The sequence below is a fragment of the Salvia miltiorrhiza genome, chromosome 4 (assembly GCF_028751815.1).
Source record: "Salvia miltiorrhiza cultivar Shanhuang (shh) chromosome 4, IMPLAD_Smil_shh, whole genome shotgun sequence".
NCBI classification, from domain to species: domain Eukaryota; kingdom Viridiplantae; phylum Streptophyta; class Magnoliopsida; order Lamiales; family Lamiaceae; genus Salvia; species Salvia miltiorrhiza.
This window is the reverse complement of record NC_080390.1, coordinates 26034686-26095633: the sequence shown is the minus strand read 5'-3', so window position 1 is coordinate 26095633 and position 60948 is coordinate 26034686. Positions and strand designations below refer to the sequence as shown.

At 38.0% G+C, this 60948-nt stretch overlaps 1 protein-coding gene and 1 long non-coding RNA gene across 3 annotated transcripts; one reads left to right on the top strand and one right to left on the bottom strand.

Annotated features, from left to right (window-relative positions):
• Positions 1–2410: 2410 nt before the first annotated feature.
• On the top strand, positions 2411–3607 carry LOC131020007 (uncharacterized). Its single transcript, XR_009100576.1, has 2 exons — positions 2411–2736; positions 3107–3607. It is a non-coding gene; the product is annotated as an uncharacterized LOC131020007 (long non-coding RNA).
• Positions 3608–24758: 21151 nt separating this feature from the next.
• Positions 24759–32669, bottom strand: LOC131020006 (peroxisome biogenesis protein 19-2). 2 transcript variants are annotated; one of them, XM_057948639.1, is made up of 7 exons: positions 32510–32669; positions 31540–31618; positions 31195–31393; positions 31013–31061; positions 30508–30814; positions 25632–25948; positions 24759–25022 (listed from the first exon to the last, which is right to left on the bottom strand). In XM_057948639.1, the coding sequence occupies exons 3-7, from the start codon at positions 31232–31234 to the stop codon at positions 24977–24979; spliced, it is 759 nt and encodes a 252-aa protein (XP_057804622.1). In that variant the 5' UTR covers positions 31235–31393; positions 31540–31618; positions 32510–32669; the 3' UTR covers positions 24759–24976. The 2 variants fall into 2 exon arrangements, with proteins under 2 accessions (XP_057804622.1, XP_057804623.1); XM_057948640.1 differs by lacking the exons at positions 31195–31393; positions 31540–31618; positions 32510–32669 and having other exon boundaries at positions 30508–30749; positions 31013–31046.
• Positions 32670–60948: the final 28279 nt, after the last annotated feature.

The window sequence follows — 60948 nt, the reverse complement described above, 5'->3', positions numbered from 1 at the left end:
TATGATATATATTTGAACTAAAGTATACACAATGATCCTTGTAAATCGTCCATTATCAACACAACCGGCCTAGTCAACATCAAAATAACCATGCAAGTAGAAATAAGATGATCCGGTAAATTGTAAAGCTAGATCTATTGTTCCCTTTAAGTAGATACTAAGTGCTTACAAGCTGCCCAATGCGTCACATTAGGAGTGGTAAGAAATTGGCTGTTGGGAACTTAATAAAATATCCTAGCCCTAGTTTTGATGATACCAAAATCCTTAGGCTTTATTTGTAATAGACTAGAACTTTCCGAACTCAACTGTTGGAGTTCACTTTCTAGTTTATCTAGTAAAATAGAAGACTGAAGACTGAAGACTGGAGGACTGAAGACTGAAGACGAAAGAACTCAACTGAAGTTGCAATAAAAGGCCAAGTCAAATACTGATGTTTTGACTGAACGAGTTCCTCACTGAAGAATCAGTTATGACTGATTCATCAATGCTAGCTACGTGGATTTTGCGGACTGATACTCAAGTCAAGTTTCAGTTGACATTCTTCCTCGGACTAAATCTCCAAAGTTAAAAGGAAGCCACGCACTTTCAAGTACAACCGCATTAAATGCAAAGATATTGAGGATCGTCCTTTCTCAACAGAGCATTCCTTTTTGGTGATTACTTTTCAGAGGCGCCTTACCTCCTGTACCTGAGATGCCGTTTCTCACCAAACAAGGAACCTCGAAGATTGAAGCCTCAACCAATTTCGAATTACTCTCACAACGAATGAATTCTTGAAGACCATCTTCGCCAACGGATCTATTCAAGACCTCTCCTATAAATAGAGCTCGAGGATCACTTCAACCTTCACCGATTCAAAAGCACAAGCTGAAACGCTTCCAAAATTGCAACTCAGCCATTCAAAGCCTTCAAAGATTTGAATCGAAGAATACCCAAAGCCCAAAATCAGACTACTGATTTCATACATTTTCTTAGATCCTTAGGCAAATACATTGTATATCCAAAGCCTAAGTTCCGATTACAGAGAGCATGTTCTCTGTGATCTAGTTGGTACTTCGAACCTCCTTTCAACTGAGAGAAAAGAGTGTTTGAGTAGAGCGGAGTTCAGACCAGTGTTCTGACTCCAAGAGATCTTAGCCATCCGCTGAAAAGGCATTGTTGTGTCTTAGCGTGCTAAGAGTGAGCGAGAAATCCAACCCAGTGTGTTGGTACTGAAAATCTGATTTTCAGTGGTAAGGTTTGCTGTGCACCCGTAAGCACAAGCCCAGAGTATTTGTCAATGTGATCAACTGATCGTCGACGTAGGAACTTGTTCCGAACCACGTAAAAATCCTTTGTCGTTTATCACTTTCAGTTTTACTTTCTTATCTATGCACAATCGTATCTTTAAGTGAAACTGATTAATTGCACTGATTAATTGCAAAGTGAAACCATAATCTGACAACGATAATCAAAGGCTTTTTCAAAAGATAAGTTTTTCGCTGCCAGTGTTATTAGTCTAACTGATAAATATGATAATTAGTAAGATTCATAACACTCATCTGTTTTAAAATCAAGACTGAACCCTTACGCTAATATTAGTTAAAGCCTTGTGCCTAACTGATATCTTTACTGAAGTAATTTCAGTATCAGTCTTCAACCTTTGTTTAACTGAGTTTTCGTTAACTGTCAGTATCAGTTGATACCTTTTCAGTTAACTTCAAAAGGTTGTTCTGTGTGTTTTGAAAAATAGCCTATAGGTGTATTCCCCCCTCCCCAATACACCTATTCTAGACCTTCCGGGACCTAACATTGGCTAATTTTATTTCCGGTGAAGGCGATATCTGGGGCGTGTCAATGTGAGATGTTGAAGAGTACCCACGATACTTCTATATAAAGAGATATCAACAAATAAAACTCCATCAAATTTAGACAACTAAGTAGCAGGTGTCATGGGGGTAGCACATAGCTTGCAATCAAGCATTTTTAGTTTTATAGAGCAACTATAGTATATAATTGTGTTGCATTGACATAGAGAAAACATGAAATCTGCAGATCTTACCACTTTACTGAGGTTTAGAGCAATCTATCACTGTTTGGTTTGGCGCCACCATTTGTCTTCGTTGCAGTCGTGGTTCTCGGTAGAGGGGTGAGCAAAACCAGACCAGAACTGCTGAATCGGATCGAACCGGTCGGTTTAGTTGGTTCAGGGCGGTTCTAGTCCGAAATCCAGTCCGATGCGGTTCTGAATTAAGGAACCAATCCAAATTCGGTTCGGTTTCGGTTTTGGGGTGGCCAAACTCGCCGAAAACCGAATCAATCCAATATCCAATTATATTTATTAAATATATATATATATATATATATATATATTGTACTTTTATTAATATTATTAATAATTTAATTAATTTCCCAAAAAATCAAATCTGAATTTTGAATCACTGAATCAACCTAACACCTCCAAACCCTAAAACATTGGCCAGCTCCTTTCTCTCCCAAACTCTTGCGCCGCTCGCCACTCGGACCTTGACTCTCGCTTCGGTCGACGGCGCCGATAGCACGCCGCCACCACTTCAGCCTTTTCCCATTTTCTGTCGGCGTAGAAGAATCACAATTCACCAGTCAGTCCCATCCTATCCACCGATCAAGGGCTCTTCTCCGGTCGGCCGCGACTCCCCACCACCAACCCCAGTCTTTAGTCGCCGGTTTAGAAGTCAAAACCAACTCCCCAGAATCGGTTCTCCTTCAACTCTTTAAGTGAGTACTTTATAACTCCACTTTCCAAATCTGATTTGTAGAAATTTTGATTATGTAGAAATTGTGTGTTGTGTGGAAATGCTTTGAATATGTGGTGACTCGGCATAAATTATGTGTAGAAATTTTGTGTAGAAATTGTTGTTATGAAATTGTAAATGCTTTTTGTTGTGAAAAGATTCTTTTTGTAAATGGGCAGATTATGAAATCGTCAGATAGAAATTGGGCATATTATGAATTGGGCAGATTATGAATCTGTGGATTATGAAATTGTAAATGTTTTTTTTGTTGTAAATGCTTATTGGGCAAATTTTGTTGGATTATAAACTTGGGCAGATTATGAAATTGTTGAATTTTATGTTGAATTACTTAGGAATGTCTTCTTCAAAAACTCCGGGATATGGAGCTGAAGATGCAATCCCTGCAGCTGCAATCTCCACCAAGGCTGCTCAAAATGCTACACATCATCCACATGAGAATAATGAGTCCACGTCAAAGATTCGAAAAGGAAAGAAAACTTCACCAGCTTGGGATCACTTCACTCCCTTTACTGACGAAGACGGAGCACCGAGAGTTAAGTACAATTATTGTGGTGAAAGAGTACTGCGCAGATACAAAAAAAAATAGTACGACATGTATGATGAAACATTTGAAAAGATGTACTAAGCTTCCTCGTTGTGTTGGTATTAGACAAACTCAATTGTCTCTGCAACCTATAACTGAGGGTGAAGGGGAGACTGTGGGTGAACTTAAAAGTTGAAAGTTTGATCAGGAGCTGTGTTGGAGGAAATTAATTGAGATGATAATTAAGGATGAATTTCCTTTTAGGGTAGTTGAATGAGAGGGTTTTAAGGAATTTGTTAAGAATTTGCAACCTAAGTTTAAGCTCGTCTCTAGATGGAAAATCTCACGAGATTGCTTTCAAATGTTTCTAGATGAAAAGTTTAAGCTTTGTTCTTCTTTTGTTGAAAGTGGTCAAAGTGTATGCATTACTACAAACACTTGGACTTCTTTGCAACAAATGAATTACATGTGTGTCACTACTCATTATATTGATAAAGATTGGAAGTTGAACAATAGAATAATCAATTTTTGCACTATTGAAAGGCATAGAGGTGAGTATTTTGATAGACAACTTGATTCTTGCTTGCGTGAGTGGGGAATTGCAAGGGTATTTGCTGTGACTGTTGATAATGCTTATTTCAATGATACTTTCTTGAATTTTTTGAAAATCAAATTAGCTTCAAGGGGTTGTTGTCTAGCTAAAGAAAAATTCCTTCACATGCGACGTGTTGCTCATATAATTTCATTGGTGGTCAAGGATGGGTTGAAAGAGGTAGGAAATTCAGTGGATAGGATTAAAGGTGCAGTTAAATATATCAAGCAATCCCGAGCTAGGATCCTTAAATTTAAGGAATGTTGTAAAAAATAGAACATTGAAAGCAAGAGTGGATTATGCTTAGATATAGCTACTTGGTGGAACGCGATTTATTTGATGTTGAGTGTAGCTTGCAAGTTTGAGAAAGCCTTTGCTTCGTATCTTGAGAAAGATCATTTTTTTCACACTGATCTTGGGGCTGATGATGGTGTTCCATTGGTGATAGATTGGGAAAATGGAAGTTGAAAATTTTAAGCTTCGTTCTCGGGCTCTTTTTATATTACTTGCAATGAATTCTTGCATGAGATTACTTCTATTAGTATGATATTGAGTGATTGGATGAGAAGTGAGGATGCAAATGTGAGGGTAATGAGGATAAAAATGAGGGCAAAGTTTGATAAGTATTAGGGAGATGCAAATAAGATGAGCCACACCATCTTTTCGAGTGTTATTATTGATCCGAGGCACAAGTATGAATTCCTAGAATATGCGCTTGTTCAAGAGTGGGGTGATGAACGTGAACGGATGGTTGGCAAAGATGTGATGTAAAGCTTGCATGAGCTTTATGATATTTACAAGGAATTACACCAACCTGACACCACATCTGTCACACAATCTCAACAAGCAAAAGACAAATAATCATCTCAAGGTTTCAAAAAACGTGTTTTGGTTGAGCATTTCAAGCACCAAAAAGTTCAAAATGGAACAATCTCTGCAATAGATGAAGTGGATGTTCAATGAGATGGTAGTATCTGATTATTTATTTCAATTTTGTCCTAGCTCTGTTTTTCTCTGTTCCGTGTTTCCTCTGTGTGCAAGTTTTTAGGTTATCTTGTTAAGGGGGAATAGTATTCACCCTGTTTAGTAACTTGCCTTTTGGTTTCAATCGTTGTTTGTCTTAGAACTGTTGTATGGTTTTGGCATCATAAAAAATGGGGGAATTGTTGGAAACTTAATGAAATATCCAAGCCCTAGTTTTGATGATACCAAAATCCTTAAGTTTTCTGTGTAATAGACTAGAACTTTGTGAACTCAAGTGTTGGAGTTCCTTTTCTAGTTTAGCTAGTGTTCTGAAGACTGAAGACTGAAGACCAGAGGAATGAAGAATGAAGAACGAAGGACTGAAGACTGAAGACTGAAGAACTCGATTGCTGTTCGCAACTAAAGGCAGAAGTCAAATGCTGATATTTGACTAGAACGAGTTTCTCAACTGAAGAATCATTTATAACTGATTCATCTAATGCTCGCTACGTGGAATCAGCGGACTGCTACTAAAGTCAAGTATCAGTTGACATTCTTCCTCGGACTGAACCTCCAACGTTAAAAGAAAGCCACGCGATCAAAGTACAGCCGCATTAAATGCAAAGATACAAAGGATCGTCCTTTCTCTGCAGATGATTCCTTTTTGGTGATTACATTTTCAGAGGCGCCTTACCTCTTGTACCTGAGTAGCCGTTTCTCACCAAACAAGGAACCTCGAAGATTGAAGCCTCAGCAAAATTCGAATTACTCTCCAACGGATGAATTCTTGAAGACCATCTCCGCCAACGGATCTATTCAAGACCTCTCCTATAAATAGAGCTCAAGGATCACTTCAATCTTAACCGATTCAAATACACAAGCTGAAACGCTGCCGAAATCGCTACTCAGCCAATCAAAGCCTTCCAAAGTTTGAATCGAATAAGAGAATCACAAAGCCAAAATCAGTCCATTGCTGATCACATATATTCTCTTAGAACCTTAGGCAAATATTGTTTATCCAAAGCCTAAGTTACTGATTACAGAGAGCATGTTCTCTGTGATTTAGTTGGTAGTTTTCGAACCTCCTTTCAACTGAGCGAAAAGAGTGTTTGAAGTTGTGTGGAGTTCAGACCAGTGTTCTGACTCCAGAGAAATCTTAGTGCCCAGTGCGCGCTAAATGTGTTTGAGAAATCCAACCTAGAGTGTTGGTGCTGAAACGTGTGGTTTCAGTTCAAGGTTTGTTGTGCACCTATAAGCATAAGCCCAGAGTATTTGTCAGTGTGATTTACTGACCGTGGATGTAGGAATTAGATTCCGAACCACATAAAAATCCCTTTGTCGTTTATCGCTTTCAGTATTCACTTTCTTATCTGTGCAAAATCCTTTTGTTAACTGAAACTGACTAACTGCAAAGTGAAACTAAATCTTGACAAAGTGCTTAATCACAAAGGCTATTTCTAAAGAAAAGTTTTTCGCTGCCAAGTGTTATTTGTCTGATTGATTTATCTTTGGATAGTCAGGATGATTCTTAGCACTTCTCTGTTTTACAAACTAGACTGAAGCCTAACGCATATCAGTTAAAGTCTTGGACTTAACTAGTATCTCGTTACTGAAGAGAGTTTCAGTAACAGTCTTCAACCAAAGTCCTTCTTAACGTTTTCACTGTTAAAAGGTTGTGTTAGTTTGTTGTTGTTTGAGAAAAATAGCCTATAGGTGTATTTCCCCCCATACACCTATTCTAGACCTTCCGGGACCCAACAATTGGTATCAGAACAGGTTGTTCGCAAGAACGATTTGCTTTGACCTGGCTCTACTGAACTAGATCCTCTAAGGAAGGGTTGTCAAAAGTTTTTATGTTTTAAAACTTTTTCTTCCTTCTCTGTGCTAAGTGTTGTTTCTCTGTTTTCTTTCTACCTTGCTATGTCTTCTAACCCCTGCTGTTCCACCTCATTTCCACAATCCGGAAAGGATGAAGAAAACAGAAAGGAAAGGCAATTGTTGAAGAAGGATTAGAAGACTCAAGTTCATCATCAGAATCCACCACTTCAGAATAAGATCTTCTAGAAGTTATAGAAATTGATCAAACTTTAACTGCATACAATGATCAAAGAATGATTCTTGAGAACGTCCTTATGAAGAAACACAAAGTGGAAATGACCATCACCAAGACTGCCTCAAGAATGAACGAAATCTCCCTGATCCCTGCTGAAGAAGAAGATGAAGATGAACTGGCTATTGAGGATGCCAGATTGGAAAACTTGATGCATACAAGTCAGAATGAGAGAGATCAACTCATACAACTTCTCAGAGACATAGATGCAAATCTCATTTGGACGAGAAGAAAACTTGACGAGGCATTGATAAAAATGGCAAATGCAAGAGTCAAGAAAGATCAATAGGTTGAATTAGGCATGAAGGAAGACAAAGTAAAGCTCTTCCCATCCATCTCTCGTGAAGATTGTCTGAGTAAGAAACAGATAAAAGATGACAATGGAAAGAGGATTCTGACTACACATTCCTCATTGTCAACCGAGCATCAAGAAAGAAGATCAATCATCTATCCTGAAGCAGATTTATCCTCTCGATTGATGAAACTTTCACTCAAGTTTCTCTTCGGTTCCATATCAAACAAGGATAGTGGAGAAAGAAAGAAAGAGAATGAAGATGAGATAGAAGAAGAAGAATAAGAAGAATCTATGCATCAGAAGATCAGTCAACGTACTGAAGGTACAGTTGAAGTTGCCACAAAGGACATCAGTCAAGGGGGAACTTCATTAATTGAAGATTCATGAATGACGCCACCAGTCAACGACTAAAGAAGGACTAAACCTCTGTTCAACCATCAACTGGAATCAACTGATTTGTTTAATCAGTTGACTCGTAAGCATCATTCTCAGTTCTAAGAAATGTTGATTGAAATGTTCTACTGTTTATTTTTTCTTTTTGTTATCTGCCTTATGTATGCTGGGCTTATTTGGTTTAATGAAAATCTTTTTAGATTTTATTTTAAGCAGTTAACTCCACGATCTCACGATCCCGCTCTTTTTACTATTATGCGGAGTTCATGACACGTGTTGATCTTCTACTCGCCCAGATTTCAAAAGATCATTGAAACCACCTTGGACACGTTTTTTCATATCTCTTCAAAAACGATTCATCTTCTGCAAGGATACACTCAATCCCTCAGCATCTAACTTTTCAAATCTCTCGGTTTATCTCTTGCAAGACTTTCTCTCCCTGATTAACCTTGAAATCCACAGTTTTTCATATGTGAGATAAAATTCTTAGTTTTGCAGAAGATCGCAAAATTCTCCACACTATGGCAGAATCATCCAAATCCATAAATTTGAAATCAGTATGCCATGAAGCTTCGATAACTACCGAAGCACTTCTCAATCTTGCTTAATACGATAAGATTAATGAAATTCTGAGTAGACATGGTTGGCTCAACTTCATACATTCAGTGCCAACCTTCTTGCTCGATGATCAGACCATCAAGAAGTTCTACGACACCATCGTTCTGAACAAAGACACTGGGGAATACACCGCAAAGATTGATATCTTCACATCTGAAGATTTCTCAACCTCAGAGAAACATGTCATCAATGTCACTAGGATGGTAAGGGAAATATTTCATCTCCCTTCCGATGGACCAGCTCCAACATTCTCTGACGAAGAAGCAACCAGGCTCATGGCGAATGCTCTAAAAGACAAGGCTCCCCAAGGCCTAAATATCAAGAACGTCTTAAGCATGTCAATGCTTCACTCTCATCTCAGACCAATCGCCAAGATGATCAAGAAATGCTGGTTTGGCATTCTAGGGTCACCTGATCACCTGTCAAGACCGCATAAGATTCTGTTGATTGCGCTTATGCAAGAAGGCCCCTACAATTGGGAACAAGCATATCTACGAGTTTTGGCAGAAGAAAATGATGAAACCCATTCCACCAAATATCTCAAACAAAGAACAAGAGTGTCGTCGATCATTCTTCACAGCACCAGTCAGATGCAATGCTACTGGAAGGATACAACTGAAGTTCCTTCATCCATCTACACATTTGAAAGTCAGAAGAGTTCAATCAAAGCTCCTCCCTTTGTGATCAGCGAAACCCCTGTTCCAGCTACCAGTGTTTACAGCAGAATAAGAAGCTCATCAAGAAAGGCCTTTGTCAGCCTTTAAGGTCCAATTGAGATTGACCTTGTGACACCATGTACTCCAATTGATGTTTCACCAAAAACTCTTGTTGGTTCACCCGTTCCATTTGCTGAATCTTATCAACCACCATCACAGTCTCCAGAGTTGTCTCCACAAAATCAAGAAAGGCAAGCTCCTGCTGAGCCTCAAGCCACTCAGGAAGAAGAAGAACCTTTTAAGGGACCTCTCCCCCCTCTTGCAGGATATTTTCAGTTCTGCGTTGAAACTTTCCAAGAAAAGGTCATCTTCACTGACCCTGATGCTCCTTCCTCCTCAACGGCTACATCGACAACAAAGCTTATGAACTAATTTCTAAAGCTTGCCCAACATAGCGTTAACATCTCCTTTCCTTCAGTCTTAACCGAAAGATATCCTGATGTCTATCAAGATCTGGTCAGATACCACTTCTACACCTTCATCAAGACTGCTCACAAATCCCAATTTCAAGGGATTGATGAAATGATGACTGCCTTTGAAATTGACTCCATAGAGGCCGATATCTTTGATAAATTCAATGTCACAAATCTGTGGGATGCCATCCACGACTGGGTGTCAAACTTCAGGCAATACCTTCTTGCCATAGGATTGCTCAACTTTTCTCCGAACGAAGAAGAACCTACCAATGATGAGGAATTTTCCACAGAGCCACCTCATTTCACTCCTGCAACTGATGGCATGCAATCAGAGCAAGGGACTGAAGAAATACCAGCTGTTACAACTCAATCGACTGATGTAGAAATTCAATCTTTAAAGAAGAGACTCCAAGCTCAAGAGATAGAGATAACCGATCTCAAGGCCAAGTTTGCTTGTCTAGAGTCAACTGTTAGGAGTCTTCAGCATCAGAGTGGACATCATGCAACGGATGCAGCTGCAAGTTTTTCTGAAGGCCATAAGAAGGAAAGCAGAAAGGAGAAAGGGAAAAGTGAAGGAAGAGACAGAGATTGCAAAGTATTCTGAAAAAAGGTCTACCAAAAGACCTCGCAATGACTAATCTAGGTGATGTGGTAAGAGGGTGAAGAAAGTTGTGTTTTACCTGCTGTTTTTGTATGGCAAGATAGGTGAAAGGAACCAGTTAGAATTGTTTTTGAAAAAGTTTGTATCTTCATGTTTTCGCATTTTAACTTATTTTGTTTGGTAATTGATATCTCATCAGTTGTTGCTTTGGTCTGTAACTGATGACTTATCAGTTAATGTTTCTCTTAACTGAATTGAAGTTCTTTGTCGAAAGATAAATTCTCATTGTCTGTATCATGATTGTTGATTGCTGCTGGTACCATGTTATGATTATTTGTTGAGAATTGATTGGTTATATCTTTGAGGGAGAACTAAATTCAACTGTTCAGTTAAAGTCGTGGAACTGACTGATTACAACGATCAGTCGACCAGTGAGTAACTCAATTTATGTTATGTATCAAACGGAGTATATCAGGTAAATCAGTTATAAATCTTTACTTATAGTTTTTCAAATTGCTTAACTGATGAGTTACTTAAATAGCCTTAACTGATTGTTGGAAACTGAGACTGAAACATTATTGCTGGATAAGCCTTTTTTTAAAAAAAAATTGAACTTAAAAATTGCATCAATTTGTCCCGCCTTTGATATAATTTTATTCAGTCCTTTCCATTCTAGAGACTAAATCAAAACTTCCTTTATCACATAAATCTCTTATTTTAAGGAATTTTCCTGACGGGCATTTAATGCAGCTTTCAAAATCCATTAAATACACCTTGGCACGCGGATTTCAAACCGTCGGTGTCTTTTCAATGCCCTATGTAACTGTTCTTCTTCCACGATCACACTTCATCATTAGTTTCTTTCTCATCCCCACCTACCCCCTTTGTCTCTCCTTTCTCGCTTGCATGCAAACTAATCCCTAGTTCCACAGCAATCAACTGTGAGAAAATCTACTCGAAACTTTTTCTCTTTCAGAATCACAAAAATGGCGAAATCAAATTTAAAGAAATCGATAGATTGCAGCAACAAGGAAGTGCGGTATGAACAATCGATGGATGTACCTTCTTTTCAAACAAAACCAGGATACTTTGAAACATAAGAAATTTTATCAAGGCACCAATGGCTTTCCTTAGCCATCAAAGAAGCGCTCTATCTCCTGACGCCTCCGATCAAACAATTCTACCAAGAATTGCACTACAACGACTCCGGTGAACTCTTCACCAAAGTTCATGTCTTCACTTATTCGGACTTCGTAGTACAAGAAGAAGTTCCAATCAACATCACCAAAGTTGTTCGTGATTTGTTCAATCTTCCGAACAATGGTCCAAAACCCTCCTCTATCACTAATGAGGAGGCAAACAAAACCCTGAAGGAAGCAATGCTCAAGGCGAGTGATTCCACTGAAGGGACTCTCAAGATCTCCCTGTGCAAACCAGGTCATGTCTTATTGGCCAAAATTATTCAGATATGCTGGATTGGCGCCACAGGAACTCCAGACAAGGCTTCTCAGCCATAGAAGAACGTGATGGCTGCTCTAATGATGCAAGGTCCATTCAACTGGGAGCAAGCCTACCTCGAATTACTCTGTAGCGAACCTCACAACACAAAACCAGCAAACATGCTCTGACAAGGAAACAGAGCATCACAAATCATCATTGCTGGAACCAGTCATCTCCAAGTCTACTGGCTGGAGGCTTTGCTAGTAACTGATCAAATCCGCTTCTTCAAAGTGGCGAAGGGAGGACCCAAAACCTCCAAGAAAACAAAGGTGATTGTCATCTCATCACCTCAATCAGTTGAGACTGAACCTCTTGAGTCTCCCACTGAATCTCATCCCAGATCTTCTTCAACCCCCACTAAAATTCCATCCAAAATTCCCTCTGTCACCATCACAAACATACTCCACCGTCCTCGATCCACACCCAAAAAGACCTCTTCCAAATCTGTCTCACAGTCCACTTCCAAACTCACTTTCAAACCCACCTCACATCCCCCCAGAACTGCCCGTGGAATATATTAAGATCAAACGCAAGCCGTATCTAAAGTATGACTCTGATGAAAAAATAGATGGCAGGATCACGCACTGGAAAGGAAAAGAACCTCACAAAGTTGTCTTCGAGCTTTCTGAAGACACTGAAGATCCCATCCAGGCACTGTTGGACGTAATCACAAATCAACAACTGGAGATCGAGCGACTGCAGCATGAGAAAGAGCGCCAAGACATCTACGGCGCCAAATTCTTGTGAAAAATGCTTGAAATCGAGTCCACCATGACTGCTAACATGATTGACCACGATGTTCGCATTGGTGTTCTCAATCACAAACTTCTCAAACTTCGTCAAGAGCACTTCTCACATGTCAGATAACTCATCCCCATCACAGTCAGTGCCCCCGAACTGAAAAATGACCTCAATGACCTTCAAACACATGTACTGAAAGATGAACTCCAGTCAAAACAACAGCTTCTAGATTCTCAACATCGTCTCGACAGTCTACGCGTCAAATTTATGAAGGAATTCATGACTGCAACCGATGCCAAACTCCTTGTTGCAGAAGAGCTGCGACCAGTCTGAGAGTCACCCAATAATGCTCTCATCCAGAAGATGATTTCTGATATCTAGGAGCTCCAAGAGAAAGTTGGCTCTCTCCCTGGTGATGATGCCAAAAAGGGGGAAGAGTATTTGGATCCTGATTTTCCTGAACTCCCCGCAGAACTTGCAAAAGCTCTTGCTCTACCTCTCTCCTTACCTGTCCTGTTCCACCTGCCCCTGATCCCTCCATATCAAGTGAATACAGCAGAAAAAGTCCTAGAGAAGAAGATGCATCAAGAGTTCCTGAGCCTAAAGCCAAGAAAGCTTTGAATCTTGGTGGCAATGCTCCTTCTCCGCCTCCCACTTTTAATCTGCAAGAACAATAGAGAATAAGGCCATATGTTCAAGAAAGCCTCCTGGTATCCCATCTGTACAGATGTGAAAGAATAGATAAATGGGTACCTACATATATGAATGATTGGTAGGAAAAGTTAAAGGAAAGCTATACCAAGTGGGTAGTCTTTGCTAATCTGAAACTAACCCCCGATTTCCAAAGACAAGCCTAGAGATATTTCCTAACCAACTAGGTTGAAAGAGAAATGATCGAAAGGTTGTTCACTGGTCAGAAGAAAGCAAGGATACAAATGATTCCCTATCGACTGAAGAGATTTGTGTGCCCTCCAGGAGTCAGAAATGGTGTTAACCGAGATATCCTCAAGAGCGAAGCCAATGCCATGTGCAAGACATGGAATGTGACCAAGTACAGTAACTCAAAAGCTTTTCATGACATCTGGAAAACTGTTTTTCAGTTGTATGATCAGAAACCTTAGCTTGTTGAGTTTGTTTTCTCTTGTTTTGCTCTGTACCTTAACTAATTTCTCATCAGTTATTCTTAAATGAAATACAACTCCTTTTGATCTCAACTTGAAGACAATATCTTTTTGTCCAGGCTCTGATTATTTATTTCAATTTTGTCCTCGCTTTGTTTTTCTTTGTTTTGTGTTTCCTCTGTGTGCAAGTTTTTAGGTTATCTTGTTAAGGGGGAATAATATTCATCCTGTTTAGTAACTTGCCTTTTGGTTTCAGTCATTGTTTGTCTTAGAACTGTTGAATGGTTTTGGCATCATCAAAAATGGGAAAATTGTTGGGAACTTAATGAAATATCCAAGCCCTAGTTTTGATGATAACGCAATCCTTAAGTTTTCTTTGTAATAGACTAGAACTTTGTGAACTCAAGTGTTGGAGTTCCTTTTCTAGTTTAGCTAGTGTTCTGAAGACTGAAGACTGAAAACCGGAGGAATGAAGAATGAAGAACGAAGGACTGAAGACTGAAGACTGAAGAACTCGACTGTTGTTCACAACTAAAGACAGCAGTCAAATACTGATATTTGACTAGAATAAGTTTCTCAACTGAAGAATCAGTTATGACTGATTCATCTAATGTTGGCTATGTGGAATCAGCGGACTGATACAAAAGTCAAGTATCAGTTGATATTTTTCCTCGGACTGAACCTCCAACGTTAAAAGGAAGCCACGCGATCAAAGTACAGCCGCATTAAATGCAGAGATACAGAGGATCGTCCTTTCTCTGCAGAGCATTCCTTTTTTGTGATTACCTTTTCAGAGGCACCTTACCTCTTGTACCTGAGTACCCGTTTCTCACAAAACAAGAAACCTCAAAGATTGAAGCCTCAGCAAAATTCGAATTACTCTCCAACAGATGAATTCTTGAAGATCATCTTCGCCAACGGATCTATTCAAGACCTCTCCTATAAATAGAGCTCGAGGATCACTTCAGTCTTAACCGATTCAAATACACAAGCTGATACGCTACCGAAATTGCTACTCAGCCAATCAAAGCCTTCTAAAGTTTGAATCGAAGAAGAGAATCACAAAGCCAAAATCAGTCCATTGCTGATTATAGCTTAGAACCTTAGGCAAATATTTTTTATCCAAAGCCTAAGTTACTGATTACAGAGAGTCTGTTCTCTGTGATCTAGTTGGTAGTTTTCGAACCTCCTTTCATGTAACACCCCGTACTTTTATGAGTAGTAGTAGTGTCGAGACACTACAGAGAGTACTACGATACTAAGATATGAGATTATAATTAAGATGAGATGGAGTGTAACACCCCGCATTTTTCCTCATTATAAATATTTTTTTTTAGTTTTATTTTTAAGAGCACTGAGATATAAAAATAAGTTTATGATGAGATGAGATATCCCAATAGTTTGAGCTATTATATTTTCGATGATGGGACTAGAGAATGAAATACTCTGAGGAAATAAGGATGTATGGAGATGTTGGTTGAACATTGATAAAGTTAAAAATTTTCTTTTCTTTCATTAGTGGTAGCAGCTCTGGCGAAACCGAGCTCTGGCGTAGCCGAGCTCTGCTCTGGAAGCAGAGCTGAAGTTGAGCTCTGCTCTCGAAAAAGTTGATGAGTTTTCGAGTTTGCTCTTGTCTGCGCTGTTCTGCCTTGAGTCTTGTTTTACTTTGCCGAGTTGTGTTTGCTCTACTCTGAACCGAGAAGTCATTCCTCTGCTCTGACGGAGAATTCATTCATCTGCCCTGACGGAGAATTCATTCCTCTGCCCTGACAGAGAATTCATTCCTCTGCCCTGACAGAGAATTCATTCCTCTGCTCTGACAGAGAATTCATTCCTCTGCCCTGACAGAGAATTCATTCATCTGCTCTGAACAGAGAATTCATTCATCTGCTCTGAACAGAGATTTCATTCCTCTGCTCTGACAGAGAATTCATTCCTCTGCTCTGAACCGAGAATTCATTTCTCTGCTCTGACGTGAATTTTTGCTCTGCTCTGGCAAGCATTCCTCTGCTCTGGCGAGTATTTCTTCTCTGCTCTGACGAGCGAGGCAGAGCTGAGTGAACTCTGCTCTGGAGGCAGAGCTGAAATCAAGCTCTGCTCTGAGGGTTGAGATGTGCTCTGCTCTGGTGCGGAACCGACTTTAGAGAGAGAGGAGTCAAAGCAAGTGGATAAACATAGTTAACGGATAAGTTTTTTTTTGGATTATTAAGCATGTGTTTTATTTGAAACACTTGGTGGCTAAGTAAATGGGATTAAATAAAGCACCTTATTTCTCTTTCATACCTCATAACAGACGTCCCTTTCCTCTCTCTTTTCTCTCTCTTCTCTCTCGACTGTCTTCACCCAACACCATTGATGTGATAGTAAAAAAAAAAGAAACTTCACAAGCTACTTTTATGCCATAACCACCGATTAAATCAAGCTGAAAACACTTTTAAATCCGTAGAACAAAAGCTGGGTTGAAGGTTCGAGCTAGGAATCAAGAAGGTGGAGTAATACTTTTCTCTACACAAATCATATGAGTAAGCCTCTAAACACATGAATATACTCATAATTAAGCTGTATAAGCATGTATAAGCATGAAAACAACTCCTAATTCAAGCTGGTAATTTTCGAAAATTTCTAGGGTTGGAAGTTTTCTAAAATTTTGTCATCTTCTAACTTTAAGTGGAGAGTATATGCATGCTATTAAGATGTTATTTATTTGTCTTTGAATGAAAAGCGTGAATTGATTTTGAGATATGGAATATTAAGGTGTTAGGTTGTGTGATGTTGGAAAGTTGAAGTTCATGAAGAAAGTGAAGATTTGAGTGGTTATATGAGTTCTTGAGCATGCTATGATGTTAAGTGATGGTTTAGATTGATGATTAGAAGTGATGAAATGAGTTTTGGTATGAGTTTGTTGTTGAGAGTTATGATGTTATATTCAAGTTAGAGATGTTTTTGAGATATATGAGTTTTAAGTACAAATTGGAGAAATTTTGTAGGCCTACTGACCTACTGTGATCGATGGTTTGTCGATGTCTAATAGCTTTGAAAATTTTATAGCAAGTCCCTACATGAGTCTTGAGTACCCTGGTAAAATTCAAGCCATTTCAACTTCGTTTGATATTTCGTTAAAATGCAAAACCTAAATTGCACCTTATTACCGAGAATTTCAGAGAACAGGGGAAAGAGTCATTTATTTCAGTAGCTTCCTTTGTGATCTAGCTTTCCAAATTTTTATGGTATCAACCTTATTGTGTTATCTAGATATCCACCAAAGTTGAGCCTGGTTTGACAACGTTTACTATTTTTTCAAAAATTGTAACTTTCGGTTTCACAAAACTGCCAGAAATGGTAGATCGTGGTAAAAACATCATATCTCTCAAACCACTTGGAGTTTTCGACTCTACTTTTTTTTAATGAAATTAGACTCGAAGATCTTTTTTTCGGTATGAGCCTCGAGTCCAGGAGATGTCGGAGTCAGAACAGTTTAAATTTTGAAGTTGAGTCAGTGTAAAAACAGAGCATGTTTTGTTGATGTTTGATTGTGATTTCTTATGTGCCTTATGTGGTTGTGTTGCCTATGTGTTAAATGAGATTAGACGAACCTTATATGAGAGATAAATCGAGACTTAGAACCATGATTTTCTTGAAACCTATCCTTGAAATTAAGGATGTGAGATGAGTGGAGAGTTTATGTAGAGTTGAGTAAGGAGATAGAATATGAGATAGAGCATGAGTTAAGGCTTGAGAATTAGTCAATGAGTTTCTAATCAAGATTCAATTTATGACATGAACTTTCGATGATGATGATCCCTGAAGACACGAGCAGAGCATGGAAGTAAGTAACTCTACTTTGACGGGAGATTTTGAGTAAGGTCTTCAGGTGGGCATTATTTTGAGTATACAATTTAAGAGCTTTTCTAAACTATTTTAAATGATGATGAAATTATGAGATGTTTGATGTTTTGAGATTATGATGATGTTTGAGAATTATTGACTTGCCAATATTTTTATGATGATGTTGAGCTTGTATGTTTACCCTCTACTGATGAGTTGAGATGAGACGATCGGTACCTAGGCAGTTGATAGCTATCCTGCCAGGGCTAGTGTACACTGAGGTGACTGTGAGCCGTCTTCGGGTCGGCCGGTCACGGTGCTTGAGAAGGAGGCCGACTTCTCAGTACCTTGATGATGATGAAGAGTTGTAGATGTGGTACATACATGTCGAGTACTTGTCTGCAGACACTTAATTATGATGTTTATGGTTAAAACTGCTTGCACAGGTTCTTTTAAGATATAATTCATGTGTATTGCTGAAATGTGGCAAGTTCAATTTATAGCTCTATGAGCAGCTTTGTTTTCGGCGATATGCCCACTGAGTATTATGTACTCACGCCTTGCATGTATTTCTAAACGTGCAGGATAAGCGGAGGGGGAGTATGGTGCGGTGCTGGTGGGGAATGTTTCGGGTTGACGTTTTCTTTCTCTATCGTATGTCTGTTTTGTCGATAGAGTTTTGATATGAAGTTATGTTATAGTAAATCAAGCAGTTTACTCACGATTATGTGTCTTCATACATATAGTCGGTTCACCTTTTGTTATCACACTCTGAATATTATGACTCTACATAAAAATTGAGCTGTGTTTGTTTTGCTTTTCATGTTGAGATTCCTGATATTTATCGAGTTATGACGATGTTGACGACTATTCCCTTTTGATGAATTATGATGATCTTTCCTTAGCATGTTTCTTTGTGAGCTTCCGCTGTTGATCTATGTATTCTTTCCATCTTCCCCCTTTCTTTTATTAGTCGTATCGATACTCGGTCCCCGCTATTACTAGTGTCGGAACCGGGCTGCGACATTTCAACTGAGCGAAAAGAGTGTTTGAAGTTGTGTGGAGTTCAGACCAGTGTTCTGACTCCAGAGAAATCTTAGTGCCAGTGCGCGCTAAGTGTGTTTGAGAAATCCAACCCAAAGTGTTGGTGCTGAAACGTGTGGTTTTAGTTCTAGGTTTGTTGTGCACCCGTAAGCATAAGCCCAAAGTGTTTGTCAGTGTGATCTACTGATCGTGGATGTAGGAATTGGATTCCGAACCACGTAAAAATCTCTTTGTCGTTCATCGCTTTCAGTATTTACCTTCTTATCCGTGCAAAATCATTTTGTTAACTGAAACTGACTAACTGCAAAGTGAAACTAAATCTTGACGAAGTGGTTAATCACAAAAGTTATTTCTAAAGAATAGTTTTCCGCTGCCAAGTGTTATTTGTCTGACTGATTTATCTTTGGATAGTCAGGAGTATTCTTAACACTTCTCTGTTTTACAAACTAGACTGAAGCCTAACGCATACCAGTTAAAGTCTTGGACTTAACTGGTATCTCTTTACTGAAGAGAGTTTCAGTATCAGTCTTCAACCAAAGTCCTTCTTAACTCTTTCACTGTTAAAAGGTTGTGTTTGGTTTGTTGTTGTTTGAGAAAAATAGCCTATAGGTGTATTTCTCCCCCTCCCCCATACACCTATTCTAGACCTTCCGGGACCCAACAAAACTTAATCAACATAGGTTTTCGGTGCTTTTCCATCTTGCTCGTGATATATTGGTTGTCCCCATTTCTACCGTGGCATTTTTAGTACATGAGGAAGAGTACTTGATGCTTTTAGGACTTCTTTATCAGCCGAGATTGTTGAGTCACTCATATGCACTCAAGATTGGTTGAGGAGGTCAAAAGAGCCAATCTTCATTGAAGAGAATTTAGAAGACATAATAAAGCATTAGGGGTGAGCAAAACCGGACCAAAACCGACGGACCGGACCGAACCGATCGGTTTTTTCGGTCCGGGTCGGTTTTGGTCCATGTATTGGTCCGGTCCGGTCCTATTTTCTTGGACCAAAAATATTTCGGTTCGGTCCCGGTCCCGGGGAGGCCAAAACCGACGAAAACCGGACCGAACCGAATATATATATTTTAAATATATAATTAATATTTTTATTAATATTTATATTAATTTCTAATATTTTTATTAATATATTAATATTTTTATTAATTTCTAATATTTTTATTAATATTTTTATTAATTTCTAATGTTTTTATTAATATTTTTATTAATTTCTAATGTTTTTATTAATATTTTTATTAATATTATTAATTTTTTTATTAATTTTTAATATTTTAAAAATGGTCGGTTTTGGACCGAACCGGACCGAGGACCGATGGCGGTTTCGGTCCGGTTTCGGTTCGGTCCTAAGGTTTTGGTTGGTCCGGTTCGGTCCAAATTTTTTTGAAAATTCGGTCCTCGGTTTCGTCGGTCCGGTCCGGTCCGGACCGACTGCTCACCCCTATAAAGCATGAAGAAGGTAATTTATTAAAGTTTTTTCGATTCTATGATATATGTTGCATTGTTGCTTTCTATTATTATTCATTAAGTTCAACTTTTTGATTATTTTATTCTTGATTTGTAGCTATGAAGAGTTTTACCATCAATGACAAAAGTGAAGGTAGTGTGACTCAAGGAAAGAGCAACGAAGCATGAAGAATTGAAGACTTGAAAATTGTGAACTTTTTTTTGGATTCCAATTTTATTTGGACTTGGAGGTTATTTATTATGAACTTTGTGACTTTGTTTGGGTGGTTGTTTTAACTTGTTTATGGACTTTGTAACTTTTTATTGGAGTTAGTTTATGGATTTTATTCTATGGATTTTTATGTATTGAATTATTATTGTTAAACAGGTTAAAATATATTTAAAAATGGGAAAAAAAAATTCTAAAGTGTCGGATATTCTCGGTTTGGACCGAACCGGAGTCGGTTTCAGTCCAACTCCGGTTCGATCCTATGATTTAAGTTGGTCTGGGTCGGTCCGCATAATTTTTCTCCATCGGTCCTCGGTTAGGTTCGGATCAAATGCTCACCCCTAGTTCTCGGTGGCAGACACTTGGGTTGATTGGGGATTGTGGTTGAGATATGTCTCACTAGAGAGAAGGCATTGCCTTTTCTTTAGGCTGGCAATCTTTTTAAGCATTTATGAGCAATTTGAATTTCAATTTTTTCAGCACACACAATGTATGTGATGTTGTTGAGGTGTAAGCTTATCCACTAGTTGCTACTTGACTTGATCATTTGTGTTGTCAAGATTGTTTTAAATGTAGTATGTAATTTTGGCCTTTGTGCCATCCCACCCCCTCCCTTCGACCTTGTCAATGTGGTTGTATTCCATGGGTATGCCCGAGTTTAGTTTGTAATTTATTTTTGCTTTCTTTTTTTATTTATATATTTTACATTTTCGATCAAAAGAAAAAAGGTATATATTTGATTTTGTCCCATCGTATTAGCGCTTTAACGAAAATGTCCTACCTTTAGGATAAGTGCATAGAAGTGCCCATCGTATTAGTTTTCAGCTATTTGTGTCCCAAAATTTTTTCCAACACCTTAATGTTGACGTGAATTGCCGGGAATCCAAAGTGGTAAGTTATGTGGCATTTTATATTAAAAAAATAAACATAAATTAATATGTGGCATTTTCGTTGCAAAGTGATTTCTTTAGTAAGTCCTTTTCTCCGCCGCCTGCGCCGGAGTTGTGTTTGTGTAGGTGTTTGACGGCTACTAATTTGCCATCGTACAACTACTCTAGAAACACTGAATCAAATCCATCATTGTCGATTTTGTATTTAGGGTCGAAATGATTGGTGGATGCATCAAGCTCCTCGTAGGTGAACATCGGCGACAGTAGATTGGTGTAGCGGTGGCGGCGGAGGAAAATGATTGTGGGATTTTCCTCCGTGCCAGCAAATCTCTTCGTTTTGACCTAACCACGACAAAGGCGATATAGAACGCAATCAACAAGCATACAAACAGAGAAATAATCCCCAGAATCGCGATTTTGTTTGGGTTTTATTGTTGGATCATTGGTTTTGGTGAGAAACAAATTAACAAATTATTTCCTCTAATACGAGGAATTGAAGCAGCACAATCCATAATTAGCTCTGCAAGATTTGGACCTGAAGAAATAGGGGTTGTGATTTTCATCCTACTCCACTTTAAATCATATTCTTAGAATGTTGTCGATGACTCCACGACAAGTAGAGTTTTTACAGAAGAAGAAAAAAAAGCTTTAACGTGGAGCACCAAAGTCGATATCACGCTGCAGATGGGCATGGCCGTCAAGTACGTGCACTTCTTTGTCTGCTACCCGTGGTCCATAGAGGGGCTTACATGTATTTATGTTTTTTTTTTGTGAACATAAAATGCCACATAACTCGCCAATTAGGATTCTCAGCATTCCACGTCAACACTCAAGCGTCGAAAAAAAAGAATCAGGACACAAATAATCGAAAACTGATACAATTGATACTTTTATGCACTTATCCTAAAGATAGGATATTTTCATTAAAATGTTACTCCCTCCGTCCACAAAAAATAATCCATTTTTGTCATTATGAGATGTCCACAAAAATTCATCCCTTTCCATTTTTGAAAACTTTCTATCATATAATGGGCTTCATTAGGGATGGCAACGGGCCGGATCTGTAACACCCCGATAATTTAGACTTATTTTATAAGTTTAATTAATAGTATTTTCTTGTATAGCTTATTTTTTTAAAATAATTACATGATACATATAGATATGCACCATTAATTTTATCTAGACTATTATTATTATTATTATTAGTATTAGTATTATTTTTGTTTCCTATTAGAACTAGAACTCTTTAAAAACTAGTATAAATATGGGATCTATTTTCAAACCCTAAAACAGACGGACACACTAATTAATTAGGGTTTTAGAGAGCAGAGAGGGCCAGGAACGTGTGGAGTCAGATTTTCGCAGAAAATCAAATTCTGGCAGTTTCCGGAGAACGGCCATAACTTCCTCCACAGAACTCCGATTCAAGCGAAACAGGCGGCCACGGAAAGCTCTCTCGAAGATGAAGAAGTCGTATTTTTGGGCAAAATACGATTTGAGGACGTTTGAGGCTTCAAACGAAGGCTTGAAGCTGACTGGTCTGTTCAACTGCGATTTTGACGAATTCTTCTGGTGCGGCGCAATTAAGACCTCGTTCTGGATTTTGATTGAATTTATAAGCTTCGATATTAAGGTGAGGGATTTTACGCTTATTCATATGGTTATATATGTTTTTATTATCGCGTTTGATTACTTGTTTACGTGCATCTTATGACTATCTATGTTATGTGTGATCATGGGACCTAAGCCATTGATCTATGTTATGTGCGATCATGGGACCTAAGCCATCGATCTATGTTATGTGCGATCATGGGACCTAAGCCATTGATCTATGTTGATAAGTTGATCATGGGACCTAAGTCATTGATCTATGTATGTGTTTGGTCATGGGACTTAAGCCATCGACTCAAACTATGATTATGTTTGTCAAGGGGCTCTAGTCTCTTGGCGTATGTTTGCAAGTATGATAACGTGATTTAATTATATATGTGATGTATATGGATATTTGTTATGTTCCTCACTGAGTATATTTTCAATATGCTCACCCCTTATCGTTTCAGTTTTGCAGTTTCTGAGTCGAAGTGGCCATGGAAGTGGAGAATGACTAGGGATAAGGATTTTACATTGAACATTTTAGTTGAACTTATTAAGTTTTATTTTATTTTTATGATACTACTTTAGTTTTGGCAAATTGATATTTTTTTAATTAGTTTAAATTTTAATAGTCAAGAAGTTTTATTTTTATCTATTAGTTCTTTAAATTTTGGATTGCAAAGTTTCCAGATCCGTTTTCATATATCAGATCCAGATCCGGATCCAGATCCGCGGATCTGAAAATTTTGGATCCACATCCAGATCCGTCAGATCCATGAATCCGCGGGTCCAGATCCATGGATCTACTGTTGTAGACAAGCTCATGGCTGAACTTCCGGCGGCAGTGGAGTCTGGCGGCGAGCCGAACTGGAGTGACAGAGAGGCGACGGTCGAACTGGAGTCGCACGAATCGGAGCGTGCTGCTGCTGTTCCCGCCTTCACCGGCGGCGGGCGGACGAATTGGAGAAGGAGACCGGCGATGGGAGTGAAGCGGCTGCAGTCGCATGAACTGGAGTGTGATGCACTGCTATCAATCTATCAAAGAAAGAAAAAAAGATAGCCATTATTTTGCTCTAACATGCTAGATAATCTTGAGCTAAGAGAAGCTAACTTTCCAATAACATGAGCCCAACTTTAGAGAATGGTGATCACTGCAAACCAAATGTAAAAAAGAAAATAGAATTTGAACTGCAGAAATACAGAGAACCCAACTTTCCAATAATTAATCAAGAATTCGAAGTTCTTGAGGAGGAAAAAGATTCGATTTTTTTCTTTTTTCTTTTTACCAAAATTAATATTTTCAAGAACATACCTTTGGGCCATTGTGGAAGTGGTTGAGGCAGAGAAAAAGGCTCTGGTTCTTGAAGAATCTCTTGAAAATCACCAAAACACTCCCACCACCCAACTGACATTTTCCCTTTTGAATTCTTAAAAAAATATATTGATCAAACCAAGAATTTCGAAAACCCACAAAGAAAAATAGAAGTTTTTTCTTTTTCTTTGTTCAAGATAGGTGCAAATTAGTGGGATGCTTTGTTACGTTTCTTTGGGAGAAGTTCGGTGAGAAGACGGCAAAGTAACCAACTGAGAGAGAGAAGAGAGAGAGCTGCTGCTATTCCCGACTTCTCCGGCGGCGGGCGGGCGAATTGGAGAAGGCGACCGGCGATGGAGGTGAGGCGGCGTGACTGAGGCCGAGAAGGGAGTGAGTCGAGCGATGGAGGTCAGGCGGCGCAGCGCGGGAGTGAGAAGAAGTGAAGAACCGAGAGGGGAGAGAGATGAATTAGAAATTAGGTTTTCAAAGTAATTCTAATTTTTTTATTATTTTTAATTTTTAATATATATAATATTATTAATAAAATAAATATAAAAAATAAATAATATATTTTAAATTAAATCCGAATCTCAAATGTCAAAATCCAGATTTAGATCCGTTTTAGAAAATGAGATCCAGATCCAGATCAGCGGATCCAAAAAATTGAGATCCAGATCCGTATCCGTGGATACGGATCTGGACCGGGTCCAGGATCCACTGCCATCCCTAGGCTTCATTCTCCACTCACAATACAATTAATTATCATTATAAACACTACTTTTAAGTGAACTACTTTTATTAAAATTCGTGTCACCCACCTTTAGGACTATTTTTGGTGGACGGAGTGAGTAATATATTGGAACAAAATCAAATATTAACGTAAAGAAAAATATCATCCACTAAGGTCAAAATACATTGCGCTTTCCTATGAAATAAGGAGATATCAAAGGTTATACAACCGATTCACAAATTGATGTGTATGTTTCACCATTTTTTAGGCACGAGTAATAAAAAATCCAGTTATCCCGACCCCAGCTGACCCTATTTAAGGATAACACTTTGGCTTGCATTCAGAAATCATTAGTCTGCTTGAAAAACCTTAGGCCTGATGTGAATCAAAATGCTCAAAGATATTCAACAAAGCTGAAAGCTAATGTATAAGAACAGGAAAATAAATACATAAGATCATTAACAAGCGAAGCCTATATTATTTCATAACTTGCAAATTCTTTCAGGATTAAGGACAACACTGGGATCTTCTGTCACATAATACGACAGTTCTGTTGAGACTCGAACATCTCTGGCGACCTGCAGCAGCAAAAACAATAACTCATCACCTATTCTCCCAAGTAAAATCAAGAAACATATGGAAGGTGAAGAAAAAGAAATTACAACAGCCAAAACCCAGACACTGCAAGCGATTCGCATCAAGCAGAAGTTTAACTTTAGAAGCATGTCTAGGAATTACGAAATAGGTTCATCAGACATATGGAACAACGAGCTCAAAAGCTCGAGACAGTTCCCAATCATGCAATCTACTTTATGCAGTTATCCACTACGTAAATGTACATAAGGAATTGAACTTATAAATTCGCTCTTTATCTCTGTAAGAATTGATTGCTACAACTGCACACACTGTTTGCAGTTGAAATTGCTTGAGGAACACACATCTTCTTAAGTCTCGAGCAATATATTATTCTTTTGTATATTACCAAAAATCTGCAAAAATCTGTGCCTTCGCTTCAACATTTTTTCACAAAATTTAAACTAGAATCATAACTCAAACTACAACATGATTAGTATGGAAACACAATTTCTCTGACTCAAGTATAATGATTAACATACTTGGCCTGTGGAAATATTATGTTCTTCCAGGGCTAAAAATATCTAGAACAGAAACAGAATATATATACTTACAATTGTCCGAGATTCGATAGATCAAAGTCTGGGGCAAGCTCTTGCACGATATCATTCGGTGGTTGACCACACTCTTGCATTTTCTGCATAAGCTCAACAATCTTGTTGAAGTTTTCAGGCTCAGCTTCGTACACTTGATTCAGATCTTTTATAAACTGGTATTGATGAGAATATCGGGCATACTCTTCATCTGTGAGTTTGCCTTTATTCTCTTCCAACCATGTGGGGTAGCGTTCACCAATTTCTTTCATAGGTTCATAAAGGATTTCCTTGGACAGGAGCTGTTGCATCATGGTTTCTACAATTGACTCCATATCCTGCAAATAAGAGGCCAAAAGTCACTTGTATCACTTTTAGATGAAGTAAAACATAAATAAGAAGGAAATTTAAAATAAAATATCAAGCATGAGCTTCGAAATCTCCAACTTTGAGCATGTTTCAAAAAATGTCCACAACTTATGTTTTCACTTATCGACTTTGGAAAAAGTACAATTTATGTCCATCCTTATAAAATCCATGGACGTGGTCACCTCGCTGGATTATTAGGTGGACTCTTAGGGTTTAGGTTTTCTCTACAATTTTATATTAAATAATGTAGATTCTGGCTAGGTGATTCATTATTCCATTATCGGATTCTGTAAGGCCGGACATAAATCAACCTTTTTCCAAAGTTGAGAGTTTTTGAAAAGTGAAAAAATAAGCCGGGAATATTTTTGAAAATGCTAAAAGTTGGGGACGCAAACTATGATTAATCCAAAAAATAATTGTACATAACCATGTTGTATGTTGGACCGGAGGATAGGCTATAAAGGATGGTCAGTTATCAGCAAAGCGAAAAAGGACATCACTACAAATTAGCAATTCCAATAACCAAATGACTTCATTACCATCAATCCAACATCTTCTACATTTAGTTTCATGAAATGCAAACTGCCCATCATCTATGAAAAATGTTACTCCCTCTGTCTCACTTATAAGTGACTCAAAACTTTTCGGCACGGGAATTAAGGATGTGTAAATTAGTTAATAGTGGTAGGGCCTACACTTTTTAAGGGTTAAATTTTTCTATTTGTGAAAATAGGCCATTTATGGTGGGATGGCCCAAAATGGAATACAGGCCACTTTTAGTGGGAGAGGGAGTATAAAACACCCAATTAATACATGTTCATCAGGTGAATGAAATTTTGAGCCAAAATTACAACAAGATACTATCACAAGTTTGCAAAGATGGACATTGAGGAACATCACTTTTATAATCTACCTAAACATTTAGTTGATACCTTATACATGTTATTGCATTCATTCATTGACATGTGGAGTACATCTAACCGTACAACCAGGTCAATTATCAGTAGATTTTAGGGATGGCAATTCTTAACACGACACTATAGTACAACACGGGCACGCATAAAAAAATTATAACAAAAAATATCCTTATGATTTGGAGTAAAATCGTGATCTTGAGTGAGAAGTACATAGGAGAGTGCTGCGTATTTTATAAGTTAAGTGAAATTACCTTATATGTTGAGTATAGATGAAGTGCAAGAGATTTGTAGCTTTTATGAAAATTTAGATTTTTAATATATTATCCAATTCTATATATCATTATGATTTTTATATATACTTTGTCTTCTTAATAAATAAAAAATTAGAATCACGAATATATATATAAGTAAGAACATTAAATAATGAAAAGAGAAAAGGTGTGTGAGTGTGTTGGTCTAGTGGTAGAGTGGTGAAAGTTCGAGGTCAAAGGTCAGAGTGCAAATCCACCATGACACGGTTTTTAAATTTTTGTTTATCTGACCCAATAAAAACAACAAAAAAATAAAATAAAGAGAAAAAATGGGTGTATGTGTTGGCCTAGATATAGAGTGCATAATAATTTAGGCCAAAGGTCTCAGATTCTTTAAATTTAATGTTATAATTACCCAAAAAAAATGAGTTTGTGTATCTTGGTCTAGTCTTAGAGTGGTTAATATTTTATACCAAAGGTCTCATATTCAAGTCTATTGTCACGCGATCTTAAATTTAATTGTCAATGATAAATAAATAAAAAAAAGAAACTGAAGTGTGTATTGGCCTAATGGTAGAGTGGTGTTATTGTCTAAAGGTCTTAGATTTGAGTCCACCATCACATAATATTTTAAAATTATCGAAGATTGGTTTTTGCATTCATTTAGAAATAAATTGAAAGCAACAATAATCATTTTTAACATGAAACAATTTTTACTAAGAACTTGTTTAATAGGCTTACATGTTAGTGCTTATCATGTTCTGGGTTTAAAAAAAAAGCACGCCAAGGCGTAGGGCTTAGGCTAGGCGCAGGTCCAGGGCGTTTTTAACATGAGGTGCACCCACCTACCAGAGGCGCACGGGAGGCGCGCCTAGGCGCAAAAGCCTCGAGGCGTGCACCTTTGGTAGTTTATTTGAATTTTTTTTTTTTTCAGGCGGCGCGCCTCAAGGCTAAAACTAAAAGGCTGTGTGAGTCGGTTTCGTGCATGAGGCGGTCAAAGAACAGCCAAGTAAATTTGTGTATATTAAATTATTTGTTTGTGTATATTAAATTATTTTCTTGCATGAGCAGTCAATTTTTTGTGTATATATTATATTTTTTCTTTTTTAAATTTCAATGAGGCCAAGTAACAGCCGCATCTTTTTATTAGAAAGGGCCCATTCAGCCGCAACTTTTACACAAAAAGGATTTGCCTCTAAGTAATATATGGAGGTATAAATATATTATAACCTATACTTGTAACCCACAACTTTTTAGTTTTTTTTTAAATATTTTCAAGTTTTAGTTTAATTATTTGAAGACTTATACACCCATAAGTATATTTTTTTATGGTGTTATTTATTGTTTTAAATAATGTATTTGTATGTTTTAAGTAGAAAATATATTAGAATTTGTATATTTTAGGTGGGCCTCCCCTACGAAAAGCCCACACCTAAGCCCTGCGCCTAGGCTACAGGGCAGTTTGCGCCTCGGGCTTTTTTAAACAAAGATTGTGTCGTTCTACATGATACCAATGTTGTGAAAAGCTTAAGGCGAGATTGAGGTGTTCTGCTTCGTAGAGCCGAGGCGTAAACCTCACACCGAGCAACAAAAAACTCACAATAATTAAACAAAGAATAGCACCATATAGCAATAAAAAGATATATAAATTATGAGTTTATAAGTTAAAATACTTGACTGTCATCATCCACATGCACAAGGAACTTATCCATCGACCCTTTTATGCTCCTTGTGTCGCCATCAGATTCATGTATAGGATTCGACCTGCCATTGTCACTATCAGATTCATGTGTAGGATTCGAACGACCATGAAAGTACGCTCCAGAATCAACCATATCATTGAATTGTTCCTGTCGTTTTTCTTTAACTATCGTCCCCTTCTTCAGATAATCCAATATATCTTGTTTGACTTCATTTGGAACTTTTGGGCAAGCCCTTACATTTTTATGTGTGCAAGCAAGATGATCCTTCATTCTCAAAACTCCACCTTTAATTTCTTATTTTCAAAATTTACATTCAAGATACTTATATAGTTTTCCTTTTCCTGATGAATTTGGAATTTTTGTAGCATACTTTCGAGCATGATCCTTTTGATATACTTTCGAGCATGATCCTTTTGATTCATAATTGGGAAATTGAAAAGATCCTGCTTGGAAGTATGCGACATAAATTCCAAATCCATCAGGATAACTATATAAGTATCTTGAATGCAAATTTTGCAAAAGAGATATAGGTGGAGTTTTGAGAATGAAGAATCTATTGCTTGCACACATAAGAATGTAAAGGCTTGCCCAAAAGTTTCAAATGAAGTCAAACAAGAAATATTGGACTATCTGAAGAAGGGGATGATAGATAAAGAAAAACGATAGGAACAATTCAATGATATGGTTGATTCTGGAGCATACTTTCATGGTTGTTCGAATCGTACATGCGAATCTGATAGTAACAGTGGCAATTCGAATCCTATATATGAATTTGATGATGACACAAGAAGCATAAAAAAGCCGATACATAAGTTCCTTATGCACGTGGATGATGATGCTACCGGGGGTCAAGAGAAGCAATAATTTATTTTGTTTATTTTAAGACTTAATACATTTATACTCCCTACGTCCCATCCCAGCTTTTAGTATCCAACTTTTCTTTTTTGGTTATCCCACATTTTAGTATCCATTTCTATTTTTAATAAAAGTAGGTGAGACCCTTGCTCCACTTTAATTATTTTAACACTCACATAAAAGGTGGGACCCTTATTTCACTCACAACACTCAACCACTTTACTAAAACTCGTGCTACTCTCAAATGGATACTAAAAACTAGGACGGAGAAGTAATTTATATATTTTTTTATTGCTATATGGTGCTATTCATTGTTTATAATTATTATGATTATTTTTGTTGTTGCTCGGTGTGAGGCTTACGCCTCAAACCACCTCGAGGCTTACCACCTCGCTCGACGAGGCAAAACGCCTCAATCCCGCCTTAAGCTTTTCACAACATTGGGTGTTTAACAAAAATGTGCCCACTTGCAGCATTTTCCAATTAAATAATTTTATTGTGAATTATATTCCTATCAAATGTTGTTAAAAAGGTTGGGAGCCCCTCTGATGGTTGGAAATATGAATAGGTTAGAATTTGATCAGAAAATACCTACACATTCCGATTTGAATGATAAAAATGTTCTTAATTTAAAAGGAACTGCAGGGAAGGACCAACTGTTCGTTCTTTCTAAAGAAACCATGAGCAGCCATATTCAACTCGAGAATTGCTATTGAACAAAAACCAAAATCCACTTATGAAACGGCAAAAAACCATCAAGTAAAAACCATAAACTACATTAAATTTAGTAAGCTATACTAACCTGTGAGCCTGCAAGCTCCTCAAACTGCTTGACCCAATCCTCCATCATCGGGTCTCCACCAAAGCCATCTCCAGCCATTGGGGGTCGAGGCCCAGACACCGATTCCAACCCTTTCACCGCCTCCCTAGTTTGCTCTCTCAGCTGATCAAGTGCTTCCGTAATGTGTGATTCTCGCTTCGATGGTTGTACCTTTTGTTTACCCTTTTTCTTGATTTTCAAATCAGGCAACCCCATCCCTAACCCTTGAACGTTTCCACTAGTCAATGAACAACCCTCTCCATTTTTATAACCATTATCATCCACACCTCTATAATCCCACAAAACAAATATCAATATACACGTCTACATGAAAGAAATCCAGAAGTGAATATATAATTAAATAATACAATCCTTAATCAATCACAGCCCTGAACCAAAACATAAAGCACAATCCACTTGATTCTCTACAACCCAATCAAAGAAAAGAAAGAAAACTACGTAATTTATGGAAAGATGAAGATTATACCTTTGAACAGAAGATGTGAGATTAAGGCTCTGGAAATCATCCAAAGCACCTGAAAATTGTTTTGAAAACGTATTTAAAATCAACTGGCTGGGGTTCAGCCCGTCTCCATATTCATCCAAATAAATACAAAATCCAAGAAAACAAGGAGAAAAAGAACAACATAAAGGGGTTATTCCTCTTACTGTCAAGAAGTTGGTCTATATCGTCGGAGTGGTCAGCCATCAAAATACTTGTTCTTGGTTTCTCCAACTATAACTTCAATTACTACTGAACCGCTCCTTTTATTGATTGTTCATATACTCTCAATATACTTATGGCCGTGTCTTGAGCTTCAATGCGGATCCTATTCTGCTTCCTCGGAGTTTGATCCTCTGGTTCAACCTTTAAAGTATATACATTATATAAGCATGATGAGATCTTCACAATCACCTCAAGGGAATAGCACTAAAGTCTATGAAAGATTTTCACAGTAAAGTTTAATTACTTTCTCTCCTACTGCCTATCTAGATTTCACATTATACAGTTACCTTTCAGTTCAGGCCGACGCTCCTGCAGCAGCCCCTTATCAACTCCTCGATCAATTGGTGCTGCCTTTCGTTCAAGTTTCTGACACAAGGTAACAGGGGGTGCAAATAAGTTCAACAATGTTCAACAATACTGACCAGTGGATCAATGGCATCCCATTTCAAACAAATATAACGTCAAAACCAATGTCTAGAAGGTGTACAGTATGGAAATTCATACATGATAATGAACCATAGATATGGCAACAAACATATCAGAGAAATAGAGAGCGAAAAAACTGAAAGATAAAATGAGGTAAATGGTACACTCAAGACAAAGGATCTTGAGGCAATATAGCAACTATGAGAATCATCATCTAATTATTATAGTCATGATATAAGCAAACATACATTTTGAAGGAAAGTTTAACTAAGGAAAAACTAGAGTTTCTTTCTAGTTAGGCAATAAGGTAAGACAATAGCTACCGTTAATTGCATTTAAATGGAAGCAAAAGATATAAAAAAAAAAAACAAAAAAATAATGTATTTCTCCTCCATTCAAACTGGAAGTACAAATTATCCACAACCTATATACCCCAATTTCGTTATATGTATTAAAATCAACTCATGAATAAAAATCAAATAAAATTTTAAACGATCATCAGCAGAAGGAAAACCAAAGAAGAAGAGACATGGCTGGTCGTTGGGAGGAGGGGACCGATGGAAGGGCAATTAATTTGGGAATTCTTAGTTAACTCATCAATTAGGCATTTTATAGAACAAGTGGAAGGCGCAAAGCACTATCCTTTTCTCCTATAATTCTCAAAAGCTTCACAGAACCACCCAAGCAAGCAATACTCTTCCATCGAGCACCAAGAAGCATACTCGAAGCTTTAAAACGTCCAAAACCATCCAAATTCGACATCCAAATATAACAGCTTTAAGCACTGATTCAGCAGCAAATTTCACAGTAAGACAAAACAATTATTTTAACCTTAAATTTGCTCCAGCAGCCGCTGAAAATGATGAACGGCGGCGGCAGAGAGAGGGCGGTGCGCCGGCAAAAACAGGGCTAGACTTCAAGGAAGAGAGAGAAAGAAAAAGGAGGTCGAGTGGTCGAGCGGTGTCGCTTATTTTAATTAAGAATGGCTTTTTTTTAAATAATTATTTGTTTATTGAATTTTTAAAAAAAATTAAGAAACGCTTTTTGTGCCAAAATAAAAATAGAGCAGTGATAAATATACATATTCCCTCCCGCTCATGAAGCATGACACACTTCTTTTCGGCACGGGAATTAAGAAATTGGTATTTCGTGTATTAAGTGTGATAGGTGGAAAAGTGAAAATGTGAATAAAGGGTAAATTTTTTGCTATTTTTAGAAACGTGTCATGCTTCGTGGGACAGACAAAAAAGGAAACTGTGTCATGCTTCGTGGGACGGAGGGAGTATTATGTATATATATAATTGGATATTTTTATCAAAGTGCAACATTTCCAAAAATAATTACATAATTATATTGTATTCATAATTATCCTTTACGATCATTAAGGAATGAATAATAAATTAAAATTTGAATCCATAATCTTTTCATAATAATAAAATATTTTAATAAATTAAAAATAACTAATTCCATATTCCACTAATAGAAGAAATATTGATATTCAACTCCATCGCATTTTTAATTAACTAGAAGAGCCCTCTGTTGCTCGTTAACAATTATAGCTAAAATAAATATAAAAGATATATAAAATAAATTTAAAATTAAAAAATATATATGTAAAATGAGACTATATATTGATTTAGTATTTTTTAAAGATAAATTATAATATATAATATGCTATTATTCTATATAATTTACATAATGTCCTATTATTAAATTGTTACATGAAAAATAGAAATACGTAACTTTAAAAATTACAATATTAAAATTAAGAAAAATATGAAACTAAAAAATGTCTAAATTTTAATTTCAAGAAAAATATTACTTAATATTATAAATTATTTAATATGTTAAACTTTGAATTATCATAACTTATAAAGCCCCTTATAGCACCTTGATTAGGCGTATTTATACGCATATATTTTGGGCGTTTTAATATGATTTCTATGCATCATTATGATATATATAATCCTTTTGGTATGATTTATGAGCTTAAGTGATTTTAGATGGTTTTTGATAGCTTATGAAGAAGGAAGCTCAATTTAGGAAGAGTTTTGAAGCCTTGAATTGTGAAGAAAAAGAGTTGTGCGCGTGAAGGCTGGACGGTGTGCCCATACCGTCTGTGTATTGCAACCAGAATTGAATCGACGAGAAGTTATTAATGGCTGCCTTTGACTTTGTTTTAGTGGGCTGAGTTTTTGACTTTTTGTAGTGGGCTGAAGTTCCTTTCTTTTTGGGCTTATGCGCCATTCTTTTTCCTTCATTATTAGGATTAGGTTTATTTGTTTATTATATATATATATATATAAAATATATATATATACATATATGTATATATGATAGAGAACATGATTCACGCCACTTTTTGGAGAGCAGCCTGGGGGCGTGATTTTCAGCAGTTTATTTAAGTTTCTTCTTTCTTCTTTATTTCTCGTATTTATTTATTTTGTTTGATTTATTTTGTTATGCGCTCTAGCTAATTTCGTTTATTCCAGCAACGATTAATAAAGCACTAGCAAGATTATTCTGTGAGATCTAATTTGTTCTTATACTTTATTTTATGCTTGTATCTGTGATTCTTCGTGTTTATCGATATTAATTGTTTTAATCCATTAAGTAGTGCGTAATATTTAATGGGTTGGAATTAATTATACAGCCAATTGAACCGGCCATGCGTAATCGTGGTTTAGGTTTGATTAGTGGTAAATTGGCACATCAGGGTCAAGGGAAAAGCAGTCTTAATTCAATAATCCTGCATTAGAGTTTATTGGTTTTGAATCGGGTTTCTCTAGATATTAATGTTGTCGACTCATTAAATCTATAGAGTGTCTCCTACGCTTGTCGGTCGATTAGGGTAGTAATTAGTGAAGCGTCTTTCTGATTACCGAATAATTAAGGAGAAATAAGATCACGTCAGAAGCGTCTTCGGTGATTATAACTGGTTTGCTTGCATGAATTAAAGTTATATTTGCATCAATGATCAGAATAATTAAGTTACGGTGGACTTAATTGATTGCTGGAATCTTTTATTAATTGTTGGAATTTTCTATTTATTCTTTAGGATTAGAACCATTGCAATTCTTTTGGGTTTTATTTATTTATTTTTAGATTTAGTATTTTCTCAATATTTTCGCATAAATTTCGTTTGTTGAGTTACTTTGCAGGTTGAATTTTAGGAGAATTCTCGCTGATCCCTTGAGAGACGATTTTGCTTGCTGTTGTCTGCGCAGTGTGGGCATACCGGCTGACTGCCGGATATTTTTGGTGTAAAACGACGCGCCACACCTCCCATTAGAGATGCTCTTATAGTGGGATAAGAGAGTATTATATATTCTTTTCAAAACATAATTAAATGAAAATGAAAAAATATGTGCTCTACCTAGAAAATGAGGAAAAAAATGAAGAAAGTAAAAATCAATAATATATTAAAAGGGTAACTTTCAATTTGAAATCAATTCTAAAAGTTTGTTGCTTTCGCAAACCCAGATATGTTAGGTAATTAAAAATGATCAAACAATTTACTCAACAATCTATGAAAAGCAAAAGTGCAGCAGAAAAGTAAAGTACGCACAATGGATTATATTTATACTGCAATATTAATTAATTGCAGTTGTAAGTTCACAATAAAAATCCTTTTACAATTAAGATACATGAACCACTCAATAGAATCCCATTTATTGACTGGAGTTGAAAAGAATAGAAATTCTTTCTAATCCTATCAACTAATGCTAGCAACAACTAGACTGTGAACGAAGCTAATCTATAATATTAAACAATCAAACCTACCGACTAGCCCTAACAGACGAGTCTCCCACTCAAAGTTTGTTAGACACATGAGTCTCCCACTCAAGGTGTGCTGTGAACTAGATGTCGTGAATGATATTCAAATATTAGCTTCTGAGCTCCTGCACTTGTATATCTTGTAGTTTGGACTAGTATCGAATGCAATGAGCTTTGCCCCTATTTATAGATGTGAAAATAAGTTTGATGGGCAAGAATACTTGGCTGACACTTTAGGATTTCAAACGTGGTGCTAGAGTTGAGCTCTTGCTCCCCAAGTTTAGGGATTGGTTAAACATATTAGCCAACATCCCCTAAAAACAAGGAAGGCATAGTCTTCTCTTATTCTCTTTTCTATTTGCATCCGATCTTATCTTCTGTTCCAAATCTTGAGTTCATTCTTCACTCCTTGACTTAATCCATAATTGTTGATATGTCCTTGATCAATTTTCGGCAAATCAATTGTACAAATTGGAATCGCTTTTGTTGATCAATTTTGATTTTGATGGAATCAAAATTGAATTTAATTTTGACAAAGTCAAAATTAAATTCTCTTAGAATAAATGACCAAAAGTACGATATTACATTAATTCTCTTATTTTGATAATTAATGAAGAAGATAAAACTAAAAGGTATTAATTTATAAATTGAATTAATTAAATTATTAGAGTTAAAATAACTCTAACAATCTCCCCCTTTTTTTCATTTTTCTTCATCAAAACCATATAAGCCGAAGAGAATTAAATATAACAATAAAATCAAGAACTAAAAACTCCCCCTAACTATTAAACTCCCCTTAGGATTATCTCCTCCTCAAATAGTGATATCTGACTAAGAAAGAAAGAACAAAATCTTCCCCTTAATCTAATATCAAGATATGAAAAGTGTATCCCTTTCTCCCACCAAAAACATATCCCCCCCAGATCACATATACGAAGCAATATAATACCAGAAGAACCAGTAAGATATTGTAGAACAAAAATATATGTGAGAAAACAAAAATATGCGTCCATCGCAAAACATCAACCAACCAGAAATGCTCCAGACAATGTTTGAGCATTTCCATCAACAAACTTAAGAAACACACAAACAAAGTTCAAAAATTAAACATATCAACCAATCATGTTTAATTTTCATCCTTCAAGTCACCCTCCATCAGCATCATTCATGCCTCTTCCTCTTCGGCCCACTCCGCTTGTGCTTGCACCACTACCATTTCCCAATTTTTCAGAAAAAGGTAAAAACTTCAAGATCTCTACCTTCTCCTTCGCCTTGGCAAGATGAGATTCAAAGAATCTCACTTGACGTTTGTAGTCATTGAGTTCCTGTTGGAGGAAGACAGTAGGGGTGGGTAATGTTGGTCCAGTTGTGAAAACATTGGACACCACAAGTGCTTCAGGATCGGGATTTTTGGGATTGACCCATGGTAAATTTTTCAAAGTAGCCGCAGCAAGATGCTTGCTCGAGAGTTTGAACACACTTTGAGGACGAGATAGTATATCATCTTTGTCCATCATGAAGCCTTGATGCTCCAACACCGTGTAAATGAGAGAGGGGTAAGGAAGGAGCCCTTTGTTTGCTTTGGCTGCTTCTTGTTGTATTCGTCGGAAGACCATCCTGCCAAAATCAATAGGCAATCTGCACGACAATTGATAGATCATGGAAGCTTGATCTCTTGTGATTATTGAGTTGTTGGTCGTGGGAAGCCAATTTGTTAAGGAGATCTTGTGGAGAGCATTGGGAATGCCGTGAGAGAGGATACCCGGATTTCTTGTTCCGGCCATTTAGAGATTCTACCACCAGTCAAGTGACGTGCAATCTCATCAAAATCATCAAAGACATCTGCCTCATCTCGACTTTCCATTTGAAGAACATCATTAATAACCTTAGAAGTTAAAGTATACACCCTACCCTTAACATAAGTTTTACCAAATGCTCTTGACTCCTCCGTACCAAATTTGGCAGTCATGTTAGCATATGCATATCTCACAACTTTTTCAACAAATTGACTTGTATAGAAGATAGTATGCAACATACAAACACTATCCAAAAATGCAATCAAATTGTACATGATAAAAGAAGTACGATCTACCTTCTTTTCCGACCAGCATATCCGAGTGCTGTAGCCCTTCCGTCTCCTCTTGAGTTCCTTAGTGTAGAAGAGACGATCATCTGTACGAGGTGAGTCTATATCTAGCCATGTAAGTGCCTACAGATGTCTCCCGCCGGTTTGAGTATGTTCTTCATCTTCATCAACCAAACTCACAAATGTGGGTTTAGGTTTCTTGTTAGGATTATACACCGATGAGGTTCCTCGAGACCAAACTCGATTAGAGCGATGACGAGGCATGGATGGCTCAACTGTTGATTTCCTTTTCTTCGGCTTTTGACCCGAAGAAGATCCTTTCTCAGGCTTCGTCTTTTTGCCCGAGCTCGGACCACCTTGGCCTCGGACTTGTGGTCCCAAAGGAATGGAGCCTTGAATTGGAGAGGGCGGTACCTTTATAAGAGGTGACAGAGAAGAAGCGGTTTTCCGTGGATCACTCATGCTTGGAACATTTGTGCATGGAGATGTTTCCATCTGATTGAGGGTTTGGCGTCGACGGCGGTTGAGTCATAACTCATAGATGCAACCAAGTTGAATAGATCAGGATGACTTTGAGAAAGATTTCTCAAAATTTTGGCAATTCTATTCGCATGAGATGGATCCATTTTTCTTGATCGGTGAACAAAATGGAAGGAGATAAAAATGATGGTGGAAGATGAAAGAGTGTTATGGGGAACCGTGTTTGGAGTCAAAAGAAGTAGAAGGGTTTTAGGATTTAAAAAAAGAAATAATGGTGTCAAATGGCCACATTGAACATGCAAACACAATATTTGGTGATCACTAATTGAAAAAACACAAATTATGGCCATTAATTAGGCAATATGCCTAATATACCCCTAATTGGGCGGACTGGATAGGGTCAGGAGCGCGGGTCGCATGCCGGGTAGGATCAGGCACGCGGGTCGGGTTAGGCACTTATGGCACTATTAGTGCCATAAGTGCCAACGAAATTTTTTTTTTACTCCTCCTGCCCTGTCTACCCCCCAGACCCCCGACCCCACCCACCCCAAGCCAAAAGGAACTTTTTAAACACTTCTCCTAGGGTTTAGATATTCCATTTAGGGTTTAGATTATCCATTTAGGGTTTAGATTATCCATTTAGAGTTTAAATGTTCCATTTAGGGTTTAGATGATGCTGTTGTTTCTATATTTGTTCTGCATGTTTGGCACTTATAGCACTAATAGTGCCATAAGTGCTAAAAAGACCATTTTACTTTATTTTATTTTGGATTTTCGTTGGCACTTATGGCACTATTAGTGCCATAAAATAAAATAACAAAAATAAAATTTGATTTATTTTTATCTAGGGGGAGTAAATTTTTTTTTGTTTTTGGCTTGGGGGTGGGTGGGGTCGGGGGTCTGGGGGGTAGACAGGGCAGGGGGAGTAAAAAAAAAATTTCGTTGGCACTTATGGCACTAATAGTGCCTAACCCGACCCGCGTGCCTGATCCTACCCGCACGCGACCCGCGCTCCTGACCCTACCCAGTCCGCCCAATTAAGGGCAAAAACGTCCCAAAGCTATAAAAATGGCCAAAATTTATGTTTTTTCAATGAGTGGTCATAATTTGTGTTTTATAATCCATTTTGGCTATTCCAAAATTTTACTCCTAAAAAAATATATTTTGATGCCTATGAATCAATTCTTTAGAAAAAAATATGAAAGACTTTGACCTAGATTTGATTAACCCTATCAAGAAATCCAGGATTCCACAAAGTATGGAAAGGGATAAGAGTCGTTGGAAGCCTGATAAGTATAAATCGGATAGAAAGATTTGGAAAGATTGTAGTATATCTTCACATTGTCCTTCAGTATGTTCCAACATTTTAAGTATATTGTTGTTAATCCACTACTATAGATGATGAATACATAATCGCATAAAATCTGAAATTAACCAGAAGCAATCACGATTTTATATTATTTTGTAAGGTAGCATCGTCGTTGTGAACATCGTTAGAGATGTCAATCGGGCTAGCCCACCGGGTTTCGGGCCAGCCCTATCGGGTTTCGAGTTAATCGGGTGCGGGCTAATCGGGCTGGGGATTTTATCGGGTTATAAATTTTCAACCCTAACCCTAAACGTTTGGGTTTCGGGCTAGCCCTTCGGGCTAGTCGACTTAAATGCGTAAAATAAAATAATCATTTGTATTTTGTTATTTTTAATGATCTAATGTATAATGTATAAAATATAGATAGAAATCAAAGATATAAATTATAAAGCAAGCATGAAATGCAAAAATATAAGATATTGAAAAAAATATCAAGATTGCATAACATATAAAATAAGTTGGTAACAATAAAATGTACAACTTTGTTAACCAAAAATCAATAAAATATCCAACAATAGTTTGAATTCATAAAAGCAAAGCATCTCAAAAATATAGAAAAGTGAAATGACGAGACTTTATAATATTTTGTCATTTTTTTATTTTGATATCTAAATATTTAATATTAAGTATTCGGGTTTCGGGCTAGCTGATAAACACTTATTTTGCATTGTTTTTAGGAGTGTTTAAGTGTTCAAAGTCCTAGAATTATGCTTGGTTGTGATATCATTTGGTTTAAGTTTCATATTCTTTTGTGATATTGCTTTTGGGTATGGTTTTGGTTATTTTGCTTTAGGTTTGAATATTTTGAAAGATACATATGGATGTTGAAGATCCAAATATCAAGTTACAAGAGTTTTGGATGCGAAAATCGAGGAAACGAGCTTGAAGAGCTCAAAAAAAAGAAGAAACGGTGCAGCCGGCGACCGCCAGCAGAAAGAATTTTAGGCATGGCCCGACGACCCAGCCGACGACCGCCGTGCAGCCCACCGAGAAATCGGCGTGGCTGGCGATCGGGCGGCGCCAGCCGTGAGCCAGCCGCATCCAGTGGAAAATTTGTGAAGAAGGCGGCGACCGCCGCCTGCCCGCCGCTCGTCCGTGTTTTTGCATTTTTGTGCGTTTTTCAAGTTCTTTTCGAGTTAAAACTCTGTAGTTTATCCTGGTACTATATATAGGTCATCTTTTTACCTATTCAGGGTTCCCAGACTTAATATTTCAGTTTTCTAGCTTTAGAATTTCATTGCTTTCTAGTTTTCAAGGCTTTGATCAAGATTGAAGATTCAAGCCGCTACAATCATTCTTATTCGGTTTTTATACAATTTGGTTTTTATAATTGCGTTCTTTTTAATTATGTTTATGTTTTATTTCAGTATGTCTGGCTAGTTTTCTTTAGCTGATTATAGGGTTTGTAAATAGTTGATTGAATTTATGTGATTTATTTGTTAATACCTTTGTGTCTTTCAGTTTATGATTCATAATTCCCGGTGCTTATTTTCTTGTGAATTATCTGATCAATAGTTTGCATGTGTAGCTATTCGGTTTGAGACCTAGCGGAGATAACTGTTTAGTGGATTCAGGAATGTATGATATGATTTTAACCTTGAGACCTAGCGGAGATAGGTGGATCATAGGGAACTATTCTTAGGAACTATTGGGAGTTAGTTGATTTTCTTGAGACCTAACGGAGATAGAGAATTTACTAATCTACGATCGTTGCTGCTCTAGCGAGAGTGATTGATTAATTAAGTGATCTCTCATCATAACTGGATTAAACTGGTATATAGGATTAATAGATTTATTGCGTAGATTTAATTAACGAATTTACTACCCTAGGATCAGTTGTCTTTAATATTTGATTTTCCTACGTGTTTTGATTTATCGTTATTTGCGTTTTAGTATAAGTTAATCAAACCTTCTTTATTTTCGTTTGCCTGTCTACTACTATAGTCTGTTTAGGATGTAGCTAGAGTTATTTCGTTGTGTCAGTCCCTGTGGATACGATCTTCGATTACTGTTTATACTACAATTACACCGTGTTGGTTGTGGTATTTCTATTGCTAATAAAATAGTGATCACTAGCCCATCGGGTTAGTCGAGCTGGCCCTATCGGGTGTCGGGCTATTCGGTTACGGGCTAATCGGGTTGTAACTTTTATCGGGTTGAAAATATTCAACCCTAACCCTCTCGGGTGGCGGGTTAATCGGGCCAGCCCACGGATTTCGGGCTTGATTGACATCCCTAAACGTCGTACCCCCAAACTACTTTGATATTTTTGTATTCCTTTTCAGATTTTCATGGACTAAACACACATTGAATTAGATTAGTTGGGCATATCACATGAACAATGATCTAATGTATTCATAGAGAAGACAAGTAAAGATAAGACCACTAACACACGTTCTACCACCCTAATTTTTTTTTAATAAACTGTATATATATACATGTTGTCACATTCCAAACAACATCATTCTATAGTGCAGAGACCAAGAGATTTTCTAAGACTTGAAAATCTCTCAAAATCAAAAGGTTTGGTGAAGATATCAGAGATTTGATCAAGAGAACTTACGTAATCAAGCTTCACCAATTTCATTTCCACAAAGTCGAGGTTGATACCATTTGAGTACCAAATTTTCTTAGGGCTCGTTTGCTATGCATGATAAGTGTGGGATAGATACCTATAACACCCTAATATATTGTTTGCTTCATAAATCAAAGCTCTTTATAAATTAATGGCTCGTTATCTACTATCCATATCTTTTGGATTTGTATCACACTCGGGAGGTGTGATAACGTAACACCTTTTTTTATACTCCCTCCGTCCCACTGAAAGTGATGCATATTTCTTTTTTAGTCGTCCCAATGAAAATGAGCATTTCCTTTTTGATCAAAAAATAGAGCATTTAAAATTATATTAATAAAATTAATTACATCCTTATATTTCTGAATCACCCTAATTAATACTCAACCTGATTCTTTTTTACTACTTTTTTCACACTCTCTCTCTCTTTGCAACTCTCCGGTGGAAGTTCCTGAGGGAGAGGCACCGCCGTTCCTACCTGCTTTGTTGTCGCCGCTCTTATTTTGCTCCGGCACTACTGACCATAACCTTAACTTACCGACCATCTCGTTCAACCTTCTCTTCTCCTCGACTTCGACTTACCACTCCTACCCATGCTCCGGTGACAACAGTCGTGGCCAGGCGCGCCTACTCTCGTCTCTCTTTGGACACATCTGCACAAGCCTATTACTGTCGCTGCCCGTATTTCAAGCGGTAGCGCCGCCTCTCTCTTTCCCCAAACCCTAGGTTCCCAGATCCAACCACCATTGCCCTTTTTCCTTGCTGAACTCCAGCATATGACTCTCTCTCAGCCATTATCTCTCTTTCTCGGCATCGAACGGACAACAGCGACCTGCCATCGCCAACCACCTTGCTAATTTGCTTGAAATTTAGATTTTTTTTTTTTTTGCTTTGATTAATTGCTTTGGGCTAAAGAATGTTAATGGGTTTGAGAGTGAGGTGGGCGAATGGAGACCGCCCAAGGATTTCGATTTGAGGTGGGCGGAGAGAGGCGGCTGTTGGATCTTCGATTTGCGGTGGGCGGCAGACTGTGGTATGAGAGGCGATTCTGTGATGGCTACTGGAGGGAGAACAATGGGTTCAGGGTTGGTGGCTGGAGATTTGGGAGGTGGTGGTCGGGGGAGAAAGACGGTGGTCGCTGGGGATTTGGGTGGTGGTTGGGGATTTGAGTGGTGGAGGGAGTGGTGGGGGTTCAGGTTGTTTGGATGAGGGAAAGGGGGGGGGGGGGTGTTTTTTTAATTATATTAATTTTTTTTTAAATATTATAGAGGGGGAAGATGGGGGTGTTTTTTTAATTATTTTTAAATTAATTTTTTTTTAAAAATATTATATTAATAAAAACAGATTATTGAAAAAAAAATTGATCTTCAAATTATTTAAAAATTATTAATTATATATAATTATTTATCCACTAAATTAGAAATACACTTAATACACTAACCATCAACTCCGCAAATCCCGTGCCGAAAACAAACGAGTATATCTTACCAAATGTGATATTGATATCTAATAAATGGGTTAAGTATCAAATTGCCCCCTATCGATGGCATCCTTATGGCTTTTAGCCCCCTAAAGTCAGAGGGGAGAGCTGCCCACTACCTTAATGTAACTTTTTGGCACCAATTTCCTCCCCAGCCTTTCGACGGGGGCAACTCTCCCCCCTGACTTTAGGGGGCTAAACGCGACGGGGACCCCTATCGATAGGGGGGATATTGGTGCCAAAAAGCCACATTGAGGTAGTGGGCAGCTCTCCCCCCTTACTTTAGGGGGCTAAAAGTCATAGGGACGCCATCGATAGGGGGCAATTTGGTACTTAACCCCTAATAAATTAATAGATATCACAGTCAAAGATATCATGCATTATCCCTTACCACAAAGCAAACGAGCTCTTAGTATATTCTTTAAAATTGATCTTCACTCTTCATGTAGCATGTGCTGATCTTCTATATCAACAAGTTTGTTGATCGATAGACCTCTCTTCATGGCAATCTGTTATAAACTGAAAATAATATTTTAAAATTGAGCGACTTACAATCTTTTGCTGATTGAATATTCCTAACTCATTCATGTAAAACAAAAGCATAGCTAAATTTTTCCAAATAAAAAAAAGTATTTTCTCCTTAGTCGAGAACCCTAGTCTTTTCTCCTTAGTCAAGAACCTTTGTTTTTCTTTGTGATCTTTTCCTCTTTTCTCCAGTTTCCTTATTGATGGAGGATCGTATGGCAGATTTGACTCTCTCGGGGGAGGATGATGAACTCCTTCTTGATGACGCCGTTGCGGGAGATTCTACATTTTCAGTCGACCTTTGCGGAACAACCCATCAATTTCAACTTGATGCGCAGCCTCTTGGCCAGTGTTTGGCGACCGGGTAAGGGAGTGTTCATGAAAGACATTGGGCAATGGAGGTATATTTTTCAGTTCTTTCATGAGATAGATCTTCAACGTGTTTACGATGGGGGACCTTGGTCTTTTGGGAACTTCCCTCTCCTACTCCACAGATTGCATCGTAGACAATTCCCAGTGTTAGTGCCTCTTGATATTTTGCTATTTTGGGTTCAAATACAGGATCTCCCGGCGGGATACCTTACGGAGGGTGTTGGAAAGCTCTTAGGCAAGTTTCTCGAGACTTTTATAGAATACGATAGCACGAACTCCACCGGCGTCTAGCTCCAATATATGAGAGTGAGGGTCGGAGTTCAAGTTATCGAATGTCACACCCCAATTCCCGAAGGAAGGCACGAATGCCGAAACGTGACTAGGGGTTGGATTTAAGAAGCGAGAAAGAAAGGGGATAATAATAATAATAATAATAATAATAATAATAATAATAATAATAATAATAATAATAATAATAATAATAATAATAATAATAATAATAATAATAATAATAATTTATGTTCATCTCTTTTTGTTAATATTCTTGAAGAATATTAATGTATAGTAATCGTTGTTAGATAATTAAACTAAGTATTATAACATATTTAATATTCAAGTCGGAAAGCTTGGCTCAGCACGCTGGTGGTTTATAACCAGTCTACAAATGCGTGCGGCTAAGCAGTCGGACATTTAATAACAATTTTAATAAAATAATAAATGATGGGATAACCAAGTCTAGCTCGCCAAAAGGAGTTGGCCGACCAGCTCACTCATGAGGTTGTCATAGCACCAGCATGTTCATGAAGGCTTTGGTCAAGCGTCCAAGAGGGGCCGACTACATGCACTCTCCATCGAGCGATAAATGAATAAATTGTATGCAAAGAAATAATATCACATTTTATATATATAATATTTGACTAGCATTTTACATACTCAAAATATATAACATACTTTCTAATATATTAGCTATTTCAAAATATTGCAGCCAACCCGTCGCAGCTGCTTCCATCTCCACCATCTTACTAACCTGAAAAGATTGAAAAAATTTGTGGGCTGAGTACTAGTGTACCCAATGGGTCGTGCATTTTTGAAATGATCATTTATATATGATAGTCCATGCATATACGTGAATTATAGAAGGTTTTAAAATAAAACATTTAACTTTTATAATCACAAATCATTTTCATATTTGCGTGCGTCATACCGTAGCACCACTGTTACCCTTATCATTTCATTCGTAGTCCCTGGGCGACCCCTGGGAAATAATCATTCATTCATTCATCATTAACTAGATGGGACCCCGGGACGAACCCATGTCAGCTACACCATCTAGCCGGATTAAGGGCGAACCCAAAATCCTCCTTTCGTCTACAAGGCTCGTGGGGATCAATCCACTACCTTAAGACCGTGCGCACAACTTTTAATAGGTGTGTGAGAGCCATTAAAAGCCACAATTGTTAACATAAGAGCATTAAACAGTGGGAGAACGTGAAAACATTTCATGGACATACCACATTTCAAATAATAACATTAGAGCTTAATAACTCAAATATACTTTGAAAAATATAACCCACCTTAATTATGATGCTTTCCTGATCTCTTAAATTAGTGTTTGTGTGAATTTGAAACTAAACGGTGCCTTATACATAGGTAAAATATAGCTATGATTAGTCATATTTATAGCTTACTTTATAGAATCCTAGGTATGCCTACTTAGTTGTAAAATTCTTACACGTACAACTTCTTAATATTATATATAAGTTGGATAATTATAGGCTAGACACGTAGAGACTTAGTAGCCAAACCATGCATGCATGCATGCTACGTATACCATTTATTTAAAAAATTCTTAATAAGTTAGCTTATATATATATATATATATATATAAATTTAATTCATTTGTTTAATATATATACACCTTTCGTGTATTTATATATAATAGTTTAATCCATTAACAATTCAACACACACACACACACACACACACATATATATATATATATATATATACATATTATTAAATTCTTATGTATATAATTCTATTTGTATTTTTTTTAAATAATAATTAGATAAATATATATAAATTTAAGTTTAGGAATATTAATATTATAATACAAATAATACAATATAGTTGAGTTTAAAAATGTCAATGTAATTATAAAATAAAACAAGAAGTGAATAATGACATAAAAAAATATAAAATTCCTGAAATAAGTTTTAAATTGGAATCATGATAAATAAAATCCTATTTGCTCATTAAAACTAATGTATTTTTCGAATGAATCCTAAATTCCTTCAAATACCACTAGATATTGTATGAAATAAATATTACTCTAATGGAAAAAATCGGGGTGTTACATCCCTCCCTCCTTATAAAAATTTCGTCCTCGAAATTTGCATACCTTGTTCACTCAACTCGGGGACCGGGCTCGTTGTTGTTTATTTTAACTCTTTTCTATTGGTGCAATCTTTAACTATATGTCCTGGTCTTCCACATTTAAAGCAAACATTTGTCCCCATCCGACATTCTCCTAAGTGAGGTTTGTGACACTGGGGACACACAAGTTTTTGTCCCTGAAATCCCCACTGTTGAGAGTATTGTTGGTTTCGCTGTTGCGGTTGTCGTAGTTGTTGCTGAAACTGCGGTTGTTGTTGTTGTGATTGTTGTGGTGGCGGTTCTCTAAAAATTTTTCTTTTCGAATTTCATTCTTCGAACGATTCAGCTTCCCATTTTCTCTTTTCCCTATTTCCATCAAATTGTTGTATAGGTTTTTTCTCTCTTTCTTTTGGTAATAATGACTCAATGTTCAAAGCCCTTGTTAGTGATTGGGCATAGGTTAGTGTTCCTTGACTAACCAATGATATTACAATATCAGGATGCAGTCCTTTTCTGAATTTGTCTGCTTTCTTTTCATCAGTATCCACCAGTTGTGGATAGTATTTTGACAATCGATTAAATTCACGATCATATTCTGTTACCGTATTCTTTCCCTGCCTTAAATTCCAAAACTCATTCTGTCTCTTTTGCCTATAGCATTCTGGAATAAACTTTTCAAATAGCTTTTCCTTGAAGCTTTCCCAAGTCAAAGTGTCCTTTTGTGCCTGAGTCATAGTCCTTTCTACCGTCTCCCACCAGAAGTCAGCCTCATCGGTCATTTGGTATTTTGCACAAATTACCTTCTCTTTATCGTCACACCTTATATAGGCAAAGATTCTTTCTATCGTTCTAACCCATTTTCCGGCGTCTACAGGATCACCTGGGCCATCAAAAGTTGGAGGGTGTTGTTTCCTGAACATATTTTCGGTATCACGAATTGGAATATGATTAACTAGTTCCTCATTCTCACAATTTCCGTTGTTTCTATCTCGGGTTCTAGTTGCCATCTGTCATAAAAGATATCCTTAATAAGTCTTCTATCAGCTAACATAACTAAATTCAATGCAACACTTGGATTATTCAATGCCATCATTTCAATAATCCTTTTCTTATCACTTTCTTTTGTCATAAAAGTAATCACATATTTTTCAACCATAATGTAGAAAAAAATCAACCATGATATTGAAGCATATCTTTAATGCATAACAATATGTGCATTTTATCATCCATTCCTTGTGAGAAACTCAAATAAAATATTCCATCAAATATTTCCCGAATAATCATTTCTGCGCGCATTTACGAATACATAAAACTTTTAATTATGCTTCTTATATAAATAACATACCTCGATGGAGAGATAGCTAGCTGGGGGTTGCTGCATTTTAATAATTAATCAAATATACCATAATTTATTCATTTATTGATTAATTCAAAGTGAAAAATATTACTTTGATATTAATCGGGTATCAAACTGGGAGCGCGGATCCGACAGGATCCTGCTCTGATACCACTCTGTCACGCCCCAATTCCCGAAGGAAGGCACGAATGCCGAAACGTGACTAGGGGTTGGATTTAAGAAGCGGGAAAGAAAGGGGATAATAATAATAATAATAATAATAATAATAATAATAATAATAATAATAATAATAATAATAATAATAATTTATGTTCATCTCTTTTTGCCGAAACGTGACTAGGGGTTGGATTTAAGAAGCGGGAAAGAAAGGGGATAATAATAATAATAATAATAATAATAATAATAATAATAATAATAATAATAATAATAATAATAATAATAATAATAATAATAATAATTTATGTTCATCTCTTTTTGTTAATATTCTTAAAGAATATTAATGTATAGTGATCGTTGTTAGATAATTAAACTAAGTATTATAACATATTTAATATTCAAGTCGGAAAGCTTGGCTCAGCACGCTGGTGGTTTAGAACCAGTCTACAAATGCGTGCGGCTAAGCAGTCGGACATTTAATAACAATTTTAATAAAATAATAAATGATGGGGTAACCGAGTCTAGCTCGTCAAAAGGAGTTGACCGACCAGCTCACTCATGAGGTTGTCATAGCACCAGCATATTCATGAGGGTTTTGGTCAAGCGTCCAAGAGGGGCCGACTACATTGCACTCTCCATCGAGCGATAAATGAATAAATTGTATGCAAAGAAATAATATCACATTTTATATATATAATATTTGACTAGCATTTTACATACTCAAAATATATAACATACTTCCTAATATATTAACTATTTCAAAATATTGCAGCCAACCCGTCGCAGCTGCTTCCATCTCCACCATCTTACTAACCTGAAAAGATTGAAAAAATTTGTGGGCTGAGTACTAGTGTACCCAATGGGTCGTGCATTTTTGAAATGATCATTTATATATGATAGTCCATGCATATACGTGAATTATAGAAGGTTTTAAAATAAAACATTTAACTTCTATAATCACAAATCATTTTCATTCATTTGCGCGCGCCATACCGTAGCACCACTGTTACCCTTATCATTTCATTCGTAGTCCCTAAGCGACCCCTGAGAAGTAATCATTCATTCATTCATCATTAACTAGATGGGACCCCGGGATGAACCCATGTCAGCTACACCATCTAGCCAGATTAAGGGCGAACCCAAAATCCTCATTTCGTCTATAAGGCTCGTGGGGATCAATCCACTACCTTAAGACCGTGCGCACAACTTTTAATAGGTGTGTGAGACCAATTAAAAGCCATAATTGTTAACAAAAGAGCATTAAACAGTGGGAGAACGTGAAAACATTTCATGAACATACCACATTTCAAATAATAACATTAGAGCTTAATAACTCAAATATACTTTGAAAAATATAACTCACCTTAATTCTGATGCTTTCCTGATCTCTTAAATTAGTGTTTGTGTGTTATTAAATTTGAAACTAAATGGTGCCTTATATATAGGTAAAATATAGCTATGATTAGTCATATTTATAGCTTACTTTTTTCTTTTTTTTTTTGAGGAAATATTTATTGCTTACTTTATAGAATCCTAGGTATGCCTATTTACTTGTAAAATTCTTACACGTACAACTTCTTAATATTTTATATAAGTTGGATAATTATAGGCTAGACACGTAGTAGCCAAACCATGCATATGCATGCATGCTACGTATACCATTTATTTAAAAAATTCTTAAGTTAGCTTCTATATATATATATATATATATATATATAAATTTAATTCATTTGTTTAATATATATACACCTTTCGTGTATTTATATATAATAGTTTAATCCATTAACAATTCAACCTATATATATATATACATATTATTAAATTCTTATGTATATAATTCTATTTGTATTTTTTAAAATAATAATTAGATAAATATATATAAATTTAAGTTTAGGAATATTAATATTATAATACAAATAATACAATATAGTTGAGTTTAAAAATGTCAATGCAATTATAAAATAAAACAAGAAGTGAATAATGACATAAAAAAATATAAAATTCCTGAAATAAGTTTTAAATTGGAATCATGATAAATAAAATCCTATTTGCTAATTAAAACTAATGTATTGTTCGAATGAATCCTAAATTCCTTCAAATACCACTAGATATTGTAGGAAATAAATATTATTCTAATGGAAAAAATTGGGGTGTTACATCGAACCTCTGAAAAGATTCAAGATGATCAAGCACAAGGACATATCTACTTTTATCGTCAACTTCAAGTATGAGCGGCTTAACGTCTTCTGCTTCTTATGTGGCCATTTGGGTCACTCTCAGAGTTTTTGTGAATTGTTGTTTAATCCGGTAGTTAAAGATGTTGAACGTCAATGGAGAGTGTAGTTGAAAGCTGTTGATCGGTGGGGAGTTAACCTGGCCGGAGGCAAGTGGATTAGATCAGAGAATGCGAAAGCAAACCCTAGCGGCGAGGCGGCGGATGCTAGGGTTTCGAGAGGGCCGCTACCTGCTAACTCGAAACAGAAGGCACAAGAAAATCGGGAACAATCTTCTGCAATTATTACTTTCCATAATTCACATGAGAAAATCCCCCAATTGATGCCACGCTCAGCATTTCAAGATATTAACAATGAATTCAATACTCCTGAATTCATGCAATTAGAGGGATCCTTCTACGATCCTTAATGAGGAAAGAAAACGTCGACGTGACACTAACCCTATTGATTTTGGCACCACCTCAACATCATAGATTTTTTCTGCTGGTCATACCGAGGATGTCTCTGGCATTCATGCTTCTCTATCGGCGGGCTCCGGATTCGGGGCCGGCCAGGCTCAATGAATTCCATTAGTTGGAATTGCAGGGGGTTGGGCTATCCCCTTGCGATTCCTACCTTATGTGAATTGGTTAGAGTTTACAAGCCCAACTTCATCTTTCTTTGTGAAACTATTTCTCAGAAACAACGTGTGGAGGAGATAAGGGTTCGTCTGAAATTTGATGGCTGCTTTACTGTTGACTGCATGAGGTGGAGCGGCGACCTATATTTGTTGTCGAAACACTTGTCTTCTTGTAAGCTTTTAAGTTATTCTCGCAACCATACTGATATTCATGTCTCTGATGTTAAGGGTGACTGGCGTTTAACTAGTTTTTACGGCCATCCGGAGCATAATTGAAGACGTGAATCATGGAGTTTGCTTCGGCGTCTTTATGAGGCTAACTCTCTCCCTTGGGTTATTCTTGGGGACTTCAATGATTTATTTCCTGGAGACAAGCATGGCCAAGTTCAGTACCCTAGTTGGCTCTTTCAAGGTTTCCGGTCGGCTATTCTTTATTGTGGCCTCTCTGACATCCCTTCACGCGGCTACCAATTTACTTGGTCGCGTGGTTTGGGTACTCCGAACTTTGTGGAGGAATGATTGGATCATGGTATGGCGATAAATGGCTAGAAATCCCTCTTCCCTGAGGCCATCATTTTACTGATCTCGGTTGCTCTTTCTGATCATGTCCCTTTGACGGAGCGTGGTTCATTTGCCTTTTCGTTGTGCGGTGGAACTCTCCGTACAAATAAATTTATAATTTTTCTATGCCCACAGCTAGGTTTCGCTAGCGGTGAGTGTAGGATCGATGCCATGAGGAGTTGGTGTATTCTTCTCTCTTGTCACGGTCACGATCACACAGTTAGGGTTGTGCACTGATCAAAGCACTGGAAACAAGAACATGAAATAAAACAAAAGAAAGATAAAAAATAAAAGGAACTTGGTTTGGGCATAGTCCGTCAAGTCTGGGCACAATCATCGCTCATAGGTTCAAGGATTGTCATTGTGCCTTTACATATTTGGTTATGGACAGTAGTCAATAGGCTGGGCCCCCTTTTTTACTCGTCACGTGCGCAACCTACCCCATCCTCATCCGCGCCCTTCATGCGGCTGACGGACCCAAATGACCCATAAGCATGTCCGAGGACATACGATCACCTTTCCCACATTTGCCGCACTATGTGGAGCTAAATTTCTCCATTAATGGTTCCACTTGTTGCTTGTAACTTGGTTGTGCCCAGAAATCCATCAACCGCATGAAGCTCCGGGTTTGCCCAAGTTGTATTGGCATCAGGCCAAATACTTCGGGAATATGACTGCACAACTCCTGTGCCCGTTTTAGACCTCACGATTTCACTCGCTCATACTTAACTCGATTTATAGCCCAAACCAAGTAAAACAATTACCTAGACATAATTAAATAAAATAACACAAAATAAATAAACGAAATAAACATACTTGAATTGAAAAAGATGTTCAAAAATAAAACAATCTTTGGGTAACACCAAATTTGCCCAAAGCAAATAAAAACAATACATAAAATAAAAAAGTGCCCAAAGGGCTTATTTCTTCCTTGGCTAGACTCTCATTGAAAATAGAATTACAAAATAAACTAATCTAAAGTGAAGAGTGGTTGAAATTATGTGGTGAAATTCGTCCTAAGCTCTTTCTATTCTTCTAGCCGCAGGGGGACTACTTCTTTATATAGAGAATTCAGTGGGCCTTTGGGCCAGATCCATGTAGATTAGGGCTTCTGGGTGCATCAGCTAGGGTTTCTAGGCACGGCGGATAGGGTTTCTGGGCGCAACCAAGTTGCTGTTATTTCTTTCCATATTTGTTTTGCCCGTATCAGATATGCATCCCATAACTTTGGTAAGTAAAGCAGGGCAGATCCTCCTATGTATGATAAGTGGATATTCGCCTTCTTCTTTCCTTATGTTGATGGGTGTGCGTTGTGCCCTTGTACGCCAGGTTGTGCCTCAAAGTCAGCATCAAAATTCCGCTTAATTCTCGTTCGACCTCTGACTTGCGGCTGTGCCCGTAAACACCAACTTTTTCAGCTATGCCTTGGAATGCCAGATTTTGCTCATGTCTCGCCGTTGTGCATTGGAACGCAACTGGATCCCGCACGGTACTTGGTTTGGGCACAGGAGTACAACTATTGTGCCCATGAATGATCTCAAATTTGTGCCTCTTTTGCGGAATGCAACCTGCTTTGCCCAAGATCTCGTCCACCTGTCCTTATGCCCTAAATGTGTCCTCCCAAACACAAAAGACACAAAACACACGAAAACAAGACTCGATCTAGACCTAAAAGACACACAAAAGAGCACGAAAAACGGGCTCGTCACCCTTTGATTTTGAAGTGTAATAGTTTTCTTTCTCCTAATCCACGTCGTAGGTTTAGGTTCGAGAACAAATGGTGCATGGAACCTGAGCTTCCGATATCATTCACAATTGTTGGATGAATCTTCGTGGTGTTAACATAATCGACCGCTTAACAGCTATCTCCGAGTTCATCTCTATCTGGTTCGATCATTTGGGCAAATAGGAGAGGCTGCTCAAAAAGATGTTGGAGAGACACATCTCTTCTCTCCAAGGCAGGAGAGATAACTTTTCTATTGGGGCGTTGAAGGCTACTAAAAATGAATTAGCTTTTCTTCATTTGAAAGAAGAAGCTCACTGAAGACAACGGGCAAAGCAATTTTGGTTAAAGGATGGCGACCAAAATACCAAATTTTTCCACGCCATGGCGTCAGCTCGGCGACGTGTTAATACCATCTCTAAGCTACAAAGAGAAGATGGTAGATGGACCACTACGGAAGGGGGAGTTCGAACTACGACGGCTAATTATTTTGCTCTCTTTGAAGCCCTTAGTGAAGAGAGTAATTTTTTTTCAGATCTTGAGTCATCTCCAGCCTGTATTGATGACAAGAAGAATGCCGGTTTGATACAGCCTTTTGTCATCGAGGAATTTGCAGAAGCCATATACCATATGCATCCGAACAAGTCCCCCGGTCCTGACGACTTTAGTCCAAAGTTCTATCAAAAGTTTTGGGGTGTTATTGGCGAGGATATATTTCGGAGCTGGTGTGAATGGCTTAATAATGATGTTTTTCCTCCCCAACTCAATCACACCTTAATCTCGCTCATTCCTAAGGTGGATAATCCAACTAGCATGAAGGAGCTTCATCGTATCGCGCTCTGTAATGTGGTGTATAAGCTTGTCTTGAAAGTTCTATGTAATAGATTGAAAAAGGTTCTTTCTCATCAAATTGATCAGGCGCAATCCGCTTTTGTTGAAGGGAGGAACATTCAGGACAATATCCTCATAGCATTCGAAGCCATCCATACCATGAAGAAAAAGACGAGAGGAAAGTTTGGGAGTGTGGCGCTTAAAATAAACATCAATAAAGCTTATGACCGAGTCAGCTGGAGTTATTTGGAAGCTATTCTTGATCGTATGGATTTCTGTAGTAAGTGGCGCCGGTGGATGAGCCTTTGTGTCTGCACCGTTTCCTACGATGTGCTTGTCAATGGTGTAACCGTTGGTCCTATCTTCCCAGGAAGAGGGCTTTGATAAGGAGATCCACTCTCAGCATATCTCTTCATCCTTTGTGCGGAAGGCCTCTCCGCCATGATCAATTATGAATCGGCAAGAGGCGCTATCCATCGTGTTTAGATTAGTTGTGGAGGACCGGCCATTTCACATCTCATGTTTGCAGACGACTGCATATTTTTCTATAGGGATTCTTTGGGTGAGAGCGCTAACTTGAAAAGAATTATTGGTATATACGAACTTGCTTTCGGTGAGGGAATCAACTACCAGAAGTCGGGCATATTCTTTAGTGCCAATGCCAATGCCAACGAGAGGGATGTTATTTCAGGAATGCTTGGTGTTTGGTCGCCATTAAACACGGGCAGATACCTCGGTCTACCTTCGCTCATTGGCCGTAATAAAAAGGAGATCTTCCAGTATTTGAGAGATAGAATGTGGTCTCGGATTCAGGGATGGAACGAAAAAAAAAATTCTAAAGCGGGCAAATAGGTATTATTAAAGGAGTTGCACAGGCCATTCCCTATATTGCATGGCAATTTTCTCGCTGCCGACTGGTCTTACCAATGATATGGAGCGCTTATTGAATAGCTTTTGGTGGGGAAATAAAGTTGGGAACGGTAAGGGTATAAATTGGATGAGGTGGCACAAGCTTTGTGTCGATAAGAAGCTCGGTGGTCTAGGCTTTCGGAGCCTTCAACTTCTTAATGTTGTCATGCTAGGCTAGACGGGCTGACGCCTACTTGATGAGCCTGACGCTCTTGTCACCCGTGTTCTTAAGGCTAAATATTTCCCTATGGGAACTTTCTCAATGCTAAGTTGGGACACAACCCTAGTTATACTTGGAGGAGTATACACTCCGCACAAGACTTGGTTAAGAGAGGGGTTAGATGGAGGATCGGTAACGGTGCTATTGTTCATGTTTTCAAAGATCCGTGGTTGCGTCGTGATCAGCAACTTTGCTATGGTCTCTCACTGCCCTCCGAGTATGGAAAGTATGATGGTTTGCGATCTTATAGACCAAAACACTCGGAAGTGGAATATCGAGCTTATGGAGCAGTTTCTGGAAGAGGAAGACATCGAGGCAATTTCAAGTATTCCTCTTGTCCCAGCCTCTGATCCAGATCATTTTATTTGACACTACTCGAGAAATGGGCGGTACTCTGTGAAAACTGCTTACAACCTTGCAAGTTCTCTTACTTTTGATCAAAGCTACTGGGAAGAAGGCCAGTGGGTTAAACTATGGAAGCTTCCGGTCCTCCTAATCTACCGTCTAAAGAGAATCTACCTTCAAGAGGCGTTGCAGTAGGTGGTGAATATGGGGTTTGCAAAGAAGGATACGAGAATCTCTAGCACATTTTTATTGCGTGTCCTTTTGCCAATGAGTGTTGGAGGCTTGGGGATTTATCCATGCTCATGCAAAGAGTAAGTGCTGATCATGACTCCTTTAAATCAGCTCTTTCTCTCTTATCAGTAATGGTGACAGTGGTCTCGCTGCGAGAGTTAACATGATATTATGGCAAATATGGAAGGACCAGAATAAAGCTATATGGGAGGAGATTATCCCCACTCCATCTCGTTCAGTCGCACAGGCGTAAAGATTGCATTCTCTCCCGTGAAGTGTCTTTTCCTCAAGCTGCTACTAGAGATGTCCTCAGTCCTTGCATGGGGTGGCATGATTTACCGAAGAGCTGGTTTTGTTGTTGAGTAGATGCTGCATTCTTTGCCGATAAGTGAAGGATTTTAGCCCCAAAAGGATCGTTCTCGGATATCATAATTCACCATACAACGATTAATCCCTAACATGCTCCTATGAATTTAAGTGCCGCACGTTGGAGTTAGAACCACTTACTTGTAAATTGGATGCAGAGGCTGTCCATGGCTGAATTGAAAGACTCCAGTTCTGATCTTCTGAACTGTATCCCGCTCAACACCCAACATTGGATGGACAACGAGCTATGAGAATTCCCAAGGAAAATTCGGCCACCTCAAAGTTGGCGCCCCCTGTTGCTTTCTAAAACCCTAATTTTGTGTGTATATTATTCTGAGAGCAGACATCTGTATTTATATATAAAACACAGTCCTAGGGCTCTCATAACTATGAGGGACGATTTTTACTCCTACTGGGCTCAGGAGACTTTGGGCCAGTCCAGGGATCAGATACAAGGAATAAAGATAAGCCTCTAATGAATTAATTATGATCAGCCCAAATCATAATTAATTCATAAGTATTAATTCATTCCACTAGAGAATCAATACTGACTTACCCCTTTATTGCCGGTGATGAGTCGGGGCTTGTATTTAGACTTATTAAATCTCTGTATTTAAAATATTCGACATCCATTAACTAATTAGAGCTCTGACAGCTTAAATTAATTAATCTCTTTGTAATCCTTAAGCAGTACCACTCAATCCTTATTATTGCTCCTGAACTTAATCAACCTGCAGGGTTTAACGCAATAAACCTTATCGAGCTCCTTAAGGGGATGTCATTACCCTATACCGGATACGGGTACTAATAGAGATAACCAAATATCATATATTTATTGCTATCACCCAAGATACAGAGTACTCAAGTTAATATATAACTCTCACTCATAGTAAATCTGTAATGGGAAAAATCCGTATAAGCCAAAACTATACGGCCCAACGGGCCAGCCCGGTAAAGCGATCCATACCACATTCATGGCATAAGGTTCAAAGTAGGCCCATATGTGGGAAATACGCGAACCCACTAGGAAAAACCCTAAACTCAACAGTTAATCGGTGACTAGGTCAGACGAGAGTCACGGAAGATCGTTCCCTAAGAAATCAGAACCGCTAGGGTTTCAAGGAGCATTCCAGTAAACCCTAACCCTAGCCGCCTCCCTGCAGGCCCGTAACCTATATATACTAATTCGCTAACACAATCAGGGAGGGACAATGACTCATATCCACTCTTGCACTCGCACACGATCTCTCATTCCCGATCTCCCTGCTCTTCCGTTCCGCCTCCACGCTTACAACTTTCTAGGGTTCCGATCATCCGACTAGCCCCGCCAGCCCGAACGTCCGTCGCCCCGTGATCCGCCGTCACTGATATTCATTCTTGCACTCACGATCACTAACTCCCGTTATCTCATGCTCTTCCCGTTCTTCCGTTCCGCCTCCACGCTCACAACTCTCAAAGGTTCCGATCGCTCGACTAGCCCCGCTAGCCCGGACGTCCGTCGTCCCTTATTCTACACCGCTCATTAGCTTTCATTCAAATTCCGGGACACCCCGATCTTCCGGATACATCACTTATTACTGTCTTCTTTTTACCATTTATTTATTTCGTTACGTTACTTACGCTTAATATTTCCATCGGTTTACTGACTTGAGCGTCGGAGGCCCTTCCATCGACACCCCCACCGGTGCTCTTCGGAGGGCTCTAACGTTACTTGTGGTTTCAGGTTGCTAGTGCCCGTCGATTCAGACGTGACTGACGTCACTTCCGTAATTGTTGGGTTCACCCCCTATAATTTGGCGCCCACCGTGGGGCCCTAGCAATGTAAGAATTCCGATAAGTCGTACCTAAGTTACACCATGAGAACTCCGAATGATGCTCACGACCCGAACAATGCCTCAAACCAATTGGGTTCAACCCAATCGGAGTTGCTTGCTCAAGTGGAGGTGAATGCCCGAATCTCCGCTTTGGCCGACCAAATTACGCAAGAACGAGAGAGTAGGCTCTTATTGGAAAAACAGAATGCGGAACCACTCGACTGCACAGCTCTAAGGAGCGCAGCCCCCCTCTCCCTCCACACTTGTCTGACCATGAAGAATTTGTAGAATCACACTACATATTTAGCCTTAAGTTTATCAACTAAGTCTAAATGGGGGAAAAAAAATTTCACATAAAAGGCGCAAGCCCGTCTCACTCCACACACCCTGAATTTAGCCTTAAGTTTATCAACTAAGTCTAAATGGGGGGAAAAAATTTCACATAAAAGGCACAAGCCCGTCTCACCCCTCACACCCTGAATTTAGCCTTAAGTTTATTAATTAAGTCTAAATGGGGGGAAAATTTTTCACATAAAAGGCGCAAGCCCGTCTCACCCCAAACACCCTGAATTGAGCCTTAAGTTTATCAACTAAGTCTAAATGGGAGAAAAAAATTTCACATAAAAGGCACAAGCGCCCGTCTCACCCCCACAAACCCTGAATGTAGCCTTAAGTTTATCAACTAAGTCTAAATGGGAAAAAAAAATTCACATAAAAGGCGCAAGCCCGTCTCACCCCACACACCCTGAATTTAGCCTTAAGTTTATCAACTAAGTCTAAATGGGGGGAAAAAATTTCACATAAAAGGTGCAAGCCCGTCTCACCCCAAACACCCCGAATTTAGCCTTAAGTTTATCAACTAAGTCTAAATGGGGGGAAAAATTTTCATATAAAAGGCGCAAGCCCGTCTCACCCCAAACACCCGAAATTTAGTATTAGTTTAAACAACTAAGTCTAAATGGGGGAAAAAATTTACATGTACAAGGCGCACGCCCATTTCAACCTGAATAGCATCAATTTAGTCTTAGTTTAAACAACTAAGTCTAAATGGGGGGAAAATTTTCGTGTAGAAGACGCAAGCCCATTCCAACCCGCATATCCTGAATTTAGTCTTAAGTTCAACAACTAAGTCTAAATGGGGGATAAATTTTTGTGTAAAAGGCGCAAGCCCGTTTCAACCCGCATATCCTGAATTTAGTCTTAAGTTCAACAACTAAGTCTAAATGGGGGATAAATTTTCGTGTAAAAGGCGCAAGCCCGTTCCAACCCGCATATCCTGAATTTAGCCTTAAGTTCAACAACTAAGTCTAAATGGGGGGATAAATTTTCGTGTAAAAGGCGCAAGCCCGTTCCAACCCGCATATCCTGAATTTAGCCTTAAGCTCAACAACTAAGTCTAAATGGGGGATAAATTTTCGTGTAAAAGGCGCAAGCCCGTTCCAACCCGCATATCCTGAATTTAGCCTTAAGTTCAACAACTAAGTCTAAATGGGGGGATAAATTTTCGTGTAAAAGGCGCAAGCTCGTCTCAACCCGCATATCCTGAATTTAGCCTTAGGTTTAACAACTAAGTCTAAATGGGGGGAAAATGCTCATGCTCAAGGCGCAAGCCCGTCTTACCCCGAATATCGTATATTTAGCCTTAGCTTAACAACTAAGTCTAAATGGGGGGAAAATTTTTCATGTAAAAGGCGCAAGCCCGTCTCAACCCGAATAACGTAAATTCAGCCTTAGTTCATATAACTAAGTCTAAATGGGGAGAAAATTTGAGTCATATAAGACGTAAACCCTGCAGCTCCGTCTTTTATTTTCCAAGGAAAACGACACACAAACTCAAAACTTGAGATGAAGACCCGTCGTATCCATCACGGAAAAGTGCGCCTCTCCCAACTGAAAAATTTTCGCTTATCCTAATAGTCTCGGCAGACACCGAACATCTTGTATATCCTGCTCGATTGCGCGTGAGTCCAAAAAATGTAAAGCCAAAGAGGCGTATCTCCCGTAAGCGGAGCCTTGATCACTTTTATCTTGTAAAGCCAAAGAGGCGTATCTACCGTAAGCGGAGCCTATATCACTTTTATCTTGTAAAGCCAAAGAGGTGTATCTCCCGTAAGCGGAGCCTTGATCAGTTTTATCTTGTAAAGCCAAAGAGGCGTATCTCCCGTAAGCGGAGCCTAGTCACTTTTATCTTGTAAAGCCAAAGAGGCGTATCTTCCGTAAGCAGAGCCTTGATCACTTTTATCTTGTAAAGCCAAAGAGGCGTATCTCCCGTAAGCGGAGCCTTGATCACTTTTATCTTGTAAAGCCAAAGAGGCGTATCTCCCGTAAGCGGAGCCTTGATCACTTTTATCTTGTAAAGCCAAAGAGGCGTATCACCCGTAAGCGGAGCCTTGATCACTTTTATCTTGTAAAGCCAAAGAGGCGTATCTCCCGTAAGCGGAGCCTAGATCACTTTTATCTTGTAAAGCCAAAGAGGCGTATCTCCCTTAAGCGGAGCCTAGATCACTTTTATCTTGTAAAGGCAAAGAGGCGTATCTCCCGTAAGCGGAGCCTAGATCACTTTTATCTTGTAAAGCCAAAGAGGCGTATCTCCCGTAAGCGGAGCCTAGATCACTTTTATCTTGTAAAGCCAAAGAGGCGTATCTCCCGTATGCGGAGCCTGGATCACTTTTATCCCGTATCAGGCGGAAGAAGCGCAAAAGATGTAAATAAAGGAGAGAGAAAGAAGACCCAACAACTTCCACTCTAGTTCACTCTGGAAGAGCCGTCAGTCCCGTAAGACCCATCAACTTCCACTCTACTTCACTCTGAAAGAGCTGTCAGTCCCGTACGACCCAACAACTTCCACTCTAGTTCACTCTGGA

What these genes read in the sequence shown, in the direction of transcription:
- LOC131020006 (XM_057948639.1), bottom strand. Translation starts at nt 31,234, where the DNA reads ATGGCTGACCACTCCGACGATATAGACCAACTTCTTGACA. An exon ending in CTCACATCTTCTGTTCAAAG is followed by an intron (nt 30,815 to 31,012) that starts GTATAATCTTCA and finishes GTGGGATTATAG; the next exon opens with AGGTGTGGATGATAATGGTT. An exon ending in CTATCGAATCTCGGACAATT is followed by an intron (nt 25,023 to 25,631) that starts GTAAGTATATAT and finishes TTGCTGCTGCAG; the next exon opens with GTCGCCAGAGATGTTCGAGT.